At 49.7% G+C, this 64,583-nt stretch overlaps 2 protein-coding genes, 1 long non-coding RNA gene and 1 other non-coding gene across 11 annotated transcripts; 3 read left to right on the top strand and 1 right to left on the bottom strand.

Moving 5' to 3' along the window:
- Positions 1–6,688: 6,688 nt before the first annotated feature.
- Positions 6,689–42,135, bottom strand: Slc25a25 (solute carrier family 25 member 25). 8 transcript variants are annotated; one of them, XM_046451365.1, is made up of 11 exons: positions 41,863–42,135; positions 13,988–14,114; positions 13,817–13,904; positions 13,203–13,238; positions 12,878–12,989; positions 11,574–11,732; positions 9,918–10,070; positions 9,522–9,629; positions 9,265–9,432; positions 8,699–8,849; positions 6,689–8,611 (listed from the first exon to the last, which is right to left on the bottom strand). In XM_046451365.1, the coding sequence occupies exons 1-11, from the start codon at positions 42,118–42,120 to the stop codon at positions 8,427–8,429; spliced, it is 1,545 nt and encodes a 514-aa protein (XP_046307321.1). In that variant the 5' UTR covers positions 42,121–42,135; the 3' UTR covers positions 6,689–8,426. The 8 variants fall into 8 exon arrangements, with proteins under 8 accessions (XP_046307321.1, XP_046307323.1, XP_058437774.1 ...); XM_046451367.2 differs by lacking the exon at positions 41,863–42,135 and adding an exon at positions 22,615–23,102; XM_058581791.1 differs by lacking the exon at positions 41,863–42,135 and adding an exon at positions 17,280–17,302.
- Positions 16,865–18,575, top strand: LOC124097152 (uncharacterized). The gene is made up of 2 exons (XR_006853143.2): positions 16,865–17,408; positions 17,737–18,575. It is a non-coding gene; the product is annotated as an uncharacterized LOC124097152 (long non-coding RNA).
- Trnaa-agc (transfer RNA alanine (anticodon AGC)) lies at positions 39,197–39,269 on the top strand. Its single transcript has one exon. It is a non-coding gene; the product is annotated as a tRNA-Ala (tRNA).
- Positions 42,136–43,083: 948 nt separating the features above from the next.
- On the top strand, positions 43,084–47,798 carry Naif1 (nuclear apoptosis inducing factor 1). Its single transcript, XM_046451994.2, has 2 exons — positions 43,084–43,859; positions 45,559–47,798. The coding sequence occupies exons 1-2, from the start codon at positions 43,349–43,351 to the stop codon at positions 46,029–46,031; spliced, it is 984 nt and encodes a 327-aa protein (XP_046307950.1). The 5' UTR covers positions 43,084–43,348; the 3' UTR covers positions 46,032–47,798.
- The last annotated feature ends 16,785 nt before the right edge of the window (positions 47,799–64,583 follow it).

Here is a 64,583-nt window from a genome sequence, read left to right as displayed (position 1 = left end):
GAGCAGAGCACCCGGTGGGGTTCCTGCTCCCCAGGTGCCATTGAGAGGCGTGGCCTGCCGAGGGGGCCTCCAGAGGGCGGCCAGGGAGCTGAACTCTGGGCCCTCTGATGAGGGTGGACTGGGCAGCCCCCAGACCCTCTTGGCAAAGTCTTAAGGTTTTACTTTATTAGTATTTTTAGAACAAAAATAGCATGTTGCTCATAATCACTGAAATCACAGGAGGTGGCGGTGTGCCGAGCGCTCGGCCAGGTGGGAGCCGCCCTGGAGCCTGGCCCTGTTTCCCTGACGGGCTGCTGCAGGCATCCTGGGTCTCCTTGTCAGCACGTGTCACTCTCTTGCCCTTCAGGGCCACCCAGTACTCCCTTTTGGGACACACCACAGGCCACTCTCCCCGCCCCTGCCCATGCCCCCTTGGGGCATTGAGTGCCAGGCCCGCAGGCTGCAGGAGGAGGGAGAGGCGCCAGCCCAGAGCCAGGCCGGCCTGGCTACGCCTCCCTCTGTGTCCCCCCATCGTCCCCCACCCCTCACTTCCCTTCTCTTCAGACAGGCTATTTCTGCCCCTTTCAGATCCTGTCCAAGATTGTCCCCTGGTACATCTCTGGCACCAGGAGGCTGATTGGCCTCTGTCAGTCCCAAACTCTCCCAAAGGGGGCGTCTGGTGTGCCCTGCTGTGATAAGCTGTCCACCTAGTGTCCACGACACCGTGGCCACGGGAGTGTCCCTGCTGTGCGCCCTGCTCTCACTTCTCTTCTCGTGCACACCAAGCCCTGGCTGCCAGACAGTGCCTCTGTCCGTCTCCAAGACTTGGAAATCACATTTTCTCTCATCTTCTCGTTGCATGGAAAGCAGCCCAGTTGGGTTAGTGGGGGGCCATGCTGGGAGGCAGTGGCTCCTGGGGGCTTTTCTACCACCCCCCACCCCCGCTCTGGGTGGGGAGGTGCTGGCATCTGTGGTGTTCCAACTGTGCTAGTCAGATCCGATCCCTGGTTCCCTGTGACTGGCATTAGAGAATGGCTGGTCAGCCCACGGCCACCACAGGGCACCACCAGGGCCCAGCATCTTACCACCGCAGTAACACCTGCCTCACACACCAGAGGGGACCTTTTATAAATGCGGCTTGGTAGTTTTCTTGGAGTTTTTCCTGTGGCCACCAGAGAGCGCTAGAGTCTGCAGCACCTGCAGGAAACAGGACCGGGGCTGCCCCTGGTGGCCAATTCTGGGTCCACTCCCTGGGCAACCTTCATTGGTCAGGGACTCTATTTGCCCAGGCTCTGAAGATGAGCAAGTAGGAAAAAAACACATCTCCAAGATAAAAGTCCTCAAGTCAGGAACTCTTACTCCATATTTTACATGCTCAGGTCACGTCTCTTGTCCTTTTTGGGGGCCTACTGGGGATTGAACTCAGGGGCACTTGACCACTGAGCCACATCCCCAGCCCTATTTTGTATTTTATTTGGAGGCAGGGTCTGAGTTGCTTAGCACTTCACCATTGCTGAGGCTGGCGCAATCCTCCTGCCTCAGCCTCCCAGGCCGCTGGTATCACTGCACCTGGCACATGTCCTTTAGTGGCATAGGCCTGAGTTGGGACCTTGCCACTGCTGGCTGACTTTGGACAAGCCCCTTCCCTCCTGTGAAATGCATGAGTAAACCTCCTTGGTGTTGGTGAGGTCAGGGCTGGGGGGTGTTTGGAAGATGACACATGAGGGCATTCAATAGCTGGTGGGTGCACTTCTGCCTCAGAAGAACACATTTCCCACTGTATTTCTGGCTGGATTCCAGAGCTCCGGGTCAAGAGCAGCAGGAAGTGAGAACACAAGATCCCTTCTCCCTGGGAGCCAGGGAATCCCTGGGGAGGCAAGCCCATGAGAATTCTGGTTTGCTTGTTTTCATTTGATTATGCAAATAATGTTTATTGTAAAGAAATAGAAATGGTTGATAAAAAGTTGATGCAAAATATTCACAGTCCACCTAGCCACTTTTGACATTTTGGGATATACAATTTTCTGGATTATTATTAATTTTTTTGCAGGGGCAGGGTACTGGGGATTGAACTCAGGGGCACTTGACCACTGAGCCACATCCCCAGCCCTATTTTGTATTTTATTAGAGACAGGGTCTCAGTGAGTTGCTTAGTGCCTCACTAAATTGCTGAGGCGGGCTTTGAACTCTCGATCCTCCTGCCTCTGCCTTCCGAGTCGCTGGGATTAACAGGTGTGCGCCACTGTGCCGGCTAGATTATTCTTTATGTAGCTCACATGTCCTGCACACAAACACACACCTACTGTATATTAAGTATATACATGCAGCAGTCAATGAGGCCTATTTTGTGGCAACCCACTGTTTCAAATGCTTTCCAGGTGTTACTTCATTTAATCCTAAAAGATCCCTGAGATTGGATCTAACATGCCCATTTTACATATAAGGAAACTGAGGCACCAGAGGATGAAGTCATTTGCTTTGTGTGGTACAGTTAATTAAGGGGCAGAGGCAGCAGGGAGACCCAGATCTGCTGGCATCAGTTTCTGTGACCTTTTTTTTTCCTGGTGCTGGGGATGGAACCCAGGGTCTCGCTCACACTGGGCCAGCACTGTCCCGCTGAACCACACCTGGCCCTGTGCTGAAGTCTCTAGATTACAAATATATTCCAGGAGGTGACTGTCCCCACCAATTCTAATGGCAGTATAGTTTTTTTTTTTTTAAAGAGAGAGAGAGGATTTTTTTAATATTTATTTTTTAGTTTTCGGCGGACACAACATCTTTGTATGTGGTGCTGAGGATCGAACCCGGGCCGCACGCATGCCAGGCGAGCGCGCTACTGCTTGAGCCACATCCCCAGCACATGGCAGTATAGTTTTGCAGCTATTTCTTACTGCATTTAACCAGTCCAACAGGAAGGATGCTGACGGTGATGTGTGTGAGGGGGGACAGTGTGGCCCAAATACATCCACTCCCTACTCCCTGTGTCATACTTTCTGCAGGGAAGGGGGTTTGTAATGTGATTAAAATGCCTTCAGAGATGGGGAGATCATCCAGATGGGCCCTGAATATAATCACAAGTGTCCCCAGACAAGGGAGGGGGTGGGGTGACTTGATGCAGGAGAGATGGGGTGGCAGTAGCATAGCAGCTGGAGGGGCAGGAATGGGTCAAAAGGAACACAGAAACCTCCAGAAGCAGGAAGGGGCAGGGAACTGGACCCCACGCCCAGCTCCAGAGCCTCCAGAAGAAACCCAGCCTGTGACCCTTGTATTTCAGTCGGTGAAATTCACGTGACTTCTCGGGCTTTTTCCAGAACTGTGAGAGACTACACCTGTCCCTGAGTTTGTAGCAGCTGCCACCGTGAGACACTAACACAAATGCTCTAAGCCAGGTGGAGTCAAGAGAATGGGCCAGCGGGCTTGGCTCCCGTCCTCACCTGGAGGATGAGGGTTAAGGCTGAGCCAGCTTCCTCTCCCCCTTGGCTGTTCAGAGATTATGGCCCCTCGGGGCCAAGGGCTGCCTGATGCGTGATAGCAAATGACCAAGAGCACTCCCTCCTTGGCCTCTGCTCTCCTGGCCAGCCTATATCAAGAAGCCAAGAGCAGGAGGCGGTGGTTAACCTGGGGCCGTCGTCTCTGGCTCAGTTTACTCCTGCTCTACCTGCAGTGGCCCCCCACCTAGCCCGGGTGACCTCTCCAGCCACCAGCACCTGCCACTCTGGGCTAGTTGGTGCTTGGGGGCAGGGGCCAAGGTCCACTCTGGGCAGCTGGGCCCCAACCCCAGCTCCTCCTCTTCCCACCCTTCCCCTACATTCCAACCCGCTCAGACCAGTGAGGTCTGGATTGTGGGCAGCCGGCAGCCAGCCTCCCTGGAGAGCAGGGCTGGGGCCACACGCTGGTCTGAAGCTCAGCTTAACTTTGATCCTTCCTATGAAGCTGGACAGCCCTCCCCCCTCAGCGCTGTAAGGAAGGTTCTGTGCCCATCTTGCTAATGAGCAAACTGAGGTTTACCATGGAAAGCTAGCCTAGAGGCTCAGGGCACTGAGAACAGCAGAGAATGCGGCCCGCAGAGACCCTCGGCCCAGGAGGAGGGGGCAGCTAAGAGTCCAAGCGATGAAAGGGACGGGAGAGCCAAATCCTAGGTAGGGTGGGTGTGAAGGCCTTGTGAGGTGACAGGAGCTCAGACAGGACAAAGGGACCGAGGAGCTTGCTGCAGGGAGGCTGGCCTGAGCAGGCTACGTGCATCAACCACCTGGTAGTGTCCCCAGAGTTGGCCTCAGTGCTGAGGAGCCCTGGCCTCTAGTGCAGGGGGTTGAGGATGGATGAGTGGGGGCAGGTGGGAGGCTGGACAGGAGTTTGCCAAGACCCGAGAGCTGGGGTATGACCAAGGCCTATCACCTTGGTATCAGGCACAGGAAGCCAATGTTGGCCGCTGCAGCCATGCCCTGGTGTCCTTGGCTCATGGACACCCCTCCAGCCTCCCAGGCCAGTCTCTCCTCCATGGGTCTGTGTCCTACATTCCCTCTTCTTGAAGGCCACTGATCACTGGATTTAGGGGCCCTCCTAATCCAGAATGAACTCACCCTAAACTGACTGTATCTGCAGTGATCCTGTTTCCAAGTAAGGCTATCTTCTGAGGTTCTGGGGGAGACACAAATTTTAGGGGGACACTATTCATCCATGCCCAGAGCCAGTCCCTGAGCTGTGGGTCCCCTCCCCTAGCAGTCCTGCCTGGCCTCTGATGTCCAGGGCCATCAGAACGCCGTGGACAGTCACTTAATGAACACCTCATGGAGCCTCGTGTGCGCCACCTGCTGAAGACAAGCACATTTCTGAGTAGCCCAAGAGAGGTTTTGAGGGGCCTGAAACCTGAAGCACTTTGGAGTCCTTGTGTAAAGCCAGCCTCAGTAACTCAGACTGTCACCAAATAAAATAAAAAGGGCCAGATGGAGTCAGTGACAGAGCACCCCGAGCACACGCGAGGCTCGGGTTCAACCCCAGTTTTGCAGAAAGAAAGTGAACGCTGATTTGAGAAAGGCCATTTTCCCAGCACACAAGGGCCTTGGGGACCGCCCAGGCCGCCTCTGTGCAGGTAAGCCCACCTCTGGTCGGGGCGGGCAGATGCCAGAGACCCTGGAAGCCACAAAGGGTACTTTTATATACAGGTGAGAAGGGAGACACTTCTCCCCCACGCCACGACCTCTCCCTCCAAGGCAGCCACCACCCTGGAGACGACCCAGGGGCGCTCAGGGCCTAGCACTCTTGCTCGGGGGTCTGGATTCTCGGTGCTGTAAGGTTCATCCTGTTGTCGCCTGTAGTTTCTGCAATTCATTCCCATGTACTGCCCAGTGGCGTCCCTCAATGGACGCAGACAGAGGTCTGCTGCAGGGCGTTTGGGGCTCCCAGTTTCTGGTTGCTATGAATGAACCTGCTGTCAGCCAGACACAGGGTTTTGGGGAAAAGAGGGTACTACTTAGGGGAAAGCTGGGTCACAAGAAAAATGTTTGACTTTACTGGAAACGAAGTTCCCTAAAACGCTTCACACTTGACCTTGCCATCAGGGGAGGCTCTAGTTGCTGCAGATTCTCCATCAACTTGGGTGCTTCGGACTAACTAGTTATTCTACCTGCACAGAGGGCTTCCTCCTGGGATTTTCTGACAACGAATGGCACTAAGTCCCTTCCTGGCTCTTTGGCCAGTCACCTTCCTTTGTGAAGTGCCCATTTTTATCTGGGCCATTATTTTCCAGTCCGAGTTACAGATGCTCAGTTGGATGAGAAACTGCAGGGTCTCTCCCAGCTGGTGGCTTGTCTCCTCATGGAGGGTTGAGTGACATGAACCAGGACTAGGTTGTACAAGGGTCCCTCCAGCGCAGCTTGGATTGGAGAGTGGAGGGAAGCCTGGGAGACAAGTTTAGGAACTTTGGCAATGGCCCAGGTAAGAAATGACATTGCCTCTGACCACAAGCAGCGGTAGACACTGTGAGGTCAGACTCCAGATATACTTGAAGGTATCACTGACAGGATTTGCTGATTGATGGGACTGAAGTCACTGGAGGAAGGGAGTGTGCTTGCTGAGATGAAGACAGGCAGGTTTGGAAGAAGAAGAGCTGGGAAGGAGCCTGCCCTGGACACGAGACGCTCGAGATGACCGTCAGCTGAGGCTGAGTTCATAGCTGGATGGGTGAACCTGGAGCTGGCTCATGTATAAAACGGGGATCACCTGAGCACAGCTACTGAAAGTCATCTCCAGCAAGATGAGTGACAGCGACCAGATGGGTAAGGAGAGGCCTGAGACTGCTCGGCCCTCCAGGCCCTCCAGCAGCTGAAAGCTGGAAAGAGGGCCGAGCCACCCGGGAGGCTGGTGGTGTCTGGAGGCCACGCGAAGATGGCACTCCAAGCAGGAGGGAGTGACACCGTCCGAGATGGCTAAGCAGGAGAGCACTGAGGAAAGAGCCCCAGAAGAGGTAACCGAGCACTGGTGCCTCCTCAGAACACCCCAAATCAAAAACCACATTAAAAGGGAGTGTTTCCACGAAGCCAAGAGGGGAAGCAGCCCAGGCCCTGGGTGGGAAATGAAAGGATTCAGTTTCTAACATGTGACCCTCCCTGTAGTGACATGAACCAGACTCGAGTTCTCAGAGGGTCACTGGCTTGGATCAGCATGAAAGGTCGAGGGAGGCAAGGAAGTCAAGAAAAACCTGGCTCCGTCAGCAGCTTTGAAACAACTTTATTAGAAGGCTGTTTGAATGACAACTTCCAATTCTTTAATCTGCTTTTTGACAAATTCCAGTTATAACTATATATTTATATATGACAATTTTTGCATTGATCTTTGCATCCTATTTAAATTGTCCTCATCAGGCCATTCTGGGGAATGGAGGTGCAAATGTCAAGTGGCCAGCTGACCAGCATTACCAAGCAAGGGCAGCTGTGGGCTTCGAGGGAGGGTCCCACTTCCGGGCTGGGGTGGGGAAATGGCCACCCTGTCCTCCAGCCCTACCCCCTTGTCACAAGCTCAAGATCAGCGGCATCTCACTACCCTGTCATTCAAAAAGGATGAAATAAAGAACTCCTCCCTGTCCAGGCAAGATTGGGACTGTCACCCACCCATGGCTGGGATTTTTCACCTGCCCCACCCCCTCCAGGTCTCAGGCCTCCTGGGGACAAGCTGCCGACGCGCTAAGGGATGCATTCTCCATAGTCGGGGCTTCTCCCCTCGTCTTCCTGTCTCCAGTCCTGAGAGGAACTTCTTTGGACAGACCAGACAGGACGCTGGTGTGGGCCCAGGAAGGGTCACTCCCGAGGCCCTTCCCTCTTCTCCCCCACCCCCACCAGGTGGAGATGGAAAGGTACAATCAACCAGGAACATAAATATGAATAAAAAATGAACTTGAAAATGATGAGCTATTAATTAAACAAATCTATAAAAATAGGACATAACTCTGTTCAAATAAATACAAAATAAATAGGCTCCAAGCAGTGTGCTGTGTCGCATCAGTGGAATGTGAGCTGGTCCCACCTCACCCCCGCTGGGATGGACACGAATCCCTGGGGGGTCAGCAGACCTCGTGCAGTCCAGCCACCCACTCCCCATCTTCCTTGGGGAGCAAGGAACAGGGCACTGCCCAAGCTGCCTCTCCAAGACCCTCCCCAGCAGCACAGGACCAGGGCCTTCTGCCCATCCCTCAGCAGGGCGGATACGGGGCAGAAACTCTGCTCTTGGCAATAAAACATGACCGGGCACTGCCCTTATGCCACAGAGTGGGGACGAGGAGTTCGGTTTTGGTGCCAGTCCTGACAGTCTGGGCCAGCTCAGAGCACAAGACCAAGGCACCGAAGCCAGGGGACTGCAGGTCCAGCACGAGCTCCCCAGTCACGCTGCAGACCAGGCAGCGCGTACGCCCAAGCGCCCTCTGTGAGAGCTCAGAAACCCAAGCAGGACCCCCCATCTTCCTGGGCCACGCCCTGTGCTGACACAGCAGGTCGGAGGTGGGTCTGAGAGGCAGGCAGTCACCTCTCATGGCTGGGAGTGGGCTGGTGGCCCTACTCCTACCACAGCGAATCAGGGGGAGGGACGCAAAACAGGCACAGGAACACTCAGTGGGCCAGCGGCAGGGCCGGGCTGTGGGGACGAGATGGAAGAGCAAAGCTATCCCCAAGCTCGCTATGTGGCAGGCGCTGCAGGAAACGTCCTGTGCCTAGGCGCATGGGCCCGGGTCCTGCTGACCCCTGGACCCTGAGGAAACTCAGGGACCCTCCCTGGTACGGTCACGAGGGTCTGCAGGTCAGCAGGACAAGCCGAGGCCTGCCAGTCTCCCCGCCCCTCCCTGCGCACTGCCAGGTTTCACAGCTTGGCTTAAGTCAGCTTAGTGTTGTCGGCACATTCACAGAATGAGATGGCTGGACACCCTGGCTGCAGCCAGGGTCAGCGAGTCCACCTGCCCTCGGTCACCGTGACTGCACACCCAGAGTGATCTTAAGGTTCTCGTACACCACGTAGCTGATGCTCACGGCTGGAATCACCTTCATGAAGTTGGGGGCTAGTCCCCGATACAGCCCAAAGGCCCCTTCGGTCCTCAGGATCTGTCTGAAAAGGCTGCTCATGGTCACCTCGGGAGCGCCCTCGATGGAGGCTGCAGAGAGAGGCCAACAATCAGCTGTCTTCTGTTGGCCCTCCCAACCTGCCTGGGAGACGGGGACTGGTCTGGGACTGGGCTTACCTTGTGCCTGCATCCGAGTCCTGACCAGGGCCAGTGGGTAGCTGGCCAGCTGGCCACAGGTGCTGGATATGGTGCCGCAGGCCAGGAGCACGAACACGCCGGGGTCTGCGCTGTTCACCGCGTAGCGCTGCAGCCAGGCATTCTTGAGCGTCTGTGGAGGGAGGAACGGGTTGAGCCTGGAGACAGCTGGCGTGGAGTCAACTGTGGGGCAGTCACTGGACCCACACCGAGATGTTCCTATCACGCAGGATCCACAGGGCTGTGTGGCCTGGGCCTGGCCAAGTTCCTGGCCAGCCTGACCCTTCTTTCACTATGGATTCTGGCTGGGACAAAGCAGGGATGAGGCAGAGGGAGACCCTTCCCCACACAGCCCCCGCTGCAGTGTCCTCAGCCTGTGAGCCGCTGAGGCACAGCCGCTGGCAGGGTGACAGGAGTAAAGAGGTGAGACTGCCTCCTGTCCTAACCGCCCTGGGGTCCACCAGGGAGACAGCAGGGGAGGGCATGGGTCGGAGGCAGGAGTGGAACCTTTTGCCTGCTCCTGGGACGGGAGCCCTCTAGGGCCTTACCTCATAGACGGCTAGGTCGATGCCCGCATAGGGGATGATCCCCAGCATGTTGGGGACATAGCCTTTGTAGAAGGCAGCCACCCCCTCTCTGGCCAGGATCCTCCTGGCACAGTCCAGCATGCCCGAGTACTGGCCTGTCTTCCTCAGGGCCATCCGGGTCTTTAGAACCTGCAACAGGAGTGGTGGGGCATGAGCACGACCCTCCTGTCCCCACACCATGTGCACTACGACACGCCCCCGTCCAGGCGTCCTCTTACCTCCATAGGGTAGATGCTGCTCTGGGCAATGGCCCCGGCCAAGGAACCCGCCACAAGCCTCTCATGGATTCTTAGCGTTTCCTGGTCGCTACCAACAAGACGCTTGATCTAGAATAGGGAGAAAACAAACCAATGTACCCAGAGAGCACAGCTCCTGCTGCTCCCCCAAGCCTTCCCCACAGAGCTGTTCAGATGTGCCTGAGACTGGTGGCCCTGACCCATTTTAAGCTGCCCAGAAATGGAAGAAACTGGCCCAAAGTGAACTGGCAGCAGAGCCAGGCCCAGATCTCCTGCCACCCCTTGCTGTGCCCTGGGTACAATGACTGGCTCCAGATTCAGGGATCATAGACTAGGGAACCTAGTCCCTATGCAGATGCTCGCTGACCGGGCCCTTACCTGCTCGTAGGCCATGAATTTGATGGCCGACTCAGGGGCAATTTTGAGGACATTGATGCCATTGCCCCGCCAGAGTGACTTGGCCCCTCCCTCTCGAATCATCTGCGTGAATCCTCCCACGATGCACATGTTGTTGCTGCGGGAGGCGTGCACCTGAGGGGGACAAGTGATGAGTGGGACTGGGTGGAGCATGGGCTGCCTGTCTACCGGGGAGAGCCTCTTCCCTACTGGGAATCTGAAGAGCAGCTTGGTACCATGAGACTCAAGTGTGACTAATTCTGGTTTAGACTCAGCTAAAGTTTACACCCTCACAAGGACTATTTTTTCTCTTTTTGTGCACTACTGATGATGGCACCAGAGCCTGGTGCGTGCCAGGCAAGAGCTCTACCACTGAGCCGTGGTCTGCCCACGAGGAATACTTTTTTAAAATTAAAAACAAACAACAAAACCCCATCGAGCTTTTGTTCATGGAAAATGTTCAAACATATATATCTCAAAGTAGATAAAATTCCACGACGCGCCTCCATAGAGCATGCTCAGCTCACACTAGGCCCCTCTACTCCCCTCTCAGTGACACTAGGTCCTCTACTCCCCTCAGTCACACGGGGCCCCTTACTCTCCCTGCTCACCCCGGGGCTGGCTCCAGATTCAGGGATCATAGACTAGGTCCCTCCCACGCACCACGCCCTCTCACCCAAGGGCTGCTCTAATCTCTAGACATTCCTGGAAATTCTGTTAAACCGGTGAGGCAATTGTTCAAGCCCTGTATTTTCACTGAGGTCCTGGGAGGTGAAGTGCACATCAAGGGCACAGGGCTGGGAGGGAGGGGGTTGGAATGTGAGCCCAGGGCTAGCACTTCTTTTCCTGGACCACTCCAGTCCCCAGAGTTCTGGAGGTCGAGGGAGATCCCAGTTAGCCGTAACGCTCACAGCGGGGCCAGGGGGGCCAAGGGGCGGGGAGGGTGCCCTTTCTTTCTTTTTTTTTATATATATATATATATTTATTTTCTAGTTTTCGGCGGACACAACATCTTTGTTTGTATGTGGTGCTAAGGATCAAACCCGGGCCGCACGCATGCCAGGCGAGCGCGCTACCGCTTGAGCCACATCCCCAGCCCAAGGGTGCCCTTTCTGAGAGGGCTCCAGGCATGAAAAGTGCCAGATGCAAGCCAGTGGACAGAGGGTGATCAGCTGCTGTTCAGACAGACATCAAAGTCCACCAGAGTGTCCCCATTTCACAATTCTTCCTTTGACATCAGTGAGCTTATCTCTGCCCTGTGGACGTGGAGCTGCACACCCAGCCAAGGTAGGGTGCTGCTTCCAACTGGCACCTGGGTCAGGTGAGGATCTGCTTGCCCCCCGCCCCCCCATGGATGAGCTGAAGGGAATCAGCTCCTGCCACACCAGGTGTCACTAGCCTCATTGGTCCCCGTTAAGCTGCTGTAAGGTGATGCCTGGCTTAAGGGCCTGAGATAAAATTAGATCGGCTATACACGAAATGTCACCTAGGCCGGGATCTGCTGGGACTTGGTCTAAGAAGTAATTCCAATCTGACTTACTACTGAGCCACAGCAGGGATCCAGCCAGGGGAAGGAGAAACTAACCGACCAATAAACCCCAGGGTGAAGAATCAGGTGTGGGCCACTGTCCTGCTCACCTGCATGAGCACCTTCAGTCTGTCCAGCGGGGCGGTGCAGGTTCTGGAAACGGCCCCTGCCCCACCTCCTGCCACCAGGTGTCTCCACCACATCCCTGTCTGCCTCTCCTCCACAGTGAACTCGTCAGGTACCGTCAGATTCTCACCCACATCAAAGATCTGTGAGAAAGACCAGCAGAGTTCACCAGCTTGGCTCAAGACACAGCCATCGCCCACCATCCCGAGTGACCATGGCGCAGGGGACCACGTGAACCATGAGAACGTGGCGAATCTGGGTAGAAGGCACACTAGGGCTCTTCCCTGTCACTCTGTGAACCTGGCAAAGGTCTCAGCTTGCCCATGGCTCCCAGGTAGACAACTGAGGCGAGCACAGCTGGACGGGACCAGTTACACAACCTTTGGACAGCACTTCTCACCTGCTAAAAGGGACTTCTGTGGGGATCCCAGGCGACAGGGCTGAAAGATCACATAAGGGGTAAAAATCCTTCTGAACCCTGATGTGTAACTGGATCACGCTGGCAGAACATTGTGTAAGGCCTCAGCAAACAGGGCTGCGTTGTCTGCGGACTGTACTCTGGGTAGCACTTGGGCTGGTTTGAGCCAGTCCTGCCCTGACCCAGGCTGCAGCCCGAGATAGGAGCTGGCTGCGCTGAAGCTGAACTCGGGAGCCGGACTCACTTTCATCCAGCAAGCCCTGGCCTGGTCTGTGGTCCAGGGTGGACAGGACCACACTCCAGGCAGGACTGGCTGGAGAGACAAAGCAAGTGGTAAGGGGTCTGGTCTTGGGCAGGGGGGTCAGCACAGATCCACATCTACTTGGAACCACACTGACGGGTACAGGGCCATGTGCCAGCTGCTGTGGGGACATGCTCATTTGCTATAGAGAAGCCACAAAGAATAGGGAAGCAGGGTGCACGCAAGAGCGGTCTGTGTCCTCCACAGCGTCACTTCTCCCCACCCCTGGGGAGGATGATCACGTGGCTTTGGGAGAGGAAGGAGCATCAAGAAAGGAATGTCTGAAATGCACCTTGATGCCACAGGTGGCATTTGGGGACAGAAGGGACTCCCAGCTAAGGTAACTGTGTACCTGGGGGACAACTGGGTTGTTTGGGTTGCTGGTGTGTGAGAAACCAGGAGGGGGCGGGTATGGCTGGCTCTACTGGGCTGGCAGTGGAGGGGACAGTACCGCTGCTGAAGATGGGGCATGGGGGAGCCCACTCCAGCCCTGGGGACAAAAGACAGCTGGTGCTGGGTAGAGGACCTGTGGGGACAGCAGAGGAAGTGCCCTGGTGGGAGGGCCTCACCGTGGAGTGCTTCCAGTACAGGATGATCTCGGGAATGTTCTCCACGGGGTGCAGCAGGTGGTAGTCCCTCCACTCGTTCCAGTCGATGGTCATCGTGCCGTTCTTGTCCATGCTGCGAGACAGAAGGCGCCCCTGTGTGATCACGCCCCATCTGCCAGCGCATATCCACCTCCAGGCACGCTGAGGCAGGAGCAGAGGGCTCCTCATGCCCTTGAGAAAGGGCTGAGGAGCTATACGGCCCACCGTGCCTGGCCCACAGCACCCCGCACCCATCAGGCACGGAAGCTAAGGAAGGAGGCGGTCACAGGGCAACATGGATACTTACTAGGTGACAGGGCCCCAGAAATGGCCCGTGCGTATTCTGACAGACAGACAAAGGAGGAAGCAGAGGAGAGAGGAGAAACACACATATAAGTGCTCTGAGCAGCCGTCAGCGCTGCAAGCACACACCCACAGCGCGACGGCCAGCACGACGCAGCACGAGCCCCCCAGTGACAGGCCCCAGGAGCACGAGGAACGAGGGCTGCTCCTGTGGCCCAGCTTTCAGCCCCAGGAGTTGGGAAAGAGCCAGGAGAAGCGAGGTCCCGGGCTACGTCCTCTGGCTTCCCAGAGCCCCTGCCCGCCAGGGAGCTCTTTCGGAGCAGCCTGAAGTCTCCCCAGGTCAAGTCTCCCCAGGTCAAGGCCACTCAAGCCCCATCTCCTCCAGCCCGGGCAGAGAACATGTTCAAGGGACGCCTTTCACAACTTGAAATTCCCCCCAACTAGTCTTTGAGCTTCATGGTCACGATGAATGGGGGAAATTCCAGGTGATCCGTGATTCTCAAAGGGGAGCTGCCTGGGCGGGCCACTCAGCCATCCTCTGCAACCGCGAGCCAAGCTCTCTGGACAGTGCACAGCCCCGCGGCTGCCTAAGCCAACCAGAGGCTGCCAGGCACTCACCTCTTGAGAATCTTTTCTGCCTGCTGCTCCGAGATCTTGACTCCCAGGTCCCTCAGGGACTGCATGATCTCCTGTGCATCGATTCGTCCTGTAACGACAAGGGCCATGGGCACAGGCTGGTCAGGTGGTGGGGTCAGGGCTGGCCAGCTGGGATTTGCAAGTCAAGCTCACCATCATTTTTCTTGTCCAAACTTTTGAACACCAGCCTCAGTTTCTTCTCATGGTCTTGGAGGTAATGGACGAACTCTTCAAAGTCCAGCTGCCCATCCAGGTCTTTGTCACCAGCTTGCACAATTTTCTAGAAGACAAAAGTAAGATTTTTTATTTTAGCTCATGCTCCAGCCTTTCCTTGGCTCATGGGGCCCTTCCCCAGGAAGTGATTCCACTCATCTAAACCAACGTCACCCCAGAGACCCAAGATGCCTTTGTCTACCTCCATAGCCACCACAGCAATTTACTCATACGCCAGAGCCACCACTTAGATCCCTAGGGGCTCATCTTGCTAGCCTGAGGAGCAAAGAGCCCCCAGGAGGAATCCTTCAGATAGAGGCCAGCGGGCCAGCCTGGGGTCTGTTCCTCCCAAGAATTCTTGAGACAAGCCTGTCACACAGCCTGGGTCAGCTGCTTGGCTCCCCTACAGCTTGGCCCTAGTACCAGGCCTCAGCCCTGAGTTCCCTGCCAACAGGTGGCTGGCTCTGGAATCCAAATTCCCTCAGGAACTCTGAGGCTTTGCTCTTTTTACCTGCCCCTCCCTCTCCACCAGTGGCATTGGCCCAAGAACAATTTGGTGGCCAGGGTGAAGGTACGGAGCAATGCCCGCTCGGCAGAAACACTGCCAGGGACACTCTGGAGGTGGCAGAAGACACAGGAACCAAAAAAGGGTGACTATTCTTGGGCATGGGCTCTTGATGGCACTGCCAGTCCCTGGTTTCAGGGACATCAGATGATATAACCAACCCCAGCTCTCCTAACCAGGCGCTGAAAACCAGACTAGCTCTAATAATTGTTTAGTGGCCCGAGAGGCCTTTAAGAGACCCTGTTCCTTGGCTGTGAGGTTCCAAGACTCTGCACCTGTCTCTGTGCTGGATGTTCAACAACTGGAATTTCTCCACAAAAAAAGCAATCCTTTCCTGGAGCTTCCCGCTGCCACTAAATTGCTAAATGCTACTGAAGCCTCTCCAACAGCTCTCGGAGGCTGGGTCTATCATTCCCCCATGTTACAGAACAGGAGTTCAGAGAGGCAAAGCATTTACTTGAGTCACACAGCCAGGGACATGATGGGCAGATTCAAGCTGGGCCTGTTGGGCTTCTGAGCCACCTCCCTACAGGTTAATGTCAAGAAGGTGGAGGCAAACTTGAGTCACTCCAACTCAGCAACACCCAGAATGTAAACTAATAATCTCTTGAGAACAGTTATGTCTCCCTGTGTCCCTGATTCTCCCAAAGAGAAATCCATCATTCTCTATAAATCAACACAGGTCTCGAGTCTTTTGAGTCTGCTGGGGTCTAGGAATCGGTAGACCACTGGTTAGCCTGTGCTCTCACAGAGTGCCATCATGGTCTCCCTCTCAGATGTCCTGAGCCCCTGATGGGTGTGAGGCCTGGGCACATACCCTGTGACTGACGTGATCGCTAGAGCAGTGCATGCAGCACAGCTGGAAAGTGGGGCAGCTGTAGGTGGGTACTTCCTCTGCCATCTGGGGTTACATTCGCTCCTGCTGACTTGGGCTCTCACACAGAGTGACAGAAACTCTGCATGGGGCTCCAATTTCCAGCAGGAATGGGCCTATAGCCTACGTGCTATTTAAGGAGGAGCTGAACATTATGCACAGAACCTGGTCCCCAAGCTGCCTGCTACCAGAATGAGCCATGCACTTCATTGGGCTGGGTGGCCTGGGATACAGACAACTCAAAACTGTGCTCATTGTAGCCAATTTAAAAACATTCTCAAAGAGCTTGCTTCTGCCTCAAAACACTGGCCTACCTTGTCTCCTTCCTAGGACACGCACCCCCCCATGCCACCAGAAGCACTGAGGGACAGCATGAGATCCGATAAAGCCCAGGAGGCAAGCGACCCCCTAGACCCTGTAGCTTAGACTCAGGCTCTCTCAGCTGCTGCCCTGCTCCTCCAGGACATCGGAGGGTCTAGAAGGCACGAAAGCTCCCTCCCCACCCCTCTGTACCCAGGGCACAGTGCTGCCAGCTCCAGCCTCACAGGGGCACGGTCAGCTCTTCTCTGTGGCAAAGTCCCCAAGTTATGAGCCTCCAAAGAGAAGCCTCTAGGCCTCTCCCCTCACGTCCTTCCTGGCCTCCACCCCCAGTCCAGAGAAGCAGTCCGCAGCAGCTGGCCAGCGCCAGCTTCTCCCCAGCTCTGTACCTCTCAGGAAGCTCCAGCTTAGCCAAAGGGACTCTACCCCAAGATTCCCACAAGGGCCTCCCTAGAATTCCAGACTTACTTGGAAGTCAAGAGAAAACCAGCCACTCCAGCCACAGCCACCTCCCACATTTCAGACATTCTTTCTGGAAGGCAGGGCGGTGCAGTTCAGCCCACTAGCCCACTCTGGTGTCAAGGCCACTCTCCCATTCACTCAACAAAGGCCACCGCCACACAGACCTGCTTCCACTGGCGGTAGGTGGAGAACTCCTGAGAAGGAATAAAGACGCTGAGTTTGAAGATGGACTTCAGCTCAGCGGGAAGCCCCTTGGACTCAAAGTACTGGAACTCAGTCTGGTCCTCCCCGATGAGTGGCACATACAGGCACAGGCAGAGCATGCTGGCAGATGGTGCTCAGCTGCCCCTGGAGCAAGTGCTGGCAGCGTCCAGAATGGGGAATGCCGCATCCCGGGAAACTCACACACAAGATATGCCGGTGCTTGGCTGCCATTGGCTGCTCAAGCCCTGCCCTTTTACTTAATTGAAAAAAATCCACCCACTCCAAGTATAGCCAGCAGCCAATGAGCACAGGCCCGTGACAGTGGCATCAGGTTGCTTAAGCGCAGAGGAGCAAAGATCAGGACTGACGTCACTATTCCCTGTATTAACTCCTGGAAAGGAGGACCCTCCCCAAACAAACCTTCACCCCCTGGCTGCAAATCCTTCCCAAGAACAAATACGCTACAGCCGGTCTTCGCGCAAGGTCCCCAAATGCGTCACTCTATGCAACATGTCCCTTCCCCTAGTAAATCATTCCCATCAAAAATCAGTGCAGGTAGAGACAGAATCAATACCTGCAGGGGCCACTGTAGCTACAGGATAGGAGACAGGTCCCCCGCCACACTGGACACAGACCCTCCTTGAGCCCGCTCATTAAACAGGGCAGGGGTGGGGCTGCCTGACTGGCCAAGCCCTGGCCTTGGGTTCTGGCTGACTTCTGCTCAGAGCGCCACCGGCCCTACACAGCCCACGGTACCCAGAGCCTGAACACTTTCCGGCCATCTGCAACATAAGCACTTAGGAACCAACCTGTGAGCCTACAGGCTTTTCCAGGGGTGCCAGGAGCACCAAGGAGCTGAAATGATGGGACCAGGAAAGGAGAACACTGCAGAGTCCAAAGATCCTGCTGAGTGACTTCCAAGGAATATCATATCCAAGGTACTACGGAACGCACGATCTCCAATGCTCATGTCCACTCAGAACTCCAGCAAGCTTGGTATGGTGGTAGCTTTCAGGCCCAGAACTTTGCTATTCAATATGCAGACCTTCTAAAACTCAGTTCCTCAGTGGTATGTCCATACTACAAGTGCTGGATCGCCAATGTGTGGTCACAGGGCATTTCCATTATCAAAGAAACTTACACCAGGCCACCCAGATTTAGAAAGACGCTTTCAGAAAGAGAAACATCTCAGGTCCTGGAAAGACCTGGTATAGAGGATGATCTCCCAGGCCAGCCTACCCTCTCCACTCTGTTCTCTCCCCGCAGATCCATGCTGCGGAGGAAGAGACCACGTCACCAGGATGAGAACGAGACTGGCCCCACCCTCGTTCCTTCTACAGTGTACCACTTCCTAATATAGACTGCATCTTCGCACGCCCGGAATGGATAAAAATGGATAGCTATCATTTGAGGATCAGCAAAACTAAAAGGACTTCCCAACTCACTGCGAAACTTTGTTAAGAACCTGGAAGAAGGGCTGGGGACATGGCTCAGTGCAGAGCACCTGCCTAGCATGTGGCAGGCCCTGGGTTCCAACTCCAGCACCACCAAAACCAAAACCAAAAGAACCTCTGGAGAGGATTCTGGAATAAGATGCTGATCTTCTGCAGAACCCTATGAAGCAGATTATAACAAAGAAAAGGATGTCCTCTTAAGACAGGCCTGAGGACTGGCCTATAAAAGCAGGCCACAGACTGCACCGGGACCAATCTGATTATCCAGACAGATTCCTGCACAACCTGCACTAACGCCATGACACTCAGGTGGCCCTTCAGCTGCTCAGGGCAGAGTGTTCTGCTCTGGAGCTATTGGAACACACCTCTTATCTCTTCAGCTGGAGTCCCTGGAGGCAGAAGGCTACTGGTCTCTCTGCCGGCACTGCCTGTGCCTGGATCCCAGGAGGGGCTTCACTGGCGGCTCCTGAATGGAGGGAGCATGCTCTGAGGCCCCAGGAAACACACACAGAGCCACTCACCTCACAGACCTGTTTTTCTGGGCATCTGCAAATTGAGCTGTCAGGGCATTTTTTCCAACTGAACAACACCAGGTATTATTTATTTCAAAGGAAGCTCACATTTATAAATAAATAAAATTGGATCTTAATATGCTAGTCTTCCTTTGTTAAATTATTTATGGTCACATCTGAGTGAAGATAAGTTACACAGACCTATTGAAGTATCTCATTTTAGTGAAGACTATGTATTTCAATATAAAAGAAAAATGACTAGGGCTGGGGTTGTGGCTCAGAGGTAGAGCACTCGCCTAACATGTGTGAGGCACCACATAAAAATAAAATAAAATAAAGGTATCGTGTCCACCTACAACTAAAAAATAAATGTTAAAAAAAAGAGAAATTATTAGGGCTGGGAATGTGGCGCAGTGGTAGAATGCTTGCATAGCATGCACAAGGTACAGGGTGCTACCAAGAAAAAAAAAAAAAGAAGAAAGAAAAGAAAATATTGACTCAATTGACTGAATAATTAAGTTAAACTAGATATATTTGTTTCCTAATAAAGTTTATTTTTCAAATAATTTTGGTAAGCCATTGGGGTTTATGATGTACAGAATGAATCTGAGAAGATATCTGAAAACTATACTAAATAAAAGAAGAGCCTGTGATTTATATTGTAAGACAATTATTAAAGTAAATCAAATTAGAACAACTGTTTTCTAGAAAAGAAGGAAAGATGGTGTCGTGGACACACCTGTAATCCCAGGGACTTGGGAGGCTCGGGCAGGAGAATCCCAAATTTGAAGCCAGCACACGCAACATGGTAAGACCCTGTCTCAATAAAAAGGCAGGCGGGAAGTGGAGGCTGGAGATGTAACTGAACGGTAAAGCACCCCCGGGGTTCAATCCTCAGTACCCGCCCCCCCCCCAAAAGAATCTCCATTATAACAAAGTTTGTTACTCTTCACAAACTTGTAGTTTAACAGTTTCAGGGGACCAGGAAAAAGTTTCTAAAATGTTCTGCATGTACCCCTCAATATGTCATTTTACAAGGCTAACATCAATTCTATTCCAACAGGAGTTTTCATTTTGCTATGCTGGGCTTGCACCCAGGTCCTCAAGTATGTGAGGCAAGGGCTCTACCCAGAGCCCTGCCCGCTGTCCTGGCTTATTTACTTAAATTCTATCCTACTGAATTTCACAGGTAATTCAGAATTCCATCTGCACACAAAAGCTGGGGATTCTTCCCAAAAGAGCCAATGTCTAACTGCCCAGTGTCCAAGGCAATAGCTCTACCACCGGATTTGCAAACTGTGAGGCCCAAAGGGGTTCTGAGGCCATCCCCTTAGTCTCTGGGGTTGAGCAAACAGGCCTGGAAAGACGACCTGATTTGTCCAAGCCTGTTGGTGGCAGGGCTGAGGCTGGCAGACAGGACCAGGCTTCTGTTACAACATCCACTTAAAAGCATCCAAAACCGATACTGCCAAAAGAAGATTTCAGAGTTCAATTACCAGATACTGGGAGCTCAGGTAAGCAACACCTCATACTGGAAGGCGGCAGGTATATGGAAAAGGAAGAACCTGAGCAAGTTAGCCTTAGCTAGAAACAAGGAGAAACATCTGTCTCAGCTCTGGACGCATGTGAGAGCAGTACAAAGAAGCAGGAACGGCAGGCAGAGTCCCTCCTTCCACTGCACCTGGCTCATGGCGGCTAAGAGCACTGCACTGCAGATAATTCTTCTCTGCTCCCTTATTCTAATTTTGTGACCCAGATCTATTTGTTTCCTCCCATAAGATGTCCATTCTTATGCCTAGGATTTTGAGGCAATGACAGCAATGCTAGGTCCCTTAGAATTTGGTGGCACCTGAATTCATTTAATCTATAAAGGAGCAGTTCCTCTTATGAGCATCATTTTACCCTCGGATCTGTCAAGGCTACCTAACCAGCTTTCTTTGTCCTACCACTCAATTATGTGGCAAAACACGCACACACACACACGAAAAACCCAAGCCGGTACTTCTTGTAAGAGCCAGAATACAATGAGTAAGAATAGGGCAGGCACAGGGGCTTTGGGAGTGTAGCACACTACTCAGAAAGAACCTGCCTTCTCCTCTGCAATGACTCAGACCCATCCAGAAATATTAGTATGTGAAGGAGCCTCACTAGCATCCGGTGGCTCGAGCCCCACCCACCTGCAGGATCTTGAATCTCATTGGCTGCTACAGGGGCAGTGTCATTTGATGTTCAGGTTGCCATGACAGCCCAATATAGCTGGTTTCCAATGAAACTGCCTACACTTGGCAATTACACACAATGAACAAAATTCTCTGAGCTTCACAAGACAGCCCCTCAGGATTTGCAAGCTCGAATGCCATGAGGGCACCTCCCACTCCAGACTATAGCAGATTAACTGTAAGACAAGGATAATGGGGAAAACTAGAACGGTTCCTAAAATAAAAGCTGGTAGGAACCTGACTCACAAACAGAATTATTTACATGGGGGAAGTGAGAGCAAAACAAAGTAGTGCTACTGGACACTAAGGAGCCTGAGAACCAAACAGAACTTCTTTATAAGGTTTCCAGAACATTCTGGGGGCCTCTTCCTGAGGAGCCTCCAGGGCCTGCCTGGGAAGGGGCCCAGCAGGTCCCTTGTTCTGCATAACTGTTCCTGCTATTCAATTTACCTGCTTTCAAAGATTCTACATTACACAGATGTGTTTCTTCTTTTGCTTCAAATGAAACCAGCAGCTCCAGCTCCCTCTTGGGGCTCCCCTGACACCCAGCCAATTTATGTCCCTTTTGGGGAACAGAGTCATAGAAGGTGTGGGTCCAGGAACTAGGCTGTTCAGCACACAAAGTCCTACCTGAGGCAAACCTTGCGGGAGAGCTGGCAAGGGGTGCCTACAGGAGGCTGGGAATGGAGCCGTTTATTAAAGTCAAAAACCAGATGATTAATTGAAGTCAGCTGGCTAATCCAGGCCATAAGCCAAGCAGAGGCACAGATAAAAGTTCCTCATAAAGACGCCATTTCCAATGTTGTAAGATTGAGTGAGAGGTAGCAAATGACACCTCAGTAACACATGAAGCCTGCACATCTCGGGCATGACTGACTCTGGGAGACCCTTGACCACTGCAGAAATCCCACCTAGGTCTAGGGGTTCTCCTCATTGCCAGTGCACACACCACTGCAGGAGTCCCTCTCCAGTAAATAAATCAATAAAGCATCTATTTCTTGAATGTAGCAATTCAATTCAACAAATCTCTGGGCTATCTACAGTGCACCAAACACAATGTTAGAATCTCTTTCCCTTCTCCAATTGAGGAAGAAGAAAGATTAAAAATAACCAAAGCTCAGGAGGTAAACAAGGTCACTCCAACCACACATTTTTAATCTCTACTCCAATCCTGGGAACTCAATCAGTCTCATTAAGCACTGCTTTCTTAAGGGACAACAAGGAGTACAGGGCAAAGTTCAAGACAGACTTGGGGTTCAATTCTCATTCCTTAATGGTTTAACCCTGGGTGAACTAGTTAACCTTCCTATGCCTCGGTGTCCTCATCTAGAAAATGGGAGTGCTATCATTCACTTGGCTTTTTGTGAGGACCTGGCACTCAGTGACCCTGGGTGTCTGATCATCCAGAAAGGGACACTAGGCTCTGCACCTCTTGACTCTAGACTCTCCTGGGACCCAACCTCCTCCCTTCACTCCTCCTCCTGAATCCAAAAGTAAAATGGGTCCCACCAAAGCAAGGAGAGTGTGACCTTCCAGATGCCCATGAGACTTGTTTCCAGCTCTAGGCCACGGGTCGCACTTTTAAGGTACACTCTCTGGCCCTTTTAACTTGTTCTCTTTGCCCTGTTCAGACAAGCAAGGGCAACACACTTCAGTCTGTCCCTTACTTTCAAATGATTTTCTGAAGCCAAACTGATGAACCCTAAGGTGAATCTGTTGAATCAACCTGACCTCCCTCCACGCCATGCGGGTGGTCGTCAAGGGGCAGGAAAGTTTTTATAGGCAGAGAGTTTGGACTGAGGGTGAGGGATTTTTCACTGCCTAATACATCTTTTTGACCCAATACCAAAATGACTTTTTTTTAAAAAAGTTTTCTCTTTCCCACCCCCAATTTTTTCCTCCAGGAAAATGATCCCAGACAAGCCCCTAAACTAAGAGTTCTTCTCCAGGGTGGGTTACCTTAGGAAACTGCTCTGCAGGTCCAACCACCAGCAAAATGGTGGGTCTCTTTTCGGTGGCCTCAGCCCTTCCATCTTGTTTCCCAAAAAAGCTTGACATCTGGTTACCCGGAGCAGGAGCCTGGGTGCCTCTGACTTCATGATCCGTGCCCTCTCTGGAGTCCTGGCACCCAGCCCTAGGGAAAAAGCTAGACAGAAACTGCCACAGCATCTGCAGCATCCCGGCTTCCTCCAAACACCACTGATGGTGACCGTCCACTTGGAGGGATGTGACCACAATACCAAGGGTCTCTGGCTACACAGCTGCTTGGAGGCCTAGCCTGGGGAGTTCTCAGGCGGGAAGCTCTGCATGCAGGGGCTGTTTCCTGCTATTTCAAATTCACTAGCACTGCTGTCGTGCCTGGCCTGAGAAGTAGCTCACTCTAAAGGGAGCCTCCTAGGCTGCTGGCAATAAGGACAGCAGCTGGGCTTCTTCAATAAAACTCACTTCTACAGGTGGCCAGTGATCAAAGGTTTAGCTTAAAAAAAAAAAAAAAAAAAAGGAGGGGGTAAGGATAAAGCAATAGCCAAACAGACCTCTCCTGGGGGCAAAAGCAACTTGGAGCTCGCAGTCATTCAGCCGCCGGCGCTCTCCCCCAGCCCCGGCCGCCCATCCAGTCTGCAACCTCACTGCAGCAGGGCCGGGCCAATCACCTCTGCCGACACTACCAAGTTCATTATCCCACCAGCACCAGCCCTCCAATCACAGGCGGCGGATTTCCTGCCTGCAGCTCGGCAAGTCCGCAGGGAGGTGCAGACGCAAGCTCCAGATGAGGTTCATCTTACAGAATCCACCCAGCCGGCTCGGCCGCTGCGGTAACTTCCCAGTCTGCTGCCGCCGCACCGCAGGATGGCGCAGGATGGTGTTCACCAAGTTCAACGTGATCAGGAGTCCTTGGCAACACTTCCTAGGACAACCAGCAACACTTCAGTTCCACTCTCCAGTTTTCTCCAACCCATGCATGCCACGATCCACACCATACCACGGCTACTTCTCCCGTCAGCCTCTAGTCCACAGCACAGAGGCAGGGACCAGGTCACAGATTAAATCTAAACACCAAAATGGGTGAATCATCACAAGTAAGGGAATTCATCTTTGGTCATTTCTTAGTTTACCAGTAGACAAATGAAGTGCATCTCTCACAGAGGTGACCCTTTGATATGGGGTTCACAACCATTATTCTAAAAACAAATGTGAAAAAAGTTCAGTAAACTATGTTGGGGACAGTCCAGGGGCACATCATCCTCCTGCTGCTGTGAGGGTGCCCCTAAGTACAAGCCTCTGAAGAGCAATGTAGTGCCACCTGCCAACACTCCAAAAGCCTCAACTCCAGCAACCCCACTTGCAGGAATTTATCCTGTAGGGATATCTGGGAAATCATATAAATACAGTGAGGTGTTTTTGTTTTTTTGTTTTTTTTTTTTTTAAGTAACCTTGTTTATAATAGCACATATTTGAAAACAGCTTTTCTTTTGGTGGTATTGAGGACTGATTGGATCCAGGGGCTCTCTACCTCTGAGCCACATCCTCAGCCCTTTTTATTTTGAGACAGGTTCTTGCTAAGATGCCCAGACTGGCCTTGAACTTGCCATCATCCTCCTGCCTCAGCTGGGAATACAGGTGTGCGCCACTACACCCAGCACAACTTGGTTTTAAAAAGGGGAATGGTACATAAATCATGGTGCACCCATACAGAGAAGTGCTGCACAGCTGCTAAAAAGAGTACCACGATTCTTACAATATGGGCACCATTAAGGGATTCTATGAAAATAACAGGGCTCCTCAATGCTTGCTTTGAAAATGCTGGTGTCTGGGGGCTGGGGATGTGGCTCAAGCGGTAGCTCGCTCGCCTGGCATGCGTGCGGCCCGGGTTCGATCCTCAGCACCACATACAAACAAAGATGTTGTGTCCGCCGAAAAACTAAAAAAAAATAAAATATTAAAAAAAAAAAAAGAAAATGCTGGTGTCTGTATCAGCTGCCTCTCGATAAACAGAACAAACTTAGATAGGAAGCAGTTTTGTATGCTGATGGAATGTGCAGTCTTTGGATCCAAACATGATTGTGACAGTGTGACCTCATTTAAGTTACTCTAGCCCTCTGTGCCTAGCTATTCTTATACACAAAATGGGGAGAGTGACAGAACAGTTTTGTTATTTCACAGAGCTGATTAAAGACTAGACTAGCTAATACACAAAGCTCTCAGAGTACACAGAACACTCAGTAACTCATAGTTTATTGCTGAAATGAAGGACACAGTGCTGCTTTGAGTTCTCACCCACAAACATTAAGAAAAATCCCTTCTTTAGTAGGTTAGTGGCTTTTAACTGAATGGACTTCTCCATAACACGGAACTGGCTTCCAGCCAGCAGGGAGTACTAGGGACATTCACCTTTGTGCCCATAACAAGAAGCCCAGACAAAACAAGAAACAATGTCTTCAGGCCATGGACCACATGCAAGGAAGGACAGTGCTTCCTGAGAAATGCTCATGATAAGGCCAGCCCCAGTTTCCTGCCTGGAGTTTCTGGGCTACTGAGCAGACAGGAAGCCCAGGACAGTTAGAGTTCACGGGATAGGGAACTGAAGCGGACACAGCTGCACAGAGAGGGCTCTGGGGAGCAGCCCAGTGTCCTCCTGGGGTCACACTTGTATGAGGAAGCCGCCATTCAGATCACAGGGCTAAAGTCACTTCTGTTCCCACCAGCCAGATTAGAAAACCTCGCAATATAGGAAGGTGCAGGAAGGCCACTCACAGGATTCTGCTTCTGTAGTGGACCAAAACCAGCTGGGCTACTCCTCCATGCTGGGACTGAGCCCCGGGGGCCCTACCACTCAGCCACATCCCCAGCCCGTTTTACTTTTTATTTTGAGGTAGAGTCTCGCTAACTTTCCCAGGCTGGCCTCAAACTTGAGATCCTCCTGCTTCAGCCTCCCAAGCCCCTATTCTTATCCCACAAATCAAAACAAGCCCTGAAAGAGTCAAATTGTTTCCAAATAACTGCACCAAGAATAAAGCTCAAGAACATTTAGAGGAATACAAAAATGTCCAGTACTCAACAAAGTAAAGTCCAGTAAAAAATGAATAGGAATGCAAAGAAGCAGGAAAGTGTGACCCTTAACAAGATCAGAAATCAATCCACTGAAGCTGGCCCAGAAATGACAGGTATGGTAGGATTAGTGCAGATGTCACAGTTAATATAGCTGGGACGAGGGCTGTAGCTCAGTGGCAGAGCACAGGTGAGGCACTCGGTTCCATCCTCAGCACCACTTAAAAATAAATACAACTAAAAGTTAATATAATTGTAATTCATTATGTTCAAGAAGCTAAAAAGAGGGCTGTGGTAATGTTTGTGATAATGTCTGCCTGACGTACATGAGGTCCTAGGTTCGATCCCAACACCTTGATAGATAGATAGAAGCAGCAAATAAAGAGAAATGTTCAAGTATGTCAAACAGGCTCCGTAGATCTGAAGACTCTGGAGGAAAGCCACAGTGTCTGATGATTTTAACAGTAATGAACTTGAGGATAGCAACAGAAACTTTCCAATGAAACAGAAAAAAAAAAAAAAAAATGTGGGGACAGCAAAGAGACTAACACACCTGGAACTGGAGTCCTGGGAGGAGGGACTGAGGAAATATTTTAAAAAGCCAACCCCCACCCCCAGCAAATTTACTGAAAACCACAAATACATGCTTGACAAACCCCAACCACAACAAATATTAAAATAAACTAATCAGGCGCATTACAAGTAAATTTCTAAAAGCCAACAATAAAGAGGGAATCTTTAAAACAGCCAGAGCCGGGGAAAGATCCGTTATATACAGAGGAACAAAGCTAAGAAAACAGGGGCCTTCCTCAGACAGACAGCCCAGAAGTCCACACTCTGAAGACTTTTCACACATACAAAAACTGAAGGAGCCGGTCGTGGTGGCACAAGCCTGTGATCCCTTTGGCTCGGGAGGTTGAGGCAGGAAGATCTTGAGTTCAAAGCCAGCCTCAGCAACAGCAAAGTACTAAGCAACTCAGAGAGACTCTGTCTCTAAATAAAATACAAAATAGGGCTGGGGATGTGGCTCAGTGGTCGAGTTCCTTGAGTTCAATTCCCGGTAGAGCAAACAAAACAACACAACAAATAAAACAAACCAAGGGGGAGGGGGGAGCAGGGGAAGAGCACCAGAAATGGTAACCATGTGGGTGAATAAAGAGGCCTTTAGATGTGTAGGAAACCACAGGACAAGTGCACGCCTGTTACCCCAGCAACTCAGGAGCCTGGGGCAAGAAGATCAAAAGTTCAAGGCTGGGGATGGGGATATAGCTCAGTTAGAAGAGTGCTTACCTTGCATGAATGCTCAAGGCCCTGGGTTCAATCCTAGCACTACCAAAAAAAAAGTTCAAGGCCAGCCTAGGCAACTTAGACACCCTATCTCAAAATTTTAAAAGGGGACTTGGTAGCTCAGAAGTAGAGCACTGCTTGCCCAGCATTCTCAAGGCCCTGGGGTCAGTCTCCATCATTGGCACGCGTGCACACACACACACATGCGCACACATGCACACCCACAACCACAGCAAAGGCTGAGAGGAGGGAAGGGCAAGTGTGGTCATCCCTCAGTATCCCAGGGAGGGTTCCTGGATGCCAATGTCCACGGACACCTGAGTCTCATAACATCAGGACATTTGCCACATCCTCTCATGTACTTTATTTATTTGGGCACTAGGGATTGAATCTAGGGGTATTTTACCACTCACTGCGCTACACCCTCAGTCCTTTTTTATTTTTAGAGACAAGATCTTATTATGTTGCCAAGGCTGGCCTCAAACTTGTGAGTTGGTCTCTTAAATCTCTGAGATTACAGGCGTGCGACACCATGCCCAGTCTCTGTATACCTTCAGTCACTCTAGACTGCTTATGATGTCTAACAGGATGTAAGCGTATTACACAGTTGTTACACTGTGTTGTCTACAAAATAAGGACATAGGAGAAACTCTGTACATGTACAGTACAGACACTTCCCCCCCCAAATATTTCCGATCCACAGTTGGTTGAATCCACGAATGCAGAACCCTTGGGTAGAGAGGGCTGACTGTGCACCATTCAAGATGCTGAAACCATGTTCAGTGGTGTCACACCCACTGGGTAGGCTGTGGTAAACCAATGGTGTGTACTAAATCCCTAAAGCAACCATCAGAGAGAGAAGCAGTGACAAGGCCAGCTAATAAGTCAACAGAAGAGATGAAGTGCATAAACAATGCTCAGGTGACCAACAGACAGAGAATGGAGAAAGGGAATGAAGACCAATGGACACACAGAAAACAGTGCAGAGACTGGTTCAAGGTATAGAGGATTTTATTGATTTACTTTGAGACAGGGGTCTCACTACATTGAACAGGAATGTCTCAGACTCCTGCCTTAGCCTCCAGAGTGCTGGACTACCCGCGTGCTCACCACACCCAGCCTGCAGTAAACTTTAACAGCCCTCAGTACCCCCTGTTAATAACTGGTAGAATAAGTGGATAGAAAACCAGTAGAGACACAGAAGACTGGAATAACCTTAGCAACCAACTTGACCTGACAGCATTAACACAACAGCAGTTACACCTCTTCTCAAGTGCACTCTAAACATATTCTGGCCCATAAAACCAGTCTCAATAAATTTTGTTTCTGTTTATTTTATATTTTGTGTACTAGGGACTGAACCCAGGAGCTACATACTTAGCCCTTTTTATTTTGAGGCACGGTCTGGCCAAGTAGCTGAGGCCAGTCTTGAACTTCTGTCTCAGGTTCCTGAGTTGTTGGGATTATAGGCGTTGAGTCTTAATAAATTTAAAAGAATTCAACTCCTACAAATTATACTCTTGGACCACAGTGGAATTAAATTAGAAATCAGTGAGGGCTGGGGATGTGGCTCAAGCAGTAGTGCGCTCTCCTGGCCTGCATGTGGCCCGGGTTCGATCCTCAGCACCACATACAAACAAAGATGTTATGTCCGCCGAAATCTAAAAAAATAAAATAAAATATTAAAATTCTAAAAAAAAAAAAAAAAAAAAAGCCTTTAAAAAAAATCAGTGACAGAATGACATCTGGAAAATACCTAAATATTTGGAAACTAAACACAATTCTAAATAACTCTCATGTCAAAGAAGAAATCAAGAGAAATTAGGAAGTATTTTGAATGGTATGAAAGCACAACATACTGAAATTTGTCAAATGCAGCCAAAGAAGTCCTTATAAGGAAGAGCTACATTAGAAAACAGAGAGATAGTAACCTCAGCTTCCACTTTTTTTTTTTCTCCTTGCAGTACTAGGAATGGAACCTAGGGCCTCTGCCACTGACCTACATCCCCAGCCCCCTCAGTTTCTACTCTAAGCCAGAAAAGAACAAATTAATCCCAAAGTAAACAGAAGAAAGAAAATACATGAGATAAGCGACAACACCATGCTTCATTTATCCTAAAATCTTCCTTGACCAGCAATAGGCAGACAGTGATAAATGGAAATATGTTCAACTGCATATTTTGCCAATGTTTATGGTTAAGACACTTCAGCCAGGCCCAGTGACACAGGCCTATACTCCCAGCTACCAGGGAGGCTGAGGCAGGAGGATCGCAAGTTTGAGGCCAGCCTGGGCAACTTACTGAGACTCTCTTTCAAAATTTAAAAGAGGGCTTGGGATATCTCAGTATAGAGTGCTCCTGGATCCCAGTACTGCAAAAACAAAACACGTTTCCTTGTGTTTTTTTTATTTCCCCAGGGGTTAATGTAGTATATTTCTTGCACCTAAATCAGCTGTATCTAGAAGATCAGTTTCTTTTGGTTGCATGCCAATTACTCTAATGGTACAACTCTAATTACACTTAGCTTCTTGGGAATGAGGGACCACCCACATCCAGGGGCAGAGCTGGCAAGTGGAACCCTACCATGCCTGAACCTGGTTAAGCTGATGCTAATCACCTGCAGCAGTAATCCACTCCTCTGGGAGTCTAGAAAATACTTAATGGAGATGTGTTTCACAGGATTTATGATATTTTTCAGAAGAAAAAAGTTCTAATGGAATAGACCTGCAATAAGAAGTAGTCAAATGACTTTTTCCAAATCACCCAGAGCATCACACAGAAGGACAACTGCAGTCCGGAAATCCTCCCATGGGCAACTCCTACAGTAACCTCCAAGCCTCACCACCTACACCTACTACCTATCTTAGAATTATTAACGTTCAGGTAAGATATTGCCTGAGTCTAAGGGAAGACTAAATTTTTTTACCATATTGGGGATGGAACCCAGGGCCTCACACATACTAGGCAAGAGCTCTATCACTGATCTACATCCCCAGACTCTTTAATTTTTAATTTTGAGACAGGGTCTCACTTAGACCCAGGCTGGACTTTAACTTGTGATCCTCCTGCCTCAGCTTCTTGAGTGGCTGGTATTACAGGCCTGTGTCACCATGCCCATCTATGAACATTTTTAAATTGAAAAATGAAGCCAAATTTTACTTGACAGAAAGTCAGGCTGCTTTGGCCGATTTGATACTGAGGACTGGCTCTGCCAAAGAGGTCACAGGAAGGTCCCGTTCCATCATTTGAATGAGTCAAACCTGCAGCTCTACGGTTTCGATCAAACCCCAAACCCAAACCAACAAACACAAATGTTTAAGGCACATGTACAAAATGTGTAAGGAGATATACCGTTTTACAAAGTCTTTTAGAGTGGTACAGGAGGCAAAAATATTTTTGAAGAATCTTTTATATATTGACATATAGTCATGATTTACTATTTCTGCGGCACAACTGTAGCAGGTGTGTTTTAGTCTCTGCTGAAATGAATCCACCAGTTAATGTAACCCACTAAGTTGCAAGTTTTCAAGTCTGTAAATGTGATATTCAAATATGCTCTCAGGGCAGGGATTGTGGCTGAGTGGCAGAGCACTTGCCTACCAATGTGTGAGGCACTGGATTCGATTCTCAGCACTACATATAAATAAACAAAATAAAGTCCATTGACAACTAAAAAAATATTTTAAAAAATAATGATTTCAAAGTTAGCATAAGTGGTATATTTGTTGCACAAATTAAGTTTTCATAGGTGTTCTACATTTGGGACAATGGGACAAAATGGGCACTGAGTTCCCGTGCCTGGCCACACACGGCAGCAGGAGTTTTGGGATGTTGGTCAGGGCTATTAAACCACCTCCTACCCGTGACTCAGCCCTCAATTAGAGAATCAGGAGAAGCCAGGCTCTCACCCTACTGGCACAAATGAAAATAAGGAACCAAAGGTGACCAAACTGCAACGATGGAAAAATTGAACCCCCCAATCTATTTCCAACTTAATAAGTAAAACCAGAAAGTCTAGCTTTGGCAAAAACTAGAAAAACAATACAAAACAAAACAGAAACACTCCTGTAACTATGGAAGAGAACAAGAAGTCTACAAATGATCTCTTGGAATGTTTGTCTACACCTGGTGCAAAGCCAGTCCCCATCAAGGTACCAAGGTCAAGGTGAAGGCCTTTTTTTTTTTTAAACAAAGATCTCTTTCTCTTCTCTAAAGCAAACTCAAAATACCCAATACTGGGCTGTGGCTGTGGCTCAATAGTAGCACATTTGTCTGGCATGTGAGACACTGGGTCGATTCGCAGCACTGCATATAAATAAATAAAATAAAGGTCTATCAACGATGATTAAAAAAATACCCAATATTAAGTGCAGGATTCTGAGACAGAAAATGTAAATTAAGTTCTGCAGAAGAAGTCTGTATAGAAATGTGGCATCATCTGTCCCTTTTCTGTTCCTATAAGCACATGATTCCCCTTCAGATGAGATATGTGCCAAGTGTAAGGAGAAAGTGGAAACACCTGAGGCCGGCATGTAAAAACCCAGCTGCCTAAAGGATCAAGATTTTCTCCAGCAAGCTGGGTGCAGTGGTGGCACCTGTAATCCCAGATATTATAAGAGACTGAGGCAGGAGGGTCCCAGGACACCCTGGGCAACTCAGCGCCACCCTGTCTCAAAACAAAAAAGGGCTGGGGACGTAGCTCAGTGGTAGAGAACTTACCTAAGTGTGTGTGAAGCCCTGGGCTCAATTCCCAGCACCTCTAAAAGCAACATTACATGTTTTCAGCTTCTAAAAAGTGACTTCAGGATGGAAAACTGAGATCAGGCTGGGCATGGGGTCACACAGGTGTGGTTCCAGCCACTCTGGAGACCAAGGCAAGATCACTAAAGGTATTAGAAGCCAACCTGGGTAGCAGAGTGAGACCCCTATCTCATAGAACTAATGTGGTCTGAATCAGTGTGAACTGAACTGTCTCCCAGCTGCTTGCTCTGCATTGCTCCAACACTGTAAGGTCAAGGACAGGAAAAGGGGGAACCCATCCAGCAGCTGCCCTAGGCAGATAGACAACATAGCTGTTCAGGGTATGAGGGCAACAGGGAGAACTGTGTGTTAAGAATTACCTGTTTAGGGCTGGAGCTGGGGCTCAGTGACAGAGTGCTTGCCTAGCACATGTGAGGCACCAGGTTCAATCCTCAGCACCATATAACAATAAATAAAGATATTAACAACAATATAAAAAAAAAACTCGAAATGACATGTTTAAACCAGGCCAGTGCTTCGAAACAATTCAGAAAAGAAATTTTAACTATAGAACTACTTAATTTACCTCCCTGATCCTATTTTTCCTTCTACAGGTTAGAGAGGAAGAGATTCCAACAAACAAAAGAATACACCCAAGATGTGAATGAAAACAGAAAAAAGTGAACTTTGTCTCAGTGCATAGCTACAGGGCACCACAGGCACCTTGTCCTTCTTTCTAAGGTCCCCTACGATGCCCTTATAGGACTCCAACCTCTCTGGCCTGTGAAACATGAGGACTGAGCCGGACACACTTTGACAGTGTTCCAGCATCAGCATCCTGGACTCATCCTGTGGACTCAGCTCAAAGCCACAGGCTTCAGCCAGAGCAACAGCAGGGCTTCACATGGCTGTGGGGGCCACAGGTCAATTAAGGGGGGCACAGTAGCTGTCTTTGACAGTCAGGTGTGTCACATCTACAGCTGAGGGTTTAGCAGTGGCTTCCTCTTGGTGATCTAGTACCTCGGGGCTGGGTGCAGAGGGCCTGCCTTAATCCCAGGGACAAGGGAGGCAAAGGCAGGAGGATCAAAAGTCCCAGGCCCGCCTGGGCGACTCAGCGGAGACCCTGTCCCCAAAATGAAAAGGGCTGGGTGTAGCTCAGTAGTAAAGCACCCATGGGTTCCATCCCCAGTACCAAAAAAATAAAAATAAAATAATAAAGTACCCTGTGGGGTGGGGATGTGGCTTAGCCATAGAGCCACTTGCCTGGAGCGCAGGAGGCCCCGGTTCTATCCCCAGCGGGCAAACAGCAAAACTGCCCTCTCCCAGATTATCTGCTTTACCCACCACTGGCATTTCAATGGCTTTGGGGTTTTCTCACACGGGTCTCATCAGGGGGGACAGGGAGAAAGGCAAGGCCAGGGGCAATGGGAGGACGTCAACTGCCCGGTCCTTTTCCCATTGTCCCTGCAGAGCCCTGACTCACCCCCTGCTTCCTGGAAAACCAGCCAAGAATGTGAAGTTGGCAGGCAGCTCCTTCTGGTCTACCTTTGTTATTCATTTATTTAAAGGAAAATGCATCTTTCTTTTAGATTTTTTTTTTTTAGTTGTGGTTGGACACAATACCTTTATTTTATTTATTTATTTTTATGTGGGGATGAGGATGGAACCCAGCGTCCTGCACATGCCAGGTGAGCACTCTACCTCTGGGCCACAACCCCAGCTCCAAGGAAAATGCATCTTTTTAAAAATTTTTCTTAGTTGTAGATGGACACAATATCTTTATTTATTTATTTTTTTTAATGTGGTGCTGAGGATCGAACCCAGGGCCTCACACATGTGAAGCAAGCACGCTCTACCACTAGGCCACAACCCCAGCCCCAGGAAAATGCATTTTTATCATAACCTTTTTCAGGTTTTGTGCCAGATCTTTTATATCCCATATTAAGTAACAGGACCCCTGTCCTTGGAGTCATTGCTTCCTGAGCACCCTCAGGGGCCTTAATATGCTGAGCTGGATTATGCATAGATATGTCTAGGTCATAAACTGAGAAGAGCTGTGGCTAGGGGCGAGCACCTGTAGCTGTGGGAGGAGGAAGGCAGTGCAGCTCAGGACACTGGGCAGAGTCAAGTCCTGGATTCTAGTTCTCTGCTGGCCTTAAACCAACCTAACCTCTGGGCCTCCCTCCCACTTCTGCAAAGAATGCTGGCTAGTGAGCTAACATCCACTTGAGGCTCCCATTTTCCCAACTTCAAAGTCAACTCCATGTTTGAGGAAAGATCCTCCGTGGCTTATGCAGTAACAACAGGCTGTGAAGCCCATCTCTGTTCCAGGAAAAGTGTGGACCAGTGACATCCATATGTGTAAACAGAGTGACTCTGCTACTTTAAGGTTTTAGAGTTTCTTTCCTGTTTTCATCTCCCCAACATCCAGGCTTCCCACAGCCCATGTCCCCCTCCAAACTGCTCCGGATTGTAGATGTGAGACATGCCCTCCTGGGCACCTCATCCTGTGATCCTCACATCACTCGTGTGCCTAGACTCTGCCCTCCCTTGCCTTCCATTCTTCACTGGGAGCAGAAGGTAGGTGATTCTAACCAATTCTGGACATCTTATTCTCAAAGAACCACAGGGGAGAAAAGTTACCTGGAAATGAACACCAATGTATCAGACACTGCACTGGCTCTCTTTTTTTTTTTTTTTAAGAGAGAGAGAGAATTTTTTAAAAATATTTTTAGTTTTCGGTGGACACACATCTTTATTTTATTTTTATGTGATGATAAGGATCGAACCCAGCACCCCGCGCATGCCAGGCGAGCGCGCTACCGCTTGAGCCACATCCCCAGCCCTCGCTCTTCGTATTTTTATTTATTTAGCAGTTTTGAGGCTTGAACCCAGGAGTGCTCTACCACTAAGATACATCCCAGCCCTTTTTATTTTTTACTTTGAGACAGGGTCTCATTAAGTCTCCCAGTCTGGCCTTGAACTTGTGATCTTCCTACCTCAGTCCAGTTGCTGGGATTATAGGTGTGCACCACTGTGCCTGGCTTCTTTATACACTTTTATTTGATCCACATAAACACCTTATGAAGTAAGTATTCATACCATCATATCACCATAATGTTTCTAATAAGAAAAGAAAGACCTTGAGGGGATGAGTCACAGCTAGGAAACCAGTAGCCAAAGGAACATTTAAACCAAGATCACGTACCATACAATCACCTCAGCTGGGCGTGGTGGTGCATGTCTGTAATCTCAGTGACTTGAGAGGCTAAGGCAGGAGGATTGCAAATTTGAGGCCAGCCTCAGCAATTTAATGAGACTCTGCCTCAAAATAAAAATAAAAAGGGAGATATAACTTGGGGCTGGGGATGTGGCTCAAGCAGTAACATGCTCGCCTGGCATGCGCAGGGCGCTGGGTTCGATCCTCAGCACCATATAAAAAATAAAATAAATATGTTGTGTCCACCAAAAAATGAAAAATAAATATTTTTTTAAAGGGGGGGGGATATAACTCAGTGGAAAAGCACCCCTGGATTCAATCCTCAATACCCCCAAAAAAAAAGAATAAAAAAAGGACTAGGGGTACTGCTTGGTGATACCTAAGTATGTATTTTAGTCAGCTTTTTCGCTGTGACTAACAGATCAGACCAGAACAACTTTAAAGGAGGAAAAGTTTATTTGTGGGTTCACAGTTTCAGAGGTCTTAGTCCATAGAAGGCCGGCTCCATTCCTTGGGGCTTGAGGTGAGGCTGAACATCATGGCAGAGTGTGTGGCAAAGGGAAGCAGCTCACATGAGATAGGAAGCAAAGAGAAACTCTACTTGCCAAATACAAATATATACAATTATATTCCAGTCAAATCCTACCACTTCAGTTACCACTCAGCTAATCCCTATCCAGGGATCACTCCACCGATTGGGTTAAGACTCTCACAACCCAATCATTTCTCCTTTGAACCTTCTTACATTGTCTCACATGTGAGCTTTTGTGGGATACCTCACATCCAAACCATTAAACCCTAGGTTCAATCCCCAGTGCTGAAAAAGATACAAATAAAGTATACAATTTAGTGGTTTTCAGTATCTTCACAGATATGTGCAACCATCACCATGGCAAACTTGGGAACATTATCATCACCTCAAAAATAATTCCCACAGTAAGCCAGGCACAGTGGCACACGCCTATAATCCCAGCCACTCAGGAGGCTGAGGTAGGAGGGGATCGCAAGTTCAAAGGCAGCCTCAGCAATTTAGAGGCCCTAAGCAACTTAGCAAGACCTGGTCTCAAAAGTAAAAAATAAATAAAAAAGGGATGGGATCCTTTCCTGTGTCAAGAGTCAAACAGATCATTAGAAGATTAAAATTGTGGATAGCTGACTTGATCTAATATAGTAATGTGTCCCACTGGTGACAGCTAAATAAAAATTAATAAATTTTTTAACCACACACACACAAAAAAAAGGGAGGGGCTGGGGATGTGGCTCAAGCGGTAGCGCGCTCGCCTGGCATGCATGCGGCCCGGGTTCGATCCTCAGCACCACATACAAATAAAAAAAAAAGATGTTGTGTCCGCCGAAAACTAAAAAATAAATATTAAAAAATTCTCTCTCTCTCTCCCTCTCTCTCTTAAAAAAAAGGGGGGGGGATGGGGATGTGGCATAGTGGTAAAGCACCCCTGGGTTCAATCCCTTGTACCAAAAAAAAAAAATGCCCCACAGCCCTTGCTTATCACCTTACTATCTCTCCATGTCCCTTTACAGCTGCCCATTCTGGACTTTCACATGGATGGATCATAAAATTCAACCTCTTTTGTTGACTGGCTTCCTTTGCCCAGCCAAGTCCTCGCAAAGTGTGTACTACTAAATCCCAGGGTTCATTACCTCAGCCCAGGGAGCCACAAAAGGTATGGACAGGGTGTCCCGTCAAGTGTGCATGACGCCACCTGTTTTTACAGGGGATTATAGAAAAATGCAGGTTTTCAGATTCTTATAGACTCTTAGATCCCTCTAACGTGTTGGCCCTAGCGGTACTCTCAGGACTCATGAGCAGCAGACACAGTATTTCAGATAAAGAACCAATAGTGACTCTGGTAAGGCTGACCGTCCCTGAAGGATGACACAGAGGGACGATTTCACTTGGGGTGGAAGGCTGGATGGTGGGGAGGACTACAGGGACTAAATCAATCCCCAGCTTCTAATAAGAAGCGGTTAAAAATAAAGTCTGTGCAGACACAGTGCCATGAGACTAGTGCTACATAAAAACTGCTTTGTTCGCTGATTCCATCCCACATATTTAGATGGATCAGAAATGAATACCAGCAAAATATGCCTGCCTCATTCCCCTGTGATTTCTGTGAGACTTGACAGTTAATGACTCTTAACATCAAAGGAATTTCTCTGGCTAAAGCTTCAGACTGAAAGGACTCTGGTATATTCTTACTATTACTTGGTTTTAGGGTCAAGGTACCTGAGTCCATGTTTCCAAACATCAATTTTTTTTTTCCCTCAGTGCTAGAGAGTGAGCCCAGGGGTGCTCTACCTCTCAGCTATATCCCCAGCCCTTTCTAATATATTTATTTAGGTACCAGGGACTGAACCCAGGGGTTCTTAACCTCTGAGCCACATCCCCAGCCCTTTTTTGAGACATGGCTTCACTAGGTTGCTGAGGCTAGTTTTAAACTGGCAATCCTCCTTCCTCAGCCTTCAGAGCCTCTGGGATTATAGGCCTGTGCCACTGTGCCTGGCTCTAATTTTTATTTTGAGATACAGTCTCATTAAATTGCCAAGGCTGCCCTCATACCTGGGATCCTCCTGCCTCAACCTCCTAAGTAGCTGGGATTACAGGTGTGGGACAATATGCCCGATTTCATTTTAAAAATCATCTTCTAGTTGACTCTATAAATCATGACTTTGAGCCAGGAACCAGATTTTGCAACAATATAACACAAACAATTTAACAAAGGAGCTCAATCCAATCTGCAAACTGCATTGTTCTCTTCTAATGGGCCACTACACTATTGGGAATGTTGCCTACCTTTTCCATGAAAAAGGCTCTTTTTCTTCTGTAGACCATCTTATCTGAGTCTGCCTATTTGGGGTAAATATCCTTACCACAAATGGCCAGACATGAAAAAGTTAGAGTTCAACTGTCTGATGAAGCAACACTAGGTGGCCATTAACGATCTTCCCTTCTATTATCTCAAGGCAGAGGGCTGCCTCATGTGCACACTTCTGGGGTCAAGGAGAGAAACAGGGAAGGGTGGGTTATCATTCTGTGAAAGGGGAAGCATTGGCATTCCTGAAACTTATACTTTGGAACAAAAGCTATGGTTCTAAATAGCTTTCTTAGGCTTAGGGTGAAGTGTTTAGGCAAAAAGAAACAACTGGTAGTTAAAGGAGAGAGAAGCTGCAATCAGAAGGTTCCATTGCCTTCTCTGGTCTAATTCCCTCCTGGCCAAATGATTTTTGAGGTTCTTTCACTATCTTTTTTGTTTTGTTTTGTGGCCCTGGTGATTGAACCCAGGGGCGCTCTACCACTGAGCTACATCCCCCACAGCCCTTTTTATTTTTATTTTGAGACAGGATCAAAGATGCAGAAGTTGGCCTTGAATGTGTAATCCTCTTGCTTCAGCCTCCTGAGTCGCTGGGACTCTAGGCATTTGACTGAGCCCAACATCATCATCTCTTTGAATGGCTGTTCTTTCCCTTGTCAAATAGGGTAGAATCATTTTACTGCCTTACTGTGGGGCTTGGACTAGATGGCTAGATGGCGTGCATGCAAGTCTCTAGGTCAGCAACTCACCACAGCATCGTCTAGAATGTTCACCTATGTTAAACACCAGCCCCCTGTAGAGCCCCAAGCCTCAGCTAGGGAGACAACTGTTTACATGTAACACTGCTTCTTTTCTTCCTCTAATTGGCTGAGTTCTAACCTATGTTTAAAATTTGTTTTAAGACAAAGATTTTGTTTGGTCACATGAAAATGCCCAAAATAGTCAATGCTATAATTAGCCCCAGCAGAGTCTCATTTCCAAAGTCACTACTGTTGTCGTCATCCTTTTTCTTTCTTTAATAAACCGCCCCCAGCTTTTTTTTTGGTCCCAGGACAGGCTTCTTTCTTACATGCCCTTTACAAAGAAAATTTCCCTGGCTGGCTGCCATGAGAGTCTCCGCCCCACTTCCATTTTAAGTCATTTTTCTCTGTCCCAGCCTCTTCTGCAAGGAAGGCAGACCAAAAACTTGCTGTTTATTTTTAAAGAAAACTTGACCCCAGGCTGTTATAAGCTAGCAGGAGGCTTTGTGGAATCACATGGCCTGGGTTCATTCATCTATCACCCACTGATAAGAACTCAGCCAGGACTCTTGTACACGCCCTGTATCTCAGACTGGCCTCACTTGGGTCATAGGAAGCAGCTTCCAATGTGTAGTTTTTCCAACACCTGTTCCCATGGCAAAGACCCCTTTTTTGGGCTGGGGTTGTGGCTCAGTGGTAGAGCACTCACCTAGCACGTGAGAGGCCCTGGGTTCGATCCTCAGCACCACATAAAAATAAATAAATAAAATAAAGGTATTGTGCCCAACTACAATAAAAAAATAAATATATTTTTTTAAAAAGACTCCCCCCCTTTTTTTTGGTTGTCAATGAATCTTTATTTTACTCATTTATATGTTGTGCTGAGAATCGAACTCAGTGCCTCACACATGCTAGGCAAGCGCTCTACCACTGAGCTACAACCCCAGCCCAACAAAGGGCCTCCAGATTCTTTCACTCCTTCCAGTTGGGCAAAACTGTAGGAATGCCTTTTCTGTAGGCTGCTATTACTAATGACATTTTAACAGGAAGTGGCACAGGGGTACATGAGGCAGGGTGTCTTCCTTTTCCCCAGTTATTTACAAAAAGGCAGATATTTTTCCCTAATACACAAAAACATTTTCCATGGGACTGCCTTGTGCTCCTTTACAGGTAATAAACTAATAAAATGCATCATTTCTAATCTCTTTCTTAAAGCTATATAACAATTTAGCTTATTCAAAAACCAAAAGAGGGGAAGAGTTGTGGCTCAGTGGTAGAGCACTTGCCTAGCACATGTGAGGTCCTGGGTTCGATCCTCAGCACCACATATAAATAAATAAATTAAGTAAAGGTATTGTGTCCAATACCAACTAAAAAATATTAAAAAAAAAAAAAAGAGTTGTAGAAATCGAATCCATACTTAACCTCTCAAAAGAATAAAAAAGGCATGGTGTCACTTCCTGTAATCCCAGCTACTGGGGTTAGTGAGGGCAGAAGGATTCCAAGTTCACAGCCAGGCTCATCAATTTAGTAAGACTCTTGTCTCAAAATAAAAAGGCTGGGAATGTATCTCAGTGGTAGAGAATCCCTGGGTTCAATCTTCAACACCACAAAAGAATAAAAATAAGACAGAAGTAGTATTTCATAGCATGATCAAGGCCCTGGGTTTCATCCCAGCACCAAATAAAGTTTTGTATCAGAGAACTTAGATCAAAGACTTAACTTAAGAGTCAAAGATTTTGGAATCAGGATGACCCAAAGGGCTAAGTTCCCTTTGATTAATCAAAAAGGTTTTCTTTTAGACTGGGAAGAATGATCACTTTTTCCTTATTTGCCCTTAGGCAAATTCACTTCCAAAGATATGCATCAGGATCAATATCAGATGTGCCATGAATTGCCAGAACATTGTGATTCCTGTTGAGCCACCAAGCTTGATGTAAACACTGGATACACTCCTGCAGCCAGATGTCCTCACTATGCCTGGCAGTATATGCCAAGTGAGTAGGTTCATAAGAGCAGAAAGGTTCACCTGGGCCCAGATCTCCTGGAACCTTCCCAGCTTGGCCACCCTAGTTTTTTCAGGTAATTTACTCATTTGATTTCTATGGGGAAATCTCCAGCCAGCAACACTATTTTGCATAAAACTGACTTAAGGGAGAAAAAATTTAAAACTTGTCTCTTCTGAGAACTGGAAAAAAAAATTTGTCTCTTGGACTTAACCCAAGGAATCTATGTTGCAGTGTTACCCTTGGTCTTCCTAGGTTGATCCTAAGTAAATTAAATACCTTGGATGTTGATCCAAGATTATCTTGGACATGAGTTAAAAACATCTTATGTACAACCACCAGACCAACAAATTGGCTTAATTTACTGGCATTTTACCAGATTTTCTTCACACTTGACTGTAAGATTCTCTAACTGTTGTTTGTACAAACAGCCCAAACTAACTTTGAAAGAGATTACAAGATAAAATACTCATCAGTCCTACACCAGGTTGTAAATCAGTCTAAGCCACAAAAACGGAAAAATTTGGGAAGGTTTGACTACAAAGTCAAACCGAAAAACATACCATGAGACAGAAAAGAAGAAAAAAGTATTGCTCCAGGCTTTCTTATACAGAGAGGGCAGCAAGCCCAGAGATTGGTCATTTCTCTGGCCCTGTCTACACGATCTCTGCCAGGGGCCCACTCCCTTCTCAGGTGAACCACATTTTCATTTTTAGCAAGCATTTGCCCCAGATTCTTTCATTCCACGCACACTCCAACTCTGCAAGGGATCACGATCCACGTCCCCGGATTAGCAGTGAGGATGAGCTTCAACCAGGAGACCTGTCAGTATCACCACCCACATCCACACAGATCTGCCTGAAACCCCAGTTCCCATTTTTTCCAGACTCCCACATGCTTCTGAGAGGAACCAGATCAGGGCCCACGGTGGCATGGAAACAAGAGGGGAAAAGGCGAGAGGGGGTGCAATGGATGGATGAACCCACTAAGCGGGGTGTCAAGCTAGGCCTTGAGATCATGAGGTGACAAAGGCACACTTTGGGGAACGCCCCTGACGGGAAGGGGCTTTTTTGCTTATCAGAAGGTCCGGAGGGTGCCCACGACAAGCCTTTCTGCCTAACCCAAGCACGGGGCGTCCATCTGACAGTCAGGGGAGACTACCTGCCCCACCAAGGGTCCTGCCCAGTTCAAAGGGACGACCGTCCACCCAGACCACTTCCCAGTCCCAAGGGCTGCCAGAGAAGCGTGACGTTCAGAAGTGTCCCCAGCAGCCAGAACTGTCACCCGGACGTCCCGGGGGCTCTCTCCTCGCCCGCGCGGACGGCGCACGCTCCTTACCCGGAGTTCGCCTTCGGTGCGATGTAGTCCCAGGCGCCGTAACCCCACCGCCAGGTCGTTGACACACAGGCCGCCGTCGCGGTTGACGTCGAGCGTCTGGAAGAGGCTCCACAGGCGCAGCCGGTGGTCGGGGCCCCCGCAGACGACGCCGCCACACGGGTCGCCCACGGACGCCGGCGACGAAGCAGACGACGAGGCGGCGGCAGCGGCGTCCGGCGGCGGGGAGGCCACGCAGCGGCACAACACACTGCTCACCATCGGGCGCGAGGCAGGGGCGACGGGCGCCGGGCGGGAGCGGCGGGCCGACGGGGACTGCGCGGAAGCACGCCGGGTTTTCTCCTACAACGAGCGCGGGCTCAGAGAAGCCGGCAAGCTGGCGGGAGGGGCCGCTTCCGGGAGCCACGCCCAACCGAGCGCCTCTTTGGTGGCCACGCCCCTAAGCGCACTACGGACCAGTCACAGGCCCGGACGGCAGCCAGGAGGATGTCTGAGAGGCGGAGCCTTCCCTGAGGACTGCCTGGCTGAATGGAGAGGGCGGAGCCAACCCTCGCTCTGCCTGGGGCCGATTCAAACTGAGGAAGGCAGGTATTGGCTGAGACAGGCCTGAGAGAAAATCTCGCTGCGATAGGCAGAAGTCTTGTGATTGGCAGGCGGAAGGTCCCGTGTCCAATTTCCATTGAGAACCGCTGGTTAGACTGCGGAATTGTAAGGATGGGAGGAGTGGTCATGTACGGAGAGATCGTAGCCTGCGGAGGGGAATAGGATTTGTGTGAGAGCAGTTGTGAACTTAAGTTACAAGCAGAGTTTTCGCTCTCGAGTGGAATTAAAAATTAATTGGCCAAGGTTCAAAGCCGAAAGCACTAGGTATCCTCCGGAGGATGATTTAGTGGTGATTTAAAACTCCGGAGGAAGTTTTAGTAGTATAATTCCCTAAACCACCAATAAAATAGCTGAATTTAACGGCGTAATCCTCTTGATACTAATAACTGAACGACAGAATGGTTTTCCAATGGAAGTGAATAAAAGCTAGGTGGGCGGAGTGCTCTGGACGATAGACACACCCTTAGACCAATGATAAAGCTATTTCCAGTAAGTAGGCGTGCCCTTCAACTGAATGACAGACTTAAAGAACCTAAAGATCGACGCGATATTCGAGCCGCGACCAACCAGGAAGGCGGGTTCCCCTGGAGAAGTGCTGGGGGGCGGGAAGAAGGAAAGTGGGCGGATCTCCGCATGCCCCGGCGGAAGAGGCAGATTCAGGAAGCCATTACGCAGCTGGCTGGCAGCGGCCGGGCCGGTCGGTGCTGGGCCCTACGCATTTTGCGTAGCGAGGGGGGTTACCTAAGGCCTGGTGCTTGGCCTTGAGCAAGCCCGGCCTATCCCCTGAAGGGGGGGTAGGTAAGGGGCGAGGCTGAGGAAGAAGAGAAGGGAATTGGGGCACTAGAAGGTATTATAATTTCTTTAAAAAGAGGGGATAGGAGAGGCCATGGCTGTCCCAGCCAAGAAGAGAAAGATGAACTTCTCAGAGCGGGAGGTGGAAATCATCGTGGAGGAGCTGGAGCTGAAGAAGCACCTGCTGGTGAACCACTTCAACGCTGGGGTCCCCCTGGCCGCCAAGAGTGCGGCCTGGCATGGCATTCTGAGAAGGGTCAATGCCGTGGCCACCTGCCGCAGGGAGCTGCCCGAGGTCAAGAAGAAGTGGTCTGACCTCAAAACCGAGGTCCGTCGCAAGGTTGCCCAGGTCCGGGCCGCCGTGGAGGGTGGCGAGGCCCCAGGCCCCACTGAAGAAGATGGAGCTGGTGGGCCTGGGACAGGAGGTGGCGGTGCTGGCAGTGGCCCAGCTGTAGCTCCTGTACTGCTGACCCCCATGCAACAACGCATCTGCAACCTGCTGGGTGAGGCCACCATCATCAGTCTGCCCAGTTCCACAGAGATCCACCCAGTGGCCCTTGGACCCGCGGCCACTGCAGCCGCAGCTACGGTCACCCTGACACAGAGTGAGTGACCTCCCCTGCCCAGTTCGTTTGTGCATAAATGGGAAGGGCCAGCAAACACTGGGGCAGCCTGGATAAGGTTGGCTGCCAAGGGTCAGAGGTTAGGTTGGGATGTCGGAAGAACATGAAACCTTCCAAGCACTTCCCAGACAGAAGCGATTGTGTTCTCTTTGGGACTACCGTAGGTAGCGTGCAGTTTGGCATTCTCACTAGTTGAATAGCTCTCTACTTTGTGTGGCCACCATTTGTGTCCATGACTTATCTCCATTTGCTGAACTGTGTGGTCTTTGAAGACAGAGTGTGTATGCCCACAGGACTTATCACAGGATCTGGCATATAGCAGGCAACCAGGATCTACTTGGGGAATAAACTACCCAAAGGATGTATCCATTCTGGATAGACGTTCTATTTTCAGTGTGGTGAATGTTCCTGCTGCTAACCTACTAACTCATTCATTCATCAAACATTAGCACTCAATCTATGCCAGACCCTGTGTTGGGCACCAGCATTACCACTTGAAATATAGGCCACTTATTTTCTAGTAGGGAAGGTAAGACCCATATATGAATAGCTTCACTAACAGGCAGGGAAACCCAAGGACTCACAAAAGGAAGATGGCTTTCCGGTAGTGTGGGAACACACTGTTGATGTTGGCAGTGAAGGATGGAGGAGATTGATCTCACATGCATGGAGGCCCATACAGCCCACCTAGAATCCCTTCAAAAGTTCTCAGCAGAACTAACTTGAGTTGGATTTTGTAGTTCAGATAAGAGATTATGCCTGTGACTATGAACTTGCTTCTTCGTGGGCTCTGACTTGTGGCAACCAGTGATTCTCGGTTGGCCTTGGTGGACTTGAGTGTATGTGTGGGTGCCATACCCCTGCAATGTCATATTCCCCAACTACATATCAAGGTGGGAAAAGGAGAGCAAACACTGATCTAAATCAGATGCGGTTCTAGAACAGGAAATATGTTTAGGAATCCCATGGACCAAGGCGATCAAACAGACAGGGAAACATGTACTGGGCACTTCAGCTACTACTGTCCTGTTCCCCATTCCCATCTTCTTTTCTGCTTGAGCACAAAGAACTTGGAAGTCAAGAAAACATAAAAGGAGGTAGGACCAGTGCACCTGCAAGCAGCTGCATAGAAAGTGCCCTCAAGATACCTTCTGTGTGCTGGCACGTCAGGGAGCATGTGACTCTGCCTCCTAAGATGCCTTATTAGCTAGAAGCAGCCCAGGGCCCTGGTTATGAGCATGTTGTACTCCGGTTTGGGGAGACCTGGGTTTGCTTTCTGGCTCTGCTGAATGAGCTGGGTGATCTTAGGCAAATCATACCATGTTCAAGTCTTTTTGCTCATCTCTGAAAATGAAAGTGACATTGTCTATATTAGCATTCAACAAGCGAATGAGTACAAAGTGCCTGGCACATAGTAAGTACTCTAAATTTTTTGCAACTATTATTATTGGTATTTTCGCTTTTGCCAGATTTAGGGCTTCCCTTTGGCTACCAGTAGATTAAGATCCTGAACCTCTTAGATTCTGGATTAGATATGAATAACTCTAAAGCCAGGAGAGGCCTGAATTCCCTTTCATCTCCCTCCAGAGCAGGGCTTAATGGCCTCCTCCCCACCCTGTAGGGCCAGCTGCATTTCTTCCAGAAGGTGACCTCCTCTGCTTTGGCTCTTTCTTCCCTGCAGTCCCCACAGAGACCACCTATCACACGCTGGAGGAGGGAGTGGTGGAGTACTGCACGGCTGAGGCTCCCCCACCCCTGCCAGCAGAGGCTCCCATGGAGATGATGGCCCAGCACACGGACACGTCAGTCAAGCCGCAGGCCCTCAAGAGTCGCATCGCCCTCAACTCTGCCAAGCTGATCCAGGAGCAGCGGGTCACCAATCTGCACGTGAAGGAGATTGCTCAGCACCTGGAGCAGCAGAACGACCTGCTGCAGATGATCCGCCGCTCCCAGGAGGTACAGGCCTGTGCCCAGGAGCGCCAGGCCCAGGCCATGGAGGGCACCCAGGCAGCCCTGAGTGTCCTCATCCAGGTCCTCCGGCCCATGATTAAAGATTTCCGCCGCTACTTGCAGAGCAACACGCCCAACCCAACCCCCACTTCTGACCCTGGACAGGTGGCCCAGAATGGACAGCCAGACACCATCATTCAGTGAGGATCAGAGTTGAGCCAGCCTTCTGCCAGGATTGGATGAAACCTCTGGGGTCTTATAAGTGGCTTCTGTGATTGTCCTTGGGCATGTAACACGGACAGCTCCTTCTTTGATAGACATTTGAGGGTCCACTGTTTTGAGAAATGAAGGAGACGGGGAAGAGGAACTCGTCGGGCTCCTGGGACCCAAGCTCCCTTACTCCCACCGCTGGAGCTGCCTCGCTCAGATCCAGAAGATTGGCTTGCTCGGGGTCACATGTCCTGGTGATGGGATGTATGTTTTCATGAACCAGAGCTTGGGACATGACCCAGACTCAGTCTAGGGCAACTGTAAGGAAATGTCAGTTCTCTCAGTGGGGGCCATAGCATAGCCATCTGGGGCTCTGTACCGAGCTACCCCACGCAAGTGCCATACTTTTGAGTAGGATCCCTTCAGTGGTGCTGGCAGGAGGGCAATAACACCTTCCTCCCGTGGGAGGCAGCTCCATTGAGCCTGAGGAGGAAACCCCGCCTCTTTCCCCTTTCCACTGGGTCTCAGTTCTCAGGGGACTCTCCTTACTGCTGTGCCCCATCCCCCATCCCATCCCAGACACAGAACCAGCCCTGGTAGTGCCCAGGGACACCTCTACAGTGACCCAGTATGCAGCCAGCCTGGCTCAGGAATGCTGGATGTGGCCTGAGCTGGTTGGACACGCTCTGGTTTTTCAAGGCATCTCTGGGAAGCCCCTTGGTGGTTTGCCCTGAGAGCTTTTGACTCAGGTCGGCTTTGGGTACTGTCAACTTTAGAGAAAGCAAGCTGGTGTGCTGTCTGGGCACCCCACTACCCACCACGGAGGATTGGGGCTGGTCACTGGCTTTTTCAGAAGCCTTCTTCTTGTCAGCTGTATTTATTCTGTATGCTGTACGCGATCCCTCCTGGGAAGAACTCCAAGAGGGCTGCCCTGGGCCACACCCATCCTCCTTTCCTCTCTGAGGACCACATTTCAAAATTTAGTGCAGGAAAAACCACCCAGCTCAGAATCCCACCCTGGACTCTTAACACGCTTAACACCAGTGCCTCGTGTTCTTGCGAGACTCCCTCTGACTGCCGAGTGAGTCTGAAGCCTCAACTGACCTTGAATGTAAGAGGTGAGAGAGGTGAAGCCCATCTGACAGGTGGGACCCTTCGAATTTCTGGGCCCTGGAAGAGCAGCGCCTTGGAGGGCTGACGGAGGTGCTGTTCTTTTGGCTTTGCCAACCGAGACGTTTGTCAGGATCTTCCCAGATGGCAGCTGTCTTTCATTTTCAGACTCGCCATGGACTTCCCAGGCCCTCACATCTTCCCCTACCCCACCCCTGTTTTCCAACTTTGCCATTTTGCTGCTGGTGTCTGGGCCACATGTGACCGATGGTCACATCCCAAGGCTCCAGAGCTCAGCTAAACAAGTGGACACACTGTCTTTCTAGGCAGGTGTGTTTAGGATTGCTCACCCCCACTGTTGTGAGGCCTGAAGACAGCCTCGCTGTCACCTTCTCTGTGGAGGCCAGCTACAGGGAAGTGGAGCAGGTCAGCCCCAGGAGGTGACGGAAGGAAAGTTCTCCTCAGTGTGGCCAGAATGCCACAGAGTCTTACTAAGGATTGGTGACTTGGTTTGGTTTTTCTCTAGGGTTGGAAATCTGAGCCAATATCGCATCTGTTCCATTTGGGTATAAGGAGGAAGCCTGGATCACTTAAACTGACTTGCTCTTTCCAGGTCGTAATTTTAAATTAAAGAAATACCGCTTTTTTATATACATATCTCTGTGTCTTTATTGGCTATATGTAGAAGAGAGCAAGGGCTGGCCAACTATGGCCCACAGGCCAAATCATGCCTACCACCTATTTTCGGAAAAAAAAAATTTATTGGAACACAGGCACACCTATTCGTCTATAAATATGTGACTGTTTTATGCTGTAATAGTAGAGTTGTAATAGCAGAGCTGTAACAGAGACATCTGGCCCACAAAACCAGAAGTATTTATTACTCTGGCGCTTTACAGAAAAAGTCTGCCTATTCCTGGGTTAGGGCAGTGTTTCAAACCTAGGGGGACAGGCACTAATCCCGGGTCTCACCTAGGATAGACTCTGGCTGCTGAGCTCTTGACACTACACAGTGCAAGCAGGTGGAGTGATTCTGAGGCTTCCCAAAAGCCGAGGATTGGAATGCAGATCCTGCCCCGGAGGGTGGGTTCTCAGGACTGGCTGCTGCACAGGTGAGAAGCCCTGGGAAGCAGAAAAACTCATTTAAATAAGATCGACCTTATTTATTATTGATCATTCTGGAGTGATCTCAGCCTTCCTGGACATAGTTATTCTAACCAGTGTTTAGTAATAATAAAAACCAACAATGGCTGGACCTCTACTTGTCCAGGCCTTAAAAGCATTATGTCATTGACTCCTTCCAGCAGCTCCAGAAAGCAGCTAACTGTGAATATTGTCCTTAGTTTGCAGATGGAACACTAAGGATCAGAGAATCAAATGATGTGCCCAAAGCCACAGAACTATCTGGTTCCCTAGCATGGCCCATGCTCTTAGCTGCTGTTAACTTTTAACTACCCGGGCCTTGTTGCCAATGAGATTTGACTTCATCTGGAGATGATTTGAGCTTGACTTGGGAATTTCTGTCAACTGAGGCCCCTCTTGCTCAGCATAGCCTTTGGATTTACTCATATTTAAGGGGAAACAGAGAATGATTTAACAACATTGAACCACCATACCATGTTGGAGTTGGGAGGGAACTGTCACTTCAACTGGGGTGATTTGGGCTGGGGTATAGCTCAGTAGTAGAGCATTTGCCAATATGTGCGGGGCCCTAGGTTCCATCCCCAGCACCCCAAACAAAACAAAACCAAAGTGATTTATTGGGGTCCTTCCTAAATCATGGAATTTTATGTGACAATCCTCCAAGCCACTAGAGTCTACTACTTCAAGCACTGAAATCTTTCACCTTTTTTTTTTTTAATAGTACTAGGGATCAAACCCAGGGAGCCCTACCAATGAGCTATATTTCCAGACCTCTTTATTTTTTATTTTGAGACAAGGTCTTTCCTAAGCTGCTGAGGCTGGCCTTGAACTTGCAATTTTCCTCCCTTACTTTCCTGGCACCATTAGGCTACACCTTTTTTTTCCCCCCTAGTACTGAGGATTGAACCCAGGGTTTGGTGCATGCTAGGCAAGCACTCTGCCACTAAGCTAAATCCCCAGCCCCACCTTTTACTTTTTTACACGACTTTGACAGAAGCCTTTCAAAAAGTCTTGCTTTGTAAACTGCGTTCTACCCAGCTGCACTTTCAATATGGTTGGCCCAACAAGTCCTAGTGCTATGTAGAAAGTACCTGAACTGACAGGTTTGGGCTTGAGATCCAGTCCCACCACTATTCACAGTGTTTCAAACCTTTGTGGGTCATAGTTTCCTTAATCCCAAAACCAGGGATGACAAACAGTATTTGACAGGGATGTTCTCAGGATGAGCTAGGAATGATGATTCCAGTTTAGTGAGTGCTTACAATATAGACACTGTCCTAAGCATTGCATGTATAAACTCCTTTCATGAGAGAATGTAATCATTTAGCATGTGGCTGGGACATAGCACATGCTCAATAAATACTGGTTGCTAACATCGTAGTTACAGTGTCTGATACTCCAAAGTGGTAACTATTGTCTTTTGATATCACAATGGGAGCTTTTGTGGTTTGAGCCAGATGGCAAAGATGTGATCCTGGAACTAGAGATTGGCCAGAGCACAGGGAACAGAGTGTGGAGGGCTGGAGGCAGGTTGGTGGGGGCAGGGAGCCATGGCTAGTGCAGTGGGGAAAGGGGTTCCAGGAGGCTCTGGCTGCAGGTACCCTGAGAGAGGCAGGTGGCACAAGCTGCCTAGTGCTGAGCTGAGCTGAGCTGGATTGCTGAGCCACCAATGTCCCAGCAGTGCATTAGGACAACAAGCCAAAATGAAAGTAAATCAAGCCAGTGATCACTTACTGTGATAGTAGAAGCAAGAAGAGAAAATGCCAGCCCTGCCCCCCAATGTTCCAATTATATCCCATGGGGAAGGTCATATGTATTGCAGATGGGGAAGCCATCAACCCTCAGGAAGAAGGCTCTTAAGGCTTTATGGACTTGGGGCGGGGGTGGGGGCGCAGGGTGTCAGGGGAGACAAGAGGGGTAAGAACCAGGAGTGGAAAAGCACTGAGAATAAAGCCTCAGATTCCCCCAGCTCCCCCCAGATAAAGTGTCTCCAGGATCCCCGACTCCTGCCAGGCATCTGAGGAAGGCTTCCTTTGAGGGTCCCCAGTAAAGAGGCCTCTGGGTGGAAGCACCTGAGCTGGGATTGCAGATAGGCACCCATCATGGCTGTCTGGGGGGCCCGACTCCTTGCTGCATCCCTGGCTGTACACCTAGTCTGGTGGGGAAGGAGGGAGCCTGCCAGATAAAGCCTTTGTAATTGTGGTCAACCTGAATGATCACTTGTGGGTTTTTTTTTTTTATTATTCTAATTAGTTATATGTGACAGCAGAATGCATTTCATTTCATTGTACACAAATGGAGCACAACTTTTCATTTCTCTGATTGTACACAATGCAGAGTCGCACCATTTGTGCAATCATACATGTATCTAGGGTAATGATGTCTGATGTCTGTCTCATTCCACCATCTTACCTGCCCCCATGCCCCCTCCCCCCATTATGGATCAGCAACACTCGGCCTTTGGTTTTTTGGGATTGGCTTGCTTCACTTACCATGATGTTCTTCAACTCCATCCATTTACCTGCAAATGCCATAATTTTATTCTCCTTTAATGCTGAGAAATATACCATTGTGTATATATACCACAGTTTCTTTATCCATTCATCTATTGAAGGGCATCAAGTTTGGTTCTACAGTTTAGCCATTGTGAATTAAGCTGCTATAAACACTGATGTGGCTGTGTCACTATAATATGCTGATTTCAAGTCCTTTGGGTATACACTGGAGTGGGACATGTGTGGGTTTGTGGCCAGGAGGTGGTCTGTAATTTCAGCCTGTCCTTTACTGTGGCTGTGCCCTGGGGTGGATTATTTAATTCCCCAAGCCTTGGCCTCTGAAAATCTTTCTCTAGTAAGGCAGATGTGCGCATTAGCAAGCTGATGTTCATAGATGGCTTCACACAGTGCCTGGCACACAGTAGGTGCTTGTTTAGGTTGTCTTTTTTTGGGTGTGTGTTACAGGGTCTCATTAAATTGCCCAGCCCAGGCTTGCTTTGAATTTGCAATCCTCCTCCTCAGCCTCCTAAATGGCTAGGATTACAGAGTTGCTGGGGTTACAGGTATGTGCTACACTGCCTGGCTTCCGGTTGTCTTTCGCTGTATAACAAACCACCCCGAAACTCATGATCATCTTTGCTCCTGATTTTGCAATTGGAGCAGGGTCCAGAGGAAACTGCTTGTCACTGTTTCTCAGTGTCATCTGAGGCGGCCCCACTGGGGTGAGGGGATCCAGCTCCAAGATGGTTCACACAAGTGTTTTGCCTGGAAATCTCCTTGAAAAGACTTTCTGATTCTCGGGGAAAGTTCTAGACAATTGGTTGAGGGCCTCAGAGTGTGGCCAGGAGTCGCCTCTGGGAGGAATAGGCAGATTCACACACCACTCTTTTCTTTGGAGATGATAAAATAAACTTGGTATAGATGTTTGCAGAGGGCGAGGTGGGTCTTGAAATGACCATCCCGTGACAGAGGCCTGTTACTGAAAGTTTGTTCCTTGTCCCCAGTGCCAATCCAACTGAGGATACAGTTGTGAGAAAAAAGGGAAAAGAAGTTTTATTGCTTTGGTAGCAAAGGAGTATCACAGAGGATTCCTGTCCTAGAGGCTATGATTCTCCCCATCAAGGGGAGCAGAATGTTTTTTTTGTTCTTGTTACTGTTGTTGTTGTTGGTATCAGGGATTAATCCCAGGGTCACTTAACCACTGAGCCACATTCCCAACCCTTTTTTTATATTTTATTTTGAGACAGAGTCTCACTGAGTTGCTTAGGGTCTCGCTAAGTTGCTGAGGCTGGCTGTGAACTCGGATCCTCCTGCCTCTGCCTCCCAAACCACTGGGATTACAGGCGTGCACCACCACGCTTGGAGAGCAGAGATAATCCAAAAGGAATCTTGTTTTCTGAGACTAGAGAGATAAGATCAGGGAGGAGAGATCAGGAAGTAGAGAAAAGATGTCTGTTTTAGAGCAGCAAGGACAACGTTACAGAAGGTGCTGGTTCTGTCACCCCAAGACTGTCACCTTCTCTGTCCCACCTCTTTCCCTAGCCAACTTCTGCATAGTCTCTCTTCCATAGGGGGCCTTCCCAATCCATCTGCAGCCCAGGCCTGCTCCTCCTGCCGCCAGCTCCCGTGGCTCCCTGAACACGTCTCCCTACCTCTCCTCCTGCAGGGCATTGCTCATTTTCTCATTTCCTTATCAGGAGCTCTTTGGCTCTAGGGATATTGTCCACCCTGCTGCGGCCCAGCTCTGGGAATGGCACCCTCAGCCCCAAGCTGGACAGGTGGGTAACATCCTTGATCCCTCCCACAGCCTCACTTCTCACATCCAACCGTTGGTAAGACCTCCGGACAGCCCTGTGCCAAGTTGCACCACTGTAATCCCAGACTTCGGAGGCTGAGGCAGGAGGATGGTGAATTCAAGGCCAGCCTCCACAATTTAGTGAGGCCCTAAGCAACTTATTAAGACCCTGTCTAAAAACTAAAAAAGGGCTGGGGATACGGCTCGATGGTATAGCACTCATGGGTTCAATCCCCAGTACCAACAGAAAGAAACAAAAAAGACCTGCCATCCCTCAACTCCCTGCTCTCCTTCCCCCGTCCGATCCCATGTTCTCTCTCACCCTCCTCAGCCACAAAAACCTCCTCACGTGTCCTCCTACTCCAGGCCTCCTCAGGGAGGTTCTTCAGAAGCCAGTCTGACCAAGCCAGGGTGGTGGTGCAGACCTCTCCTTTCAGTGACTCAGGAGGCTGAGGTGGGGAGATTGAAAGATTGAGGCCAGCCTTGGCAATGTAGAGAGATCCTGTCTCAATTTAAAAGGAGTGAAGAGAGCTGGGTGCAGCGGTGCACACCTATAACCCCAGCAGCTCCAGAGGCTGAGGCAGGAGGATGACAAATTCAAGGCCAGCCTCAGCAAAAACAAGGCCCTGACTCAGTGAGCCCCTGTCTCAAAATAAAATACAAAATAGGGCTGGTTTGGGTACTGGGGTGTGAACCCAGGGGTGCTGAGCCACCTCCCCAACCCTTTTTATCTTTTATTTTGAGACAGGGGCTCACTCAGTTGCTGGGGATGTGGCTCAGTGGTGGAGTCCCTGAGTTCAATTCCCGGTACAAAAAAAAAGGTGGGGGGCATGTGAGGAGGGCTGGCGATGTAGCTCAGCGGCAGAGCACCCCCAGTACCAAACTAAACCGAACCAAACCCCAACTACCAGCCTGCACCCTGCTCCAGCCCTACAGGGACTCCAGCACAGGGCCCTCAGTATTACCTCCAGCTTTCTGACCCGCCCGCCGCAGCCTCCCACCCCCTGCGCTGAGTGCCAGCCACACTGAAAGCAGGCTTCTTTCAAAGAGCCAGGCTCCCTTTCTAGCCTCTAAGGCTTTGCCCTCGGGGTTCCTGGCGCTCACACACCTTCCTTCCCCCGCCTTCCTCTCTCCTCTCACCCTTGGCACCCCATTTGGCCCCCTCCTCCAGGGAGCCTTCTTGAGTCACACCCGTGTTTATGGCCCAGCACTCCCACCCACGCGCACGGATTGGATGTTTAATTGCCTGTGTCCTGCTGCAAGAGGGACTCTGGGCTGTGGCATGATGAACACTTGGGGTGACCCTTTGCTGTGGGGCTGTCCCAGAAGATGTTCGCCAGCATCCTTGGTATCTACCCCCTGGATGCCCATAGAACTCCCCACTCCAGTTGTGACAATCAGAAATGTGTCTGGTCCTTGCCAAATGGCCCCAAGTCACATCCTACCACTGTGGCTTCTGTCTTATTCTTAGTGACTGTTCAAGTGCATGGAACAGCTGATCTGAGCCCAGCCGCCATTTCCGGCATTCCCGTAGGATGGCCGGTGTTTCCTCCCACTTGAAAGATGAAGAGACTAAAGCCAGGCCTCACCCAATGGCACATATTTGCTTTGTTTTGTTTTGGGGACTGGGGTTTGAACCCAGGGGCGCTGAGCCACCTCCCCAACCCTTTTTATCTTTTATTTTGAGACAGGGTCTAAGTTGCTGAAGGTCTTGCTGAGTCACTGAGGCTGGCCAGGAACTTGCCATCTTCCTGCCTCAGGCTCAGAAGTCACTGGGATGACAGGTGTGTGCCACCACACCTGGCCTGATGGCACATATTCCTAAGTGGCAGAGCTGGCAATGAAACCTCCCTTGGTGACTCAACCTCCCACGGGAGCCAGAGCGTGAGTGTGAATCAGCCTTCCGGAGCTGCAACCTGGACCCTGGACCCGTGACAGGAGTGGCCCAGCCCCACCCGGGTGCCTTGGCCTGACCTTGAGCAGTTCCGCCTCCTGCAGTCCTGGAAGTTCCCGTCCTGAGCAGTCCCCAGGGCCGCTGAGGATTCCCTGAGATCCGTGGAGGAAGTAGGTGAGATTCCAGAGCCCTCCCCAGGCCTGACCCTGGAGGGCACAGGATGTGGAGAAGCAGAGCGCAGGAAGGAGCCCCTCTAGACCCCCCTCACAGAGCCCTTCCCAGGGACTCTGCTCATCCCAGGTCCTCTTCTGATCTGCCTGCTCCTACAGCAACTCAGATAGCATGACTTGGCTCAGAAAAGGAGACCCTGCCTGCCCCTTAGGAGGCCCGTGGAGGACACTGAACCTCATTCCAGGCACCTCCAGGTCAGGGACGAGGCGGCCCTGTCTTTCCCTTTACAAAGGAAGCTAGAATCCCAGGCTTTACTGTGAACTCTCCCAGTTTAAACATATTGACTACTAAGTATTTCTCCACCTCCTGCAAACCCTCCCCAGCAGGATCCAACCCCAGAAAGTCCTTGTAAGTTCCACACTTAACCCCTTGGGGCCCACTTTGCAGTCCCCTCCGAGGGAGAAGAAGGCAGCTGAGGAGTTTGACCGGCTGGAGGCCAAGGTGCAGGTCCTTTTCCTGGAGCACCTCACTCTCCCCCTCCTTCAAGGGCGTGGCCGTCCTGGCCCTAGTGAGGACACCTCCTGACACCTTGAGGACCTAGGCTGGAACTTACTTTGCTCTCGGCTGAGTCATGTGATACACTTTGGCCATGATACTCACATGCCACCCAACTGTGGGGAATTAAGTACTAAGGGGGTCTGTCTGCTCCAGGGGACCCCACTGAGGTTGGGGCCAACGCAGGCCTCCAATAGGGTCCTGTTAGATAGGTGCTCAGGCCCAAAGGCTCCCCATCTTTTCTCAATGTTTTTGGTCTTGTTTTGTTTGTGTCAGTGCTGGGGATTGAATCCAGGGCTGCTCTACCATTGAGCTATATGCCAGCCCCTTTTTACTTTTTATTTATTTATTTATTAGTACTGGGGATTGAACCCAGAGATGTTTCCCCACTGAGCCACAACCCCAATCCTTTTCTTATTTTTTTTTAGTTGAAGGTGGACACAATACCTTTATTTTATTTATTATTTTTATGTGGTGCTGAGGATCAAACCCAGTGCCTCACACGTGCCAGGCAAGTGCTCTACTACTGGGCCACAACCCTAGCCCTCATATTTTTTATTTTTGAGGCAGGATCTCATGAAATTCTGAAGCTGGCCTCAAATTTGTGATCCTCCTGTCTCAGCCACCACTTCCCATACCCACTCCTTTCCGAGTTTCCTATGAAAGAAGAGCCAGGAACCCCCAGACTGCATTGCTCGCTCTCAAGATGGCCCACATTCTCCCTTGAAGGTGTATCTATCTACTGTATCTATTTTCCTAAGTTAATAAAAAGTAAGAAGGGCTGGGGAGGTAGCTCAGTGGTAGAGCACCCCTGAGTTCAACTCTCAGCACTAAAACAAACAGAACAAAACAAAAAACCACCCAGAAAGGCCTTTTAGCGATGCTCAGTAGCCACGATTCCTCCTGGCTTTGGCTCTATGGCTTTGTTTTGGGAAACACCATTCCCCACTCTGTCTATGCAGGAGGACAGAGCTTAGCTGTGCTTCAGAGTGAGGATGTGACCGGGGGTCCTCTGTAAGGGATAACACGTCTGAACCAAGGGAAACCCAATAAGCCCTGCTTCACTTGCTTTCAGCTACTTGATTTTCCCCTCTTGGGTGCCAGGGATTGAACCCAGGGGTACCTAACCACTGAGCCACATCCCCAGCCCTTTTTATTTTTTATTTTGAGACAGGACCTCACTGAGTTGCTTAGAGCCTCACTAAGTTGCTGAGGCTGGCTTTGAACTCGCCATCCTCCTGCCTCAGCCTCCCGAGCCACTAGGATTACAGGGGTACTTGTTCTTATCACTGATATTCAGTATATTCCTGTTAGCTTTGCGACCAGTAGGTAACACAGCTGATATGTGGTCACCATGGTAACAACTAAGTGATTTTCAGGAAGTTGAAGGCCGCTTTTGTCTGTCTCAAACCAGCTGAAACTGAGGTAGGATTGAAGAAATAAAAAGCAGGTGGAAAGCAGATATAAAAGAAGGACAAGGAAACAAGATCTTAATTCGGAAGTTCCGCAGTCTCTTCCAAGCCGGCCACTCCTGCCAGTCTCTTTCCCAGGCCTATTACTCCCAAGTTCCCGGGAAATCAGTAAGTCTACCTGTACAGATTAAGTAAAAAGATATGACATTTTAACAAACCTATAATTTAGAGGACTTTCCAGTGCTATCCACCAATCAGACAAGGAAAACCACGTGAGCTTAAGGATCCAGAAACTCATCAGACCACCAGAGACTCTTTTAAAAACTATTTTTTGGGCTGGGGCTGGGGCTCAATGATAGAGCGCTTGCCTGGCACTTGTGAGGCACTGGGTTCAATGCTCAGCACCACATACAAATAAATAAATAAAAATAAAGGTATTGTGTCCAACTACAACTAAAACAAAAATAATTTTAAAAGAATTGTATCTTTCCTAGAGACCTTTTCATTCCCCTCTTATGGAGTTTCCTTTGAAAGAAAATCCAGGAACCCCAAAACTGCATCTCTCACTCTCAAGATGCCCACAGTCTCCCTTGAATGTGCACCAACTTTCCTAAAACAGCCTCTTTGCCTCTGAGTGGCAGGTGCTAAGCCAAGGGCCTACTCACTCATCTTGAGCCCAGTCCTCTCTGGGAACTCCTCAGACCCTTCAGAGACCCTAGCTTTCCCCTAACAAAACCCCTGTCCTTTCACTTGGGCCTGCACAGGTGTCTGATGGGTGACCTTGTGACCTCAGGGAACCAAAACTCTGTGCTCAGAACAAGGCTAACTCTGCCTTTCTGAGCATGAGGGCTCCAAGTTTAACTAGGAGCACGCAGATCACCTTTCGGCCACTTTCCTGCCTCCAATCGCCTTTCCCAAGCTGGGCACGGTGGCCACCAAGCCAGTGACCTCAGCCGCTTGGGAGGCTGAGACAGGAGGATCTCCTTTTGGAGACCAGTCTGGACAACATAGCAAGATCCGGATCAAAACAAAAAAAAAATAAAAAGGGCTGGGGTGCAGCTTGGTGGTTAAGTGCCCTTGGGTTCAATCTCCAGTACAGCAAAAATAAAAGAAGCAGATGTCCATTAGGCTGGTACAGAGGCGACTTGTAGACCTGAGCTGCTGAATGGGTGAGGTCGCTCCCAGCGCTAACAGATCTGTTTCTCACAGTTTCTGTTTTGCTTCGCTCCCCAAATAATAAAATCAGCCTTCATGCAGAGAATAAAGCAAGACATCAAAGAACACCCCGGCTGTCCTGATCTGAAACAGGAACATCTGGAACGCCGATGACCTGGGCACGACACCAAAACTGCGTTAAAGAGGAGCGGGTGGCGCGCGCCTGTAATCCTTGTGCCTCGGGAGGCTGAGGCAGGAGGATGGCAAGCTCGAGGCCTGTCTGGGCAACTTAGGGAGACCCTGTCTCAAAATAAAAAATAGAAAAAAAAAAAAATTCAGAGCCGGAGACTGTTTCCAGCAGCCAAATGTTCTGGCCTTTTTCCACCCTAAGGGTCTGCGATTCAGATTCCAGGACAAAACCCTGCTGGAGTATGTGCCCAGCCCCGCTGTTTCTCAGGTGTAACTTGCGGCAGAATCCAGGATGCGGCAGTCCTCCTGCTCCCTCCTCAGGGATCAGGTTGCAGTTGGAAACTAGGTTGAAGTTTAACCAGGCTCCCTGCGCTTCTGAAGAAATTCTGCGCACTTTGCTCTGCTCTCCTTCCCGTCTTCCAGACCAGAATAGGAACCACGTGATTCTGCCCATCTGGGCAATTTTTTTTGGGGGGGGAGGCGGGTGGTCCTGGAGATTGTACCCACCATGTGTGCTTACTACCGAGCCACAACCCCAGCCCCCCCCCCCCTTTTTTTTTTTTGAGACAAGGTCTCACAAAGTTGTTTAGGGCCTTGCTAAATTGCTGAGGCTGGCTTTGAACTTGCAATCCTCCTGCCTCAGCCTCCGGGGCTGCTGGGATTACAGGCGTGCATCAACACGCCTGGTTTTTGGTGTGCATTGAAATGACAAGAAAATTGTTTAAAAGGCGGATTCCTTGGCCCACACATGGAAGCAGGCATCATTGAACAGGTCTGGTTGGGCTCAGGTATCTGTCTTTTTTAAAAAATAATTTTATCAAAGTATAATTAACACATAATAAACCCCCCATATTTAACAATTAGATGAGGATGTATGTACAGCTGTGAAACTGACTCTACCCTAATCTTGGACGGCCCCGGTGCCTGGCTGAATTTCAGCCCCACCCTAATCTTGTTTATCTTTGAGCACTGGATGCCCACAGACCAGAAGTTCCTGTTGGCTATAGCTGGCAGCCTGACCCCCAGCGACCTCTGTCTTCATTATATCTCATCTGCATGCTAAGTGACAAACCTCCAAGACCCCTGACAGTTGACGACTGCCATGGAGATGTTGGTAAAGAATTATGGGGCTGGGGATGTGGCTCAAGCGGTAGCGCGCTCGACTGGCATGCGTGCAGCCCGGGTTCGATCCTCAGCACCACATACAAACAAAGGTTCTAGGTCAGACCCTGTCCTCCCGTGCCACTTAAAAAAAAATAAATATTAAAAAAAAATTCTCTCTCTCTCTCTCTTACTCTCTTAAAAAAAAAAAAAGAAAAGAAAAAAAAGAATTATGAAAGGGCCAGGGGAGGTGGTGCACGCCTGTAATCCTGGTGACTCTGGAGGCTGAGGCTGAAGGATGGCCAGCCAGCCTCAGCAATTTAGTTAGGCCCTGTCTCAAAACAAAATTTATTAAAAAAAAAAAAAAAAAGGCTGGGGGTGTAGCTCAGTGGTAGCATTTGTGAGTCCCTGGGTTTAATCCCCAGTATGGGCACCCCCCCACACACCAAAATGTTTGTACTAATTTACATCCTCTATCAGGAATGCTGTTTTAATTTGCAATTCCCAAACACTAATGGGAATCTTCTTTTCCTTCTCCTTTCCTTGCCTCCTGGTATTGGGGATCGAACTCAGGGGCACTTTACCATTGAGCCACATTCCCAGCCTTTTTTTTTTTTCTTTCTTTCTTGAAACAGGGTCTCACTAAGTTGCCTAAGACCTTGCTCAGTTGCTGAGGCTGGCTTCAAGTTTGTAATCCTCCTGCCTCAGCCTCCCAAACTGCTGGGATTACAGGTGTGTGCCACCACCCAGCCTTAAATTGTCTTCTTAACTGTTAGAATTCTTTTCACATCTGGACACAACTCCCCTGCATATACATGCAGAGAACATGGTAAATGCACATTGAATTTGAGGACTCTCTTCAGTGACCAATGTGCTCATTCAAACGGCCAAGAGAAGGGCTGGCCTACCAGACTGGCACAGATAAAATAGAGTACCCACTGGCATTATTGGTGACAGAGAATGGGGGGGACTCCACTCATGCCCTATAGAAAAAGAGGAGATGGGTACAAAATCCTAGGAAGAATATGTGCTGGTAGTTCTTAAAAGAAAAAGGAAAAAAAAACCAAAAACCAAAAACAAAACAAAACTACATGCAGGTTCCTGTGACTCAGCAAGTTCAGTTCTAGAAATTCTTTCTGAAAATAAATAAATAAGCAGGAGCAGTAAGGACCAGGCGGTGGTTCAGCGGAGAGCACTTCCCTGGCACGTGTGAGGCTTGGGTTCCATCCCAACAAAAAAAGCAGTTGCTCTCTGTCCCGGGGTCTTGGTCCTGGGGCTGTCCCCAGGGGAGGGGGCTGCAGGCATACTTGACTGACTGTCCTTTGGATCTTGGAACCAGGCTCTGATGTGGCCCAGAGTCCTTTTGCTGTCCAGCATGGGTGGGAGGCCCCGCTGGACTGGAGGCCAGCGGGGGCTGGAATTCGACTGTCCCCAGCAGGGTGAGCACAGTGCAGTTCCCGCCTTCTGGCCAGGAGTTCAGGTCCACTCTGAGTCCACCTGGCTGCGGAGAGCGCTGAGGTACAGGCTTCAACCAGCCACCATCAGTACCCTCTGGGGACTGAGGCTGACACAGCTTCCTGGGAACTAGAAGGGACAGTCCTTTGCTCTCCACGCACCAGTAGTTTTCCTAGGACTCAGGAAGATGGGGCCTTGGCCAAGGCCTGGCCAGGCCTGCTGAGGCTGCGTGTGAGCGGGGAGCCTGGAGACCTGGGTTCTAGGTCAGACCCTGTCCTCCTGTGCCACTTAGGCCAAAACGCTTGTCCTTCCTGATCCCCTGTGTCCTCAACCAGGATAGTGCTAGAGATGATCAGAGTGACTTCTCTCTGGCCCCAGCAGGGACTGAAAGCCTGGTTGCTGGAACCAGTCAGATCTGAGTACCACTTCTGGCTCCAACCCTTTCTGTGACTTGGCATGGTAATTATCTATTTTTGTATGTGACGTTTCTATCGCTCCATTGGTCAGTTCTGCACATAAAAGCAACTATATTTACCAACCCAGGGAGGATCCAGTGTACAATGAAGATGCCCATGTACTTGGGGATGGTGTCTTATTTTAATTGGTAGGGTTTTCCCCCTTATTTTCTTAGTGGCACAAAAATGTTGCATCCTCGTTGGGTGTAGTGGCACACACCTCAGCAACTGGGGAGGCTGAGGCAGGAGGATCACAAGTTGGAGGCCAGCCTGGGCAATTTATTTACTTTATATATTTACTTTGATATTGGGGATTGAACCGATGGGTATCTAACCACTGAGCAACATCCCCAGCCCTCTTTATTTTTAATTTTGAGACAGGTCTCGATAAATTGCTGAGGCTGGCTTTGATCTTGAGATACTCCTGCTTCAGCCTCCCAAGCTGCTGGGATTACAGGCATGGGCCACTGCACCTGGCAAGCCTCAGTGATTTAGAGAGATGCTGTCTCAAAAAAATAAAAATAAAAAGAGTTGGGGATGTGGCTCAGGGGTAAAGGACCCCTGGGTTCAATCCTCAGTGCAGAAATGAAAAATATGTGTCCTTCACAAGAGAGGGTGTTAGATTTGATTCAATACTGTAATGTACTTCCTGCCTTAATGGGCTGTGGTGTGAGTCTAGGGAGAGACCCAAGTGGGGCACAGAGCTGTGGCCTGGGCAGACAGCAGTCTCCCTCTGTGGGCACCTTGCCAGATGATCAGCAATTTCTAGGATCTAGAGCCACAGATGTGTGACAGGTCCTGCTCAACATGTCCTGCAGGTGGTGCTAGATAACCACAGTGAGGCGCAGTCTAGGCACAGCCCTTGAGAATGCCAGGCTGGAGGGAGGTCAGGAGAGTCCCCCAAATGGGAACAGATTCTTCCTCCCCAGAGAGAGGCTGGGTACCCATCCATCTAGCCCAGGGGCTGCTCTGTGTGCAGAGAGAACCAGAAGTTGGGGTCCCACTGACCTGGACCAGCTATGATTCTGGGCCCCCGTCCACTTGGGGGTCTCGGACGGTCTCCTGTCCAACCTGAGCCCTGGCAATAATGACTCAGAAGGCTAAAAGGCCTCCCCCATCTTGCCCAAGAGGCAGACAGGAGCCCTGTGATGGCCTTCTCCCTGTGTGACCTTGTCCCAACCCTGAGGTCACCATGTTTCTCTCACTCTATGGAAGGGGAAAGGGGGCCCAGGAGGATGAGGTGACCTTCCCCGTGCAACTGTGACTTCCTATAGCCAGGCGTGAAGGCAAAAGCGCCTTGCTCCTTCCACTGCGTCCATGCGGAGGAAGCCCACGGGAGACAGGGTGGGAGGGGGTTCTCTCTGAAGAAAGGGCCAGGAGAAGCTGCTTCTTAAGAGGAGGGGCGAGGGGCTGGGGCTGGGGCTGGGGCTCAGGGTAGAGCACTGGCCCGGCATGTGTGAGGCCCTGGGTTCGATCCTCAGCACCACATAAAAATAAATAAACAAAATAAAGGTATTAAAAAAAAAAAGAAAGATGAGGGGCGACCAGATGTGTTTGACTTGTCTTCCTTCCTACTGGCACTATAGTAAGGAGTGGGTTTTTTTTTAAATTAATTTTATTTATTTTTGTTTTGTTTTTGCATTGCTGGGGATTGAACCCAGGGAGGCTCTACCACTGAGCTACAGTCCCAGCCCTTTTTATTTCTTGTTTGGAGATTGCAGAGGCTGCCTTGAACTTGTGATCCTCCTGCCTCAGCCTCCAGAGTTGCTGGGATTATAGGTGTGTGCCACTGAGCCCTGTGAGATTTTTTTTTAATATTTTTTTAGTTGTTGATAGACCTTTATTTTATTTATAGGTGGTGCTAAGAATTGAACCCAGTGCCTCACACATGCCAGGCAAGTACACTACCGCTGGGCCAAAGCCCCAGTTCCTCCCTGTGAGATTTTTTTTAAAAAAACGATTGATTTTTTAAGAAGAAGACACAAAGCACATACAATTTAAGAACAAAATGGAATTATCAAAATTTAAGACTTGGCTGCTGGAGATGTGGCTCAGGGGTGGAGTGTTGACCCAGCCTGCGCCAGGAGACCTGGGTTCCATTCTCAGCACTGCGAAAAGAAAAAAAAAAAATTCAGAGTCATTGTTAAGAAGATGAACAGGCGAGTCACAGACGATATTAGCAACACTCACCTCTGACAAAGGACTTTCTCCAGAATACAAGACTACTTCTTCAATTCCGACAAATGGCTCCATTCAAAAGTGGACAAAAGTGCCGTGCTCTCTGGCTGTCATGAGCTGGTCTTCTTCCCTCCAACACACCCTTCCACCATGGGCTCCTGTCTCATCTCTGACCCGGAGCAATGGAACCTGAAACTGGTGACTTGGTCTGAGAAAATGGTGTGCAGAATCCAGTCCTAGGAAAGCCGGGCTTTATAAGCTGTTGATATGGTCCCGACACATCCGCAGACTCAGGGGCACAGTGGGTGGAAAAGCAGAGTGGAGGAGTTGGGTGTGGAGGCATGCACCTGTGATCCCAGCCACTTGGGAGGCTGAGGCAGGAGGATCCCAAGTTCGAGGCTAGCTTCAGCAACTTAGCAAGATTGTATCTCAAAATAAAGCATAAAAAGGGCTGTAGGTGTAGGTTAATGGTAGAGCACCCCTGGGTCCAACTCCCAATACAAAGAAGAAGAAGGAGAGGGGGGGGAGGGGCAGAGGCAGGTGTTGCTTGGCAACACCTGTGAGCAGAGGCCTTTTCTGGATCACTAACCACAGGGACCATGCCCAGGGGAGGGGCACTAAGCATGTGCGTCCATGCAGCATGGGGCTGCCGCATGCCTGGATCTTGAACAGTAACGCTGCCCCTCTGGACACAGGGACACTGGTCTCTGATTCCTCCCTCCCACCAGCGGTAGGAAAGTATTTGATGATGTCAAACTGATCTGGCCACCTGTGATGCGTGAGGCACGATCAGGAGAATGTGGGAGCTCAGATACCAAATGAGAATCGGATAAAATGGAATAAAAACAGCTGTGTGTCCCGTAGGTCTCAACTTCAATCAGGGGCAGCGATGGGGCCTTTCTGGTTTCTCTAAAGGAGCTTCTGTGCGAACACTATAGGGGGAATATCAAGAAAGACAGAGATAGAGAACTTTTTTGGGGATCCTGGGGGTTAAACCCAGGGGCGTTTAACCACTGAGCCACATCCCCAGCCATTTTTCATATTTTTTTTAAAGACAGGGTCTCGCTGAGTTGCTGAGGCTGGCCTTGAACTTGAGATCCTCCTGCCTAAGGCTCTCAAGTTGCTGGGACTACAGGCTTGTGCCACCATGCCTGGCAATATTTCATATACTCACTCACCCTTTTTTTTTTTTTTTGTATTTTATATCTTTGCCACCACAACCAGCAAAGATATGTATTTTTTAAAAAAACAAAACCCCAAAGCTCAGTCCTTGCCCACCTCATCTGTCTTCTCTCCAAACACATTCAAGAGCTGCGATTTCCTGTTCAGTTCTCTGTCTGGGATACTGGTTTTCTCTGTGCCGTTTTCCACTGACCTCGCTGAAGGGTGGCACCCAGACCTGAGTGCGGATTTGGAATGGTCTGGGAACAGGCCTCTT

This window comes from Marmota monax, unplaced genomic scaffold (genome assembly GCF_021218885.2).
Source record: "Marmota monax isolate L192 unplaced genomic scaffold, Marmota_monax_Labrador192_F-V1.1 WCK01_AAM20220418_F8-fsc00020, whole genome shotgun sequence".
NCBI classification, from domain to species: domain Eukaryota; kingdom Metazoa; phylum Chordata; class Mammalia; order Rodentia; family Sciuridae; genus Marmota; species Marmota monax.
This window is presented reverse-complemented; position numbering and strand designations above follow the sequence as displayed.

What these genes read in the sequence shown, in the direction of transcription:
- Slc25a25 (XM_046451365.1), bottom strand. Translation starts at nt 42,120, where the DNA reads ATGGTGAGCAGTGTGTTGTGCCGCTGCGTGGCCTCCCCGCCGCCGGAC. An exon ending in TGTACTGGAAGCACTCCACG is followed by an intron (nt 11,733 to 12,877) that starts GTGAGGCCCTCC and finishes TCTTTCTCACAG; the next exon opens with ATCTTTGATGTGGGTGAGAA. An exon ending in GACTGAAGGTGCTCATGCAG is followed by an intron (nt 10,071 to 11,573) that starts GTGAGCAGGACA and finishes TGTCCCCCTCAG; the next exon opens with GTGCACGCCTCCCGCAGCAA.
- Naif1 (XM_046451994.2), top strand. Translation starts at nt 43,349, where the DNA reads ATGGCTGTCCCAGCCAAGAAGAGAAAGATGAACTTCTCAGAGCGGGAG. An exon ending in TACGGTCACCCTGACACAGA is followed by an intron (nt 43,860 to 45,558) that starts GTGAGTGACCTC and finishes TCTTCCCTGCAG; the next exon opens with TCCCCACAGAGACCACCTAT.